This window comes from Bacillus rossius, chromosome 3, assembly GCF_032445375.1.
Source record: "Bacillus rossius redtenbacheri isolate Brsri chromosome 3, Brsri_v3, whole genome shotgun sequence".
Taxonomy (NCBI): Eukaryota; Metazoa; Arthropoda; class Insecta; order Phasmatodea; family Bacillidae; genus Bacillus; species Bacillus rossius.
In genome coordinates, this window is record NC_086332.1 from 49,093,725 (window position 1) to 49,159,851 (window position 66,127).

At 40.4% G+C, this 66,127-nt stretch overlaps 2 protein-coding genes across 3 annotated transcripts; one reads left to right on the forward strand and one right to left on the reverse strand.

The window, feature by feature from the left end:
• Nucleotides 1-23,997: 23,997 nt before the first annotated feature.
• LOC134530649 (mediator of RNA polymerase II transcription subunit 6) lies at nucleotides 23,998-42,338 on the reverse strand. The gene is made up of 6 exons (XM_063365680.1): nucleotides 42,108-42,338; nucleotides 39,761-39,815; nucleotides 38,676-38,835; nucleotides 38,140-38,314; nucleotides 37,419-37,665; nucleotides 23,998-25,602 (listed from the first exon to the last, which is right to left on the reverse strand). Exons 2-6 carry the CDS (start codon nucleotides 39,789-39,791, stop codon nucleotides 25,499-25,501), a joined length of 717 nt encoding a protein of 238 aa, XP_063221750.1. The 5' UTR covers nucleotides 39,792-39,815; nucleotides 42,108-42,338; the 3' UTR covers nucleotides 23,998-25,498.
• Nucleotides 42,339-42,635: 297 nt separating this feature from the next.
• Nucleotides 42,636-55,086, forward strand: LOC134530650 (zinc finger CCHC-type and RNA-binding motif-containing protein 1-like). Of its 2 annotated transcripts, none has more exons than XM_063365681.1 (6): nucleotides 42,636-42,909; nucleotides 43,645-43,771; nucleotides 44,438-44,549; nucleotides 49,314-49,538; nucleotides 50,701-50,817; nucleotides 54,263-55,086. In XM_063365681.1, exons 1-6 carry the CDS (start codon nucleotides 42,879-42,881, stop codon nucleotides 54,386-54,388), a joined length of 738 nt encoding a protein of 245 aa, XP_063221751.1. In that variant the 5' UTR covers nucleotides 42,636-42,878; the 3' UTR covers nucleotides 54,389-55,086. The 2 variants fall into 2 exon arrangements, with proteins under 2 accessions (XP_063221751.1, XP_063221752.1); XM_063365682.1 differs by having other exon boundaries at nucleotides 42,656-43,020.
• The last annotated feature ends 11,041 nt before the right edge of the window (nucleotides 55,087-66,127 follow it).

Here is a 66,127-nt window from a genome sequence, read left to right on the forward strand (position 1 = left end):
TCGACGCCCACGGCTGCGAGAGTGGGAGTGCCCAGTAGGGCCAGAGGGGAGGGGGCATGTCAGAGGCCTCATGCCCAGGACTTTTTGCAGGGCCTGGAAGGGACCCTGGACTACCTGGAGACGGGATGGTGAGGAGGGGCCACCAGCGACGGGGGGCGGTGGGAGTATAGGGAGCCATCAGTGGCGTAGCCCAGGGACAGTGAGTGTGAGGGGCTGGTAGCTGAGGTGCCTCTTCGCCTTTAGAGCCCCTGGACTGGAACGACTGAGTCCTGGGTGACTGTCATGGAGCCGGACTCGGAGGACGAAGAGGGGATTCCGAGAAAGGTCAGGGCCTCTCACATCCAATCTCTGAGAATGGCGTCGACATCTCCAAGTACCACCTGTTGGATGGCGAGACGAATCTAAAGGACAAGGAGGGGTACTACCCGAAGCCAGAGAGGCAGCAGGCCGTAAGCGAGTGCATCGCTGACGACCCGATCCCCACACTGTTTGACTTGTATCCACAGGCGATGCCCACCCCTAGGGCGCAGCCACCGTCTATGGTCCTCAACCCAAAGGTAGCACCCACAAGGTCAGAGGGGAGCGAACCCGACCTTTAGGACATCCCTTAAGGTCACGTAGGATCCCCTACTACCTGAGCGATTATGTGTGTCCCACCCTAACCATGTCAGTATGCCACGAGAAGCTGAGACACAGGTGCAGTGTTATGAACTTGCTACCCTCCTGGGAGCAGTGTGAAGTAGGCCCCCCAGATCCGACTCCCGCAGTGTTCGACGAGTACCCACATTCGGCGTGTTGTGCCTAACTGTGAGACATTGGTGCGCATAGCGGCCTCGCGGGAGGGGGGGGCATTTGACGTCTACCCAAGTGCCACCCTGGCTTCCTACAAGCTGTTATGACACGCCGATGCCCCTCCTGCCAGTTACGCGTGTGCGTGGTAGTGTAGTCATTGGTGGAGGGTAAGGGGTAAGGAGCAGGTTCGCGGCGCAGCAGTCGGCCGCGAGTGAGCGGAGCTAGTGGTTGTGCGAGTGTGCGAGGTGGAGTTGGGAGGACAGTGCTACATGGCTCGAACCCCTCTACCCCAGAGCAGCCGGAGCACCTAGTATGCCACAGGGGCTCAGCCTGAATGACAACAATGGGTAGAAGGTGGACCTACGGGGTGCAGATTTAATAGAACTATAAATGGTTGGTTTGATATGGGTACATTTGAAGATTGGTTTATCTCAACCTTTCTTCCTCATTTTAAAAAGCTCCTCGGAGACAAGGTAGTGATGGGAGATAATTTAACCTCCCATATCAATGTATAAGTGTTATAAGTGTGCGAGGAAAATAATATAAAGTTTGTGTGCCTACCCCATCCATTGGATGTTACCTACTATGGTCCTATGAAGAGAGAGAGTGGCGTAAGATTTTTACTCTGTAAAAAGAAAAAAAAATCAATGACAAACTTGCACAAGGATCAATTTCCTAAACTCTTAAAAAAGCTAGTTGATTATTTGTATGCAGAGAAGAAAAACATAATCTCTGGGTTCAAAAAACAATCAAACTGCAAATTGTATCCTGCATGTCTGTGCCCAGGGTTTTTATTGAGTTTATGCGGGTTTTACCTGGACCCTACTTAGTTTTAATCTAAATTTAAGATAGCAGAGTTAGGCATGGTATCAATTGCTGCCATGGCTGGCCAATCCCTGAACAAAGCTCACAATTCTCTGCCCGACTAGTCCCAGCATGACTAGGTGAATAGGCTTCTTAACAGAACTAAGGTTCTGGAGCACTTGCCTCGAAAGGGCATAAGCAGCCCTGTAAAATACTGATAAGAGAGACTTTCTTACAAAACTTTGCAGAAAGAAGGCAGTTGTTAACCAAAAAAATCCTAGTATGAAAAAAAAAAACTGGATGTGCCAGCTGGCAAAATTGTTTGATGATTCGAGTGCAGATGAAATGGACTTGGAAGTAGTACCAACATCTACTCCTAAGCCAAAAAGAGAGCGTCCACCTAGAAATCAAAAACCAGGAACTGAATCTGAACACTCCAGTTCTTAGTGTCTCCATGATGATAGTCGTTCTGATGATGGGTCCAACTTTTATGAAAGTGAATCTGAAAATTTCGGAGATGTTGGTACCAGTGGGCCTAGCAAAGAACATATACCGGAAACAGAATCTCTATAAGGTAATTTAAAAGATCACTTTGTCACAGTCAAATATGCAGGAAAACACTATTCTGGTTTGATAACAAAACTGCTAACTGGAGCAGAGTCAGGTCCTACAATAGACTGCATGAGCAAGACCACAAAGTCATGGATATGGCACAATAAAAAGGATTTTCTTGTTTACGAATAGACTGACATGAAAAAAAAATCCTCCCAAATTAATGAAACAAGGATACTTCAATGTTACTGTGACATCGTACCGACCGAAGGCCATTAGCCCGGCCTCAGCCCGCAGTACTGGCTCCTGCTGGCGGAACGCACCCCTCGCCAAGTCTTCACCCAAATGAGACGAGCGGCGTAACCTTGGTGCATGGAGGGAGTGTCCCCCCCCTCCGCACGCCAACCCCTGAAGCAGTTCTGATCAGCTCGCGGCTCAGAGCGGACGTGCGCGTACCGTGGGGAGCCTTCAATTTTTGTCTCTGATTCCTCACGACTGGTAACTATAGTCATCACCGAATACCTTTTTCAACGCAACTCCCCACGCGACTCCGGGTCGGTTTTTTTTCTACGGTGCAGGGATTAACCCGGCCGTCGCTACTTTCCAAGTCAAGCCACCGAGTCTAGGGGACACGCTGGGGCCGATCGACCCACTCACGGTTAGACGACAGAGCTAGCATGGCGCCATCCCGGACAACACCCCAATTTTCACGTACAGCTCCTTAGAATCGCCGCGGGAATCGCACCCAAAACCCCGGCTGATGGCAAATGGCGCCCCTGCGTGTGGCAAATAGTGCAAAATAAATTAGCAAGAGAAACACCCGTCAAGCAAAACCGGACAGAAAACAGTCTAGGAGAAATTTAAAAACAGAATTCTTCAAGCCATTCCCAACTCAGACGACAAAGCGGGCACGAAACGGCCATTTTGCGGGCGAGAACGTATCAAGTTCAGACAGACGGCGCGTCGAGGCGAGAGGACATAGGAGCTTCTCCCCACCCACCCGCATCATCAAGCTTCGCGTCCTTCACGACGCGGGAGCGCGACGCCACAGCCCGACATCCCCTCCCCTCTACGAACGTTTTTCACCTACGCTTTTTGCGGCTGTCCGGGCGCTCTCGGCCGTCGCTTCGCACGCCCATCCGCATCCCCTCCTCCGCCGCGACCATTCTTGACCTCCGCTTTGTGCGGCTGTCCGGGCACTCTCGGCCGCCGCTGCGCATTGCTATCCGCACTCCCCCTCCTCCACCCCGCCTGTTCGGTCCTCTGCTTTGTGCGGCAGTCCGGGCCCTCTCGGCCCCTACCTTCACACGGGTGTCCGCACCACCCTCTTATCCCGGCCACTGGAGCGGCGTAAACAACAAACCCGCCCTCCCAATCACGATCTCTGCTTTGTGCGGCTGTCCGGGCACCTAGCCCGCGGACCCGCTAAGGCGCGCGCGGCACGTCAACGATAACAGCTGTCCAAAGCACCAAGAGTCGCAACACAACTATGTTTCACCAAACATCCAACGGGACATGCACACACTGCAAGCAACCGAGAACCGCCGACTTGCGAACAGGCTCACTGCCTTGGCAAAGCACGTGCCAATGCACAGCGCAAACCACCAATACCATGTCCCCAATCTAACCAAGCGAACCACGAACAGTGGAACATAGACTTGAAGAAGATTTGGAAGGAAAAATTAGAGATAGGGTATACAATACCACCACAACCCACACTGACAGTGCCAGTCACCGGGAACAAGCCAAACACATGTTACGGCATGCCCCCACACCAAACCACAGCACAACCGATTAGGCACGACATAGCAACGCGACCCACCAACACGCGCATGGAGTCGGTGCGAACCGCCCCATACTCATCGAGGTTACCCGAATTCAGTGGTGCGCCTCACGAGGACCCTCGCGCTTACCTCCACCAGTGCGAAATCCGACTCACGCGAAGCGGAACCCCAATCGACGAGTGGCCCGAGTGTACCAGCGAACAGCTGCGGGGAAGCGCCCTGACATGGTGGCGCCTATGGGGCCGCTTCGATATGGAGTGGCAGGAGTTCACGGAGGCCTTCAGCCAACGGTTCGATGCAGGCGCGACGATGGTGCAATGCACCGCACAATTCTACGGGAACACACAGCGAGACGGTGAACCCGTTGAGAACTTCGTGGCACACAAGCTACAGCTCTTCAAACGCATAGCACCACTCGCAAAGCCCACCAGAGCACTCCCCACCATCACCCTACTGTTGAGGGACGAGCTCCAGCCGTTCATGCGCGTCACCCACGTAAACACCGCCATGGAATACGTGCAACTCGGGGTGGCGACGGAGCAAAATGTTCAGAGGATGTGGGGAAGGAGCGCACGTGGCCCCGAGCGAGAACGGAGCAGCCCACCCAACCGCCGACACCTGCTAGCAATCCAGGCACCACCACCCCAACCACAACAGAGGGGCCCCAACCTCAGGGAGCCAAGAACGCTACGCACCGACGACCTGACGCGGCCAGAAGCCAACGCGAGTTATCAACCGCCGCAGTGCAGGTTAGGATGCTCCCAGGGCACGTACCACTGGCACAGCGACTGTCCTAGGGGGGCAAACACCCTGCGCACGACACAACCTGCCTACCCGCCACCCACCACCTCGCACGACCAAGAGCCGATGGAAAACGAGTAAGGGGGGGACACAGATGGAGCCCCCCACCCGCAATACCGACACGCGAACCAGGTGATGCCACGACCACTGCAAACCTACCCGCGACAAGGGCAGCACAACGTGAACCACCCACCACGACACTCACGATAGGACGCGATGACCCCAGCGCCGCACCATGCTCAACCGCCGAGTGCATCCACCGTGCCGACATACGCCACATGAGCACCGGTGACAACCACGACGAGCCACGACAAGTGCCGCCCACCACAACACCTCTCTACTGAAGACCACCAGGTATACCAACCATGTCAGAACCCATCACGACACTCATGACAGGACCCGGCGACTACAGAACCACACCACACTCAACCGCCGAGCGCACTCACCGCGCCGACATACACCACGCCCAAAAGCCCGGCCACAGCGGACCAATCCAGTTACAACCACCAAGGATGGGTCAACTCGCACAGCCCAGCGACCACCTGCTCCATGTGCCCGTCGAGGTGAATGGGCGCCAGACCCTCGCCCTCATCGACACGGGGGCGAACCAGGTGTTCATCCACCCCTCGCTGGTACCTCCCGGCACCTTCCGCCCACACCAGGGCGAGCTCCGGCTGGCAACCACCACCCACACTGGCCAGATGATGAGACATGCGGATGTGAAGGTAAGCCTTCGGGAGCTAACTACACCAGTGACCGCTGTTGTTGTGGGCGACTCGGGGAAAGAGCTTGTGTTAGGGCAACCCTGGCTGGCAGAACACGATGCCGTGTTGGAGATGGGGCCAGCTAAATTCAATGTGGGGCGAACTGAGAGATTCGTTGTGTATGCGGTGGGTCGAACACCTAGTCCATCAGGCCCAACCATAACCCTAGACGACCTCCACCACGATGTAATACCGGAGTTCCGTAGCACCATCAACAAAGTCCTGGGGCCCTATTCTTGACGCTGCTGGAAGAATTCCACTAGCGGAATTACTTGATTCCACCAGAAATTTGCTAAACCCTATTCTTGAACACTCGCTAGCGGAATTTTGTAGCGGAATTACGTCACAAACTACCGGATATATTCCGCCACCTCGTGAGCTGGCGGAATCACAATTACGGTAGAGATTTGAGCGTTTTTTGTTCTTTGAAACCATGATTTGTCCAAAATGGAGTCTCTGTTATGGTTCTGAAAAATATTTAAATCGTTTGTATGTTTGGTTAGTTTAGATTAGCTACATATCTCGTTTAATAATGCGTGTGTTTATATACCTATATTAGATTACTTCATTTAAAACCAGAAATAACTTATTCGCCTCATTATGTTATGTGATTATTCAGATAAAAATACGCCATGTGATGCGTTCAACCTTCAAAATTCGTGTGTGCGTGGCGAGAAAACTTTTGTAACAATTTAACTAATATTTAATGTTTTAAGTATTATTACATTTGTTTGTGTGATTTGCAATTGCAATGGCAGGTATTTAAATATTACGTTACGAAAGTTATATTTACCATCTTCCATTAAGTACTTAATATGGTACCTACTTAGTATTAAAAACATTGAAATTTTTGCTGTGTATAAATTTGTGGCTTATTTGACGTATATTGTGATAAATACAATACCGGTAAAATAGTTTTCATATTACGTAATTCGTTTTTGACACCATATATTGCAATCGTGTGTCATGTTTTGATAGAACAAAACTATAGTGGTAGTTAGATTATGCACATGTATTCGTTAAAAGTACATCCATCCCGGAATTGAAAAGTACTCGAAATGAGTCCATTTATATATGAATTTCCCACAATGATAAGTGATTGTGAAAATAAAGGTTATTCTATTTACCCTTCCCTATATTGCAAACAGAGCCAACATTCCTACCCCGCAAATAACATGATTGAAAACAACACACACCGATGAAAACCCACACAAGTATTATTAAATAAATGATGAAAGAAGATATAGTTGAAAGATTTTGTTGATAAATTCATAAGATTGTTTTCAAGAAGCCCCTACACCAAAAAATAACAAACTTTGGTAAAAGTTCTGTATTGCTTATCCAGGTGTATCCAGATATACCTTTGATTCTAATGGCATAATCCTGTACACCTGATCCTGTGTTATATGATGCTTATCTTTTTTATCAGTGGGAAGGCGTGTAGCCCCTTTCCCCCCCCCCCCCCCCCCCCCCCCGACTTGTTTCGCGCGACAGCGCCAAACCTGATGTAAAAAATAAATTACATATATGATAAATAACTTCACATTTTGCGCTGTCGCGCGAAATGAGTCGGCGCTACGCGCCTGCCCACTGCTAAAAAAATAAGCATCATGTACCACAGGATCAGGTGAACAGGATCATGCCAACGGAATCACAGGTTAACTTGGATACGCAATACGGAACTTTTACTCATTTCCCCCCGCACCATGAGATAATTGCCAGATGATGTTCATAAAATTTTATAATTTTGTATTGACTTGCAGTTATAAAAATCTTAATGTGCACATTCACAATTGTTTGCTGAATCAAGAAACACCGCATAAAATTTATTTTCACATCAAATTTTACACTAACATAAAAAGTTGCGGCGAAGTAAGCAGACACAAAAAAAAGATTACTTTTAAGTGATAAGAATTTTAAATTCTATCAAGTAAGCAGAAACAATAAACTAAAAAAGAGTACTGTTAAGGTATAAGAATTGTAAATTTTAATAAAAAAACCACATGAATTTGTAAATAATTTCGCAAATATTTGTATGTTTGTAGTACTTTTTCCAACATTAAATAAAGTTGTTCATTTCATAACACAATATATTTCCCCGATTTTTTTTTCATATAAGCCATACCATTCATTTTTAATTATTAGTTTTGTATTTATTATACATATTACATAACCTCCACGTCCATCAACTAGAGAAAAGATACGAGTATAATGAAAACATTTAACTTTTAATAATAAATGGTCCTTCCCTCGTGATTGGCCTTCTACCAGTGACGTCAACACAATATTGAACGTTGCCACACTTCCATAAAGACATTTCATAAACCCGACAATGTTGATTCCGGTAGCAGCAGTAGCAGTTTCAAGAATAGACATTTAGCTGTCTAGCGGGTTGAAACTTGCGGATCATTCCGCTACCGGAATTATTCCGGCAGCGTCAAGAATAGGGCCCCTGCAAGAACGACGAGGCATGTTCGCGACCGCCGAGCCCCTACGGCGCACCACTGTAGCTGAGCACTCCATCCTGACCACCACCGACCAACCCATCTATGAATCACCTTAAGGTTATGGGTACAAGGAGCAGAGTATCATACGGGAGCAGGTCACTGAAATGCTGCACAGTGGGGTGATCGAACCCTCCAACAGCCCCTACAATGCGTGTATCGTTCTGGCCACCAAAAGGGACGGTACCCTGTGTTTTTGTACTGATTTTCGCCCCCTCAACGCTGTAACCATCAGCGCACCACTCCCGCAGATCAGCGTCGAGACGGCGGTATCCGGCCTCGGGAGGGCCCGCGTGTTCAGAACGCTAGATCTGAAGTCAGGGTACTGGCAAGTACCAATCAAACACCAAGACCGGGAGAAAACCCCCTTCACCGTCCCTGATGGCAGGCGATTCCAGTACAGGGCCATGCCTTTCGGGCTCAAGTGTGCACCAGCGACATTCCAAGGAATGATGACGCGGGTGCTAGAAGGGTACCTAGGCCATTTCGCCGTCGCGTATCTAGACGATGTTATCGTCTTCTCGGAGACATGGGAGGACCACTGCCGCCACCTAACACTCGAGCTCGAGAGACTCGCTACCCACCACCTGACCGCGAACCCCGCTAAATGCCACCTGGGAACCGAGGAGGTGGAATTCCTGGGGCACCGCGTCAACGCGAAGGGGAGCCAGCCTCAGACTGGCCATCTCCAGAAGATCGCGACCGCGGAGGCTCCACGTACGAGGAAGCAGCTCCAAAGGTTTATCGGTCTGATCAATATTATCTGAGGGTATACATACCTGATTTCTCCCGCATAATCGCACCCCTTACCGACCTGCTGTCACCGCAAAGGCGCTACCGCTGGGGCAGCGATGCGCAACACGCATTCGAGGAGGTGAAGAGCGCGTTCACTCGCTGCCACACCCTTGCGCGTATTGACCCAGAACGCCCACTCATCCTGCAGACAGATGCCAGCGCCTTAGGGGTAGACGCTGTCCTGTTTCAAGTTGACCACCTAGGAAACAAGCACGTAGTGGAGTACGCCAGCGCGAAGTTTGGGCCTGCTGAGCGTAGATACCACAGCAATGAGCAGGAGAGTTTGGCGGTGATCTGGGCAGTTAAAAAGTACCGGCCGCACCTCGAGGCCCGGACCTTTACTCGCCGGACCGACAACCGCTGCCTCACCTGGCTCCAGACAATGCAGGGCAGAAAAGGGAAACTCATACGGTGTGCATTACTCCCCCAGTCCTTCGACTTCGTGGTGGAGCACATGCCAGGGCGAGAAAACCAGCTTCCAGACGCCCTGTCGCGGCAACCGAGCGACCAATACAAGGTCATCGACATGGAGGAGTGGAAGGACATGCTGCCGCCCAGTCCCAACACCGAACACCTCTCGCCACTAAACACCTGTTTACGGATCACGACCGATGCCAACCAAACCGACCCACCACCTGAAACCGCAACTGACGTCGACCAACGGTTCATGACCGCTCAATGTCAATCAACTGAAATGACCCGACGACGACAACAAGCCGGAGACGAACTACACCCGACGTGGAGAGACCAGGACGGCCGGATCATGCACCGAGCGCTTGGAGTAGCTGGGTCGTGGAAGACCTACGTGCCTCCCGAGGCGCGCGAGGCCGTCTTGAGGTTCTACCATGACCACGACCTGGCAGGACACCCCGGTACGGACCAGACACGACACGCGGTCTCCCAACACTCCCATTGGCCTGGCGTGGCGCGGGATGTGAGGGAGTACGTCCGGGAGTGCGAGGTCTGCCAGGTCCGCAATGCGCGCCGACGCGACGGGGAGCAGCAACAGCACCCACGACAACCGACCCATGCCTTCCAGACCATCGCACGCGACCTGATGGAGCCCTACCCCAAGTCGCCCAGAGGGAAGAGGTTCATACTCGTCGTGACAGATATGTTCACAAGATGGACAGAGGCATATCCGTGCAGCAATGCCAGGGCGTCCACCATCATCCACCTCATGATGGAGGAATTCCTTCCTCGGTGGGGCTACCCACAGTCGGCCTTGACCGATAATGGCAGCCAGTTCATCGGCAAGCAATGGCAGGACTGGTGCGCGCGGGTGCATATCCAGCACCACATAACCCCAGCTTACCATCCCAGAGCCAACCCCACCGAGCGCAGGAACCAGGACTTGAAGATCCAACTCCGACTGACTGACGACCACTCGAAGTGGGACCAACACCTCGCCGACGCCCTGTTCTGCATCCGCCGTCGTGTGAACGCAGCCACAGGCCACACGCCCGCCGAGATGGTTCAAGGGAGTAACCTGCACCTCCCAGGCAAATGGGCCGCCCACGGGACGCTGCACGATGGAGAAGGGACGGAGGAACGTTACCAGCGCAGGACAGACATGTATGAAGACGCACGGCGACGACAAACGACCTACTCGGAGAATATCACCCCCAAGACCACGCGGGAGCCACCCCTAGTCCGAGCGGGAGACCAAATTTACGCCCGGGTCCACCCGCTGTCTGCAGCCCCCTGCAACTACTGCGCCAGAATGGCACCGCGCTGGAGCGGGCCTTACAAAATCCAGAGACGCGTGGGCAGGACCGCATATCTGGTCAGACTCGGGGGGCAGCGCATCCGGAAGATCCACCGCGACGATCTACGACTTGCCACGACACCGGGTGAGCTGATGCTGGAAGTACCCGACCACGACGAGACACACAACGACATGCACGACGATGAACAACCGGTAGCAGAGGAGCCCGAACCGGCTACCGGAGAGCATGACCACGACATCGGAACCAGGACACCAGAAGAGGCCCTCGATGACCTGGAAACACCAAGTGATGCACAAGATCTCACGCACGAGATGACAACGTCACGCCAACCAGGACAGATGACCCGCCACGGACAGGTGACTATCACCGACGTCTCACTGAGCGATCCGGAGGGCCTATTGGGAGACACCACCACCGTCATCAACGAGCCCGACGACATGGTACTCGGCGCCACCAGACAACAACTACAACTCTGTGCGGCTGGGCCAGTGATCGCCCACGCATCAGAGGAGGAGGCGGCAACCCTACCTGAGGGCACTACACCCGTCGTGGAGGAACCCGACGACGAGACACGAGAAACCCCGGGTATACCCGAACAAAGGAGGCAACCTTACTCTAGCGGGCCATCCAACAACCACGACGCGAGCAACCACCGTACAACACAGACGGAAGACCACAACACCACCACAACCACCACTCGGACGCCTCACGACCCACCAGAAGCGCCCGACGAACCGCCCACACGTCAAGTGATGAGACCCGCCAGGGACAGGCGGCCCCCGGGGTACCTGGTCGAGTACGATCTCGGGAGGGCCGAGAGAGGCCACCGCGGCCCCCGCAATCTTGAGGGCACAACGGAGAAAACTCGACCACCGGTGGACACGCACTACTACCTGCGACCGCCCAGAGCCCCAACTGCCTGGACATGCTGTGAAAACTAGGCCACCACACCACACCACCACACGACCACAACATTGCACACCACCACCTACCTTATCACGCCTCCACGTGGCCCCACCAGCCACAGCCACCCCAGGCGCCAGGATGGGGAGTCAACGACATGTTAGGGGTGGAAACCGCCGCAGAGCCGGATCGCGTGCAAGGCCAGGCTTCTTCAGTGGGGGGCGTTTGACGTCGTACCGACCGAAGGCCATTAGCCCGGCCTCAGCCCGCAGTACTGGCTCCTGCTGGCAGAACACACCCCTCGCCAAGTCTTCATCCAAATGAGACGAGCGGCGTAACCTTGGTGCATGGAGGAAGTGTCCCCCCCCCCTACGCACGCTAACCCCTGAGGCAGTTCTGATCAGCTCGCGGCCCGGAGCGGACGTGCGTGTACCGTGGGGAGCCTTCAAGTTTTGTCTCTGATTCCTCACGACTGGTAACTATAGTCATCACCGAATACCTTTTTCAACGCAACTCCCCACGCGACTCCGGGTCGGTTTTTTTTTCTACGGTGCAGGGATTAATCCGGCCGTCGCTACTTTCCAAGTCAAGCCACCGAGTCTAGGGGACACGCTGGGGCCGATCGACCCACTCACGGTTAGACGACAGAGCTAGCCTGGCGCCCTCCCGGAAAACACCCCAATTTTCACGTACAGCTCCTTTAACTCGCCGCGGGAATCGCACCCGAAACCCCGGCTGATGGCAACTGAGATGGCTGATTATTACTTGGAATGAAAAGTTTAGTATTTGACGTCGTACCGCCTGTGACAGTGAAGTCCGGTCTCCACCCCGCCAGTACCTTACCCCGCTGTGATACCGCACCCCTAGCCTGGCCTATGCAGGCTGACGCTGCCGCCCCCCCTCCTAGGCCGGCCGCGGTCAACGGCAGTCGACAACGGGTCATCAACTAGGACGGATGTGCCGTTCCCCGCGTTTCCCATCCGTTCAAAAACGTGCGTGTGTTCATTGTGTTCAGCCACCATATAGCCTAGGAGCTTAGTAGTGCACGCTGGGGCCGACGATCCACCACAACAACGGCTAGATGCTTAAGACTAGCCTGGCGCCCTCCCGGAGAACTAACACCTCAACAGAAACACCAGCAACTACTAGGCTCACCCCGGGTATCGAGTTCAAGACCCCGGGTGATGGCATATTGAATAAAGTCATAAGAATAAAGTACATGCATTGAGAATTTTTTTTGTGTGTTTTTCATAACTACATTTGTTTTATTGTGTATCTATATGATAATAAAAATTTTATTTGTTAATATGCAGTGTCAGTTCATTAGCAGATCTTTAACCTAGGGGTTACAATTGTCAAATACATATATGAAAGCTATTCAATTTGTATGAAATCAATTGAATGAACAACAGAAACCCTAAATAGTGGCTACTTTGGTCCAAAACTTTAAAATTAGTCAAAAAAATGAAACATTAGTTTTTTTTATAGCCGGTTAATTGGGTAAAAGATAATTTGGAAGTTAAAAATCCATATCTTATATTTTTTAATAACAAAAATGTTTGTGAAAACATTGTGGTACAAAGTAGCCCCGGTTAACAGTATATTAAAGATCATAAAGTGTATTCTAGACTATTTTACGTATCCCAATGATTTTTTTGGCACTCCAATATGCTTGATATGTCCCTTGATGTTCATGTAAGCGAATATGATACGTTAATGCTGCCACACGCAGACAACTTTGGCATCAAAGCGCGTAAAGAAGTTTAATTTCAAAAACATCTTCTAGCAGTTAGCAACATCGTATTTATTGGAGCCAAACATTGCACATACATTTTCAGTCATAATAAATAACCATAACTGCAGAAAAACTTGGAAAAAATGTACATTCTAAATAGTCAAAATACCCATATCACAAATCCGCTAACAGGGTAGGATCATACACTGCAGCAAGAATGTGCTACATAACATCTCTCCTGTTGTTTTCTTTATGACTTTCCTATATTGTCCTACTGCATTATTTTGTTATGTTTTAATACCGACCCTTTCAAAACATTAAGGCTATTGAGATTTTAAGGAATGGACTGGGTTATCGCTTTGTATCACTTTATTCGTTCAGTAATCAACATTTCGTCACCTTACGCCATTGATAGTTATTCTACCAGTGAGGAAGAAAGAAACGAAAAGGAAAAAACAAAATAACAAAACAATTGCATAGTGAATAGTGTTGCCACAGGGCATAACATAAGGGTCAAACAATCGATATATAATAATGGTAATAATAAAATAGAGTGCAAGAGTTCAATGTCTCAATACTCTCCCTCATTGAAGAGTGCACTTTAGTCGTCATCACTTTAGTCCAATTCCATCCATGTGGTTTGATAGCTTCGGTCTGTGAAGTGGTTTTGTTAACATGTCCGCTAATTGGTTGTCCGTTGATATAGGTTGAATGTCAATGAGTCCTTCCTGTACGACTTCTCTGACGAAAAAGTGCCGGATCCGTATGTGTTTTGTTCGTCGGTGCATTTCCGGGTTCTTGGCTAGTTTGATAGCGGATTCATTATCGACGTAGAGGCTCGGAGTCTCACGAAGGCTGCCGAGCTCTGTTAGAAGTCCTCTCAGCCAGACCAATTCCCTTGCGGCCTCACTGGCGGCCACGAGCTCTGCCTCAGTAGTGGATATTGCAACGCTGGTCTGTCTCTGACTGCACCATGAAATTGCTCCTCCAGCATACTTGGATATTATCCCTGATGTGGACCGTCCGGTGCTGGGGTCTCCACCAAGATCCGCATCACTGTAGCATTCGAGGAAACTTGGGTCCTTTCCTGATTGGTATACGATTCCAAGTTCCTCAGTTCCTTTCAGGTATCGGAATATTCTTTTGACACGAACTATGTCTTCAGCAGTTGGTTTTTCCAGTGCACGCGAGGCAACGCCTACAGCGAACGCGATGTCCGGTCTTGTTGCTACCATTAAGTACATCAGTGCGCCTACCGCTTGACGATATGGGTAGTTTTCGATTTTTCTCCCTGATTCAGAATTCCCTTGTGGATTACTTACAATGGGTGTCGACACGCTCCTACAGTTTTCCATGCAGAATCTCTTCAAAATCTTCCTAGTGTAGTTCCTTTGGTCTACTTTGATTGTACCATCGTCTTGATGGGTTACTTCCAGTCCGAGGAAGTAGGACAGCTTCTTATGGCTGACTTTGAACTCAGATTTCAGCGCTTCCAAAAAATTGTCCAACTCCCTTTTGCTGGTTGATGCAATTAGCCCATCGTCAACGTACAGTGCTAGGATGAGTTGATCTTAACCTATTTTTCTTGTAAATAGACAGGGGTCAGCGCTACAAGTAGTGAAATCTAGGGTTTTCAGAAAATCAACGAATCTCTTGTGCCAACATCGTGCTGCTTGTTTCAGTCCGTACAAGCTCTTTTTGAGTCTGCAGACTTGATTTGTGCCGTCATTGTATCCTTCGGGTTGCTGTATGTAAATTTCTTCGCTATCATAGAGCTCACCATAGAGAAAGGCAGTGGACACATCAAATTGTGCGAGTGACATCTTCTTGCTTGCTGCGATGCTTAGGATGGTTCTTATAGTACTCATCTTCGCAACAGGACTAAATGTTTCATTGTAATCTACCCCTTTCTCTTGTGAGAACCCTTTGACGACTAATCTGGCCTTGTATCTTTCAATGTTTCCATCTGGGTTTTCCTTGATCTTGTATGTCCACTTGCAAGCCAGTGCCTTCTTGTCTTTGGGTAAGCTCTGAAGCGTCCACGTTTCGTTTTCTGTCAATGCCTTCATTTCTGTGTTCATAGCTTGTCGCCAGCTCTCGGAGTTTTTCGAATTTATTGCTTCCTGGTAAGTATCTGGGGTGTCGGGATTTTCTGTCTTAATGAGTGAAACGTATTCTTCGTATCGCTGGGGGGGTCTTATTTTGTCCCTGTCTCTCAGTGCCATTTTCTGGTTTTTGACATTCTCTGGGTCGCTGAATTCTAGGAAATCTTCCAGATCACTTGATTCTTCTTGACATTTTTCGGGAGTATTTTGGCTATTGAACTGTTTTTCGTCCTCTGATTCGATTTCCTTTTCTTGACCCTCTTGTGACTGAGATTCCTCACACTTTTTGGGAAGGGAAATTGCCATTTTCGTTGTCAATGGTTTTTCGTTGAAGACTACGTCTCTGGATCTTATAATCCGTCTTCCGTTGTTCCATATTCTGTATCCGCAGAAGTCGTATCCAACTAGGAAACCTTTGATGGCTTTTTTGTCCAGTTTACCCCTTCTTTGCTTTGGTATGTGAGCATAGCATTCGCTTCCTATTATCTTAAGGTGCTTGAGGCTTTCTTTCTTCCCAAACCAAAGTTCAAATGGAGTCTTGTCTTCTATTGTGGTTGGACCAGTTCTATTTAGAATGTAGACAGCTGTATTGGTCAATTCAGCCCACAATGCTTGAGGTTGGTTGTCATGAGCGTGTAACATAGCTCGAGCAGCTTCCACGACCACTCGGTTGTCTCTTTCTATGTATCCGTTCATTTCGCTGCAGTAGGGCATCGTGAGAATCTGTTGGATACCTTGGTCATCTAATAATCTCTTCATTTTGGAGTTGTCAAATTCTCCGCCGTTATCATTCAGAAATGACTGTGCCTTGTGACCAGCACGTTCACATTCTTTCAGCACTAGGAGGAATTTTTCATAGACCTCAGATTTTTCCTTTATGAAATATATGAATCGAAATCTCGTGAAATCGTCTTTGAATAATACATAATAACGGGAACCTGAACATGATGGTTCGAATGGGCCGCATACATCGGCGTGGATGATTTCACCGGGTGCTGTGGCTCTTTTCCTTCTGCCAAACTTGAGTCTGTGTGCTTTGCCATAAACACAGCCTTCGTAAACTTCAGAATCTATCTTGACAGTTATGCCTAGTTCTCGTTCGATGAATGCCTTTACATGCTTCTTATTTTGATGTGCTAAGCGTTCATGATAGAGCTGCAGAAGATCTTCGTCGCTGGATACAGAGTTTACATGATTAGCACTGGATAGATGCAGTTGATACAGTCCACCATTCCGCATTCGGGAGCCGGTCAAGATGTTCTTGTTATTGACTTGGAAACAGCATTTCTCGGCTGTAGAAACGAACTTGCTGCCAGGGTTTTTGTCCTGAGCAGACAAGACAGAAAATAGGTTTTTGCTCATTTCTGGCACGTACCAAACATTAGAAAATGTTAATTCTCTCTGTGTACCGTCAATGTAGGTGTGCACAACAATATCGCCTGTACCGATGGCTGGCACACTAATGCCATTTGCTGTTGTCACCTTATGTGGAGAACTGAATTCTTTAACAGACATAAAAAGAGACTTGTTGTTGCAAACATGGTTTGTGGCACCATTATCTACAAACCAATTTTCATTATCACAGTTGGCGGAAAATACATCATTGTTGGTAGCATATAACACCATGTTGCTGTCAGAAAGGTCTTGAGATTTATTTTTAGGTGGCCTACCATCCCTTTTCCATTTTATGCAATTCTTAATAACGTGACCTTCTTTATGGCAGTAGTAACATGTTACTTTGGACTTGAAATTATGTTTGAATGCAACAAGTGCCTCTTGTGAGTCTAAACATTTGGCCTGAGAGCCTTTGATTGCTAATTCTCTTTCGTGGGTACAGAGCTGACTGGTTAAATTCTCAACCGTCCTTTCACTTTTAGGCATTAGAAGCCAGCTGGATTTGAAAGAGAAATACTCAGGGGGCAGAGTCTCCAGAACCTTACAAACGAGTAACATATCTGGCAGAGTTTTAATTTCCATGCTTTCAGACAACTGTATGTTGAGGTTATTCCAAATATTTTTAATCTTTGACAGGTGACTAGCCATGTCGTCATTGGAATCTGACTTGTACGTGAAAAATTGCATACATAGACAGAAAGCTTTATCTTCAGTGACACATTCATATAATCTATTGACGCCGACCGCCAATGCTCCTCTGTCGCATAGACCGCTATGCCTCATCAACGTCTCGCAAAAGCGTGTGCACCGAACGCGCCCGTGCGCGCAGCAAAGTGCAGTTCGTGCGACGAGGCGAACGCCATACAACGAGTGCTACACCGGCGCAAGGATCCGGCCGGGTGTGGCATATCCTTCCGCCGCACTACAACAAATTGTTATAATTATGTTTTTCCACAGGATTTTATTAAACATTATTTTTTATTAATTAATAATTAAGTCTTTGCAAAATCATGTTTCAATGTGCGATTTGTCCCGAACCTGGCCGGTTCAGTTTCCCGCGAAATTCACATGTTTCCGCGGGAGGGCTGGCGGGCGAGGGGGGTCGTGCGCGGCGACACCTGCAGTGTCCTTCGAGAGCTCAACCAGGCCGGCAGCCTGCGCGCAACGCGGAACCTTCAACCTTTGCATTCACCGACATGTAGTTTTCCATAGTGTAATTTCTTTTCAACCTTTTGTATAGTTCCGCGGTCGGCCTAAATTTACCATGAGGTACTTAACTTAATTCAATCAGTGCTCCGAGATGAGTGTTTTACGTCATACGTAAGTACTGTGGGGAGAGTATGTGTTTGTACGTCGGCGCTTCACGCCCAACCTAGCCTACAGGCTACTTAGTTTTGGCCCGCACGGGGCAGCCAGCAGGCAACACGTGCCATCCAACTTAATAACGATTCAGTCCCTGGGACACACCTAGTCACCACGTAGAGTCGCCGGAGACACGGGCCTACGTGTTGCTAGCCCAGTTTATCAAGTGTAATGTGTTAGTGGAATAGTTGTTCGCCTAAGTGTAATTCGTCATGTCAGGGCTTATGTATCACCGTCGTACGGCAGTGCGCCACCAAACTTAATAACGATTCAGTCCCTGGGACACACCTAGTCACCACGTAGAGTCGCCGGAGACACGGGCCTACGTGTTGCTAGCCCAGTTTATCCAGAGCTAGGTATTAGTGTAGTGTATTGTGCTTCAAAATATCGTGTGCCATGTCAGTGTCTTTTGTAACTTTCGCGTCACGTATACGAGTCTGCCCCTCACGCGCATAAGAATCGTGAGCCGCCACTGAGGAAGTGAGCTGCGCGTGTGACTAGTCGCGTCGGGCAAACCGTTACGGCCAGAACGGGCAGCACCATGTATTGGGCTGTGCTGTATTAAATTCACCAACTATCTGAAGAGGTTTTGTGTTATTATTCAGGCGTCCCGAGTGGCCTCAACAGCTCGGGGGGCCCTACTGCGTTGACCCCTACCTCTAGCCACAAGGCCGAACCTTCCCTGAGAACACGAACCTAACAAAAACACGTCTATATAATCGGAGGTAGCGGGGACGGCGTCACTATGTAACTCTTGCCAGACTTCTTTTGAAGTTTTGTACCTCATTACTTGTGTTAAAGTTTCTTCTGTCATGTTACTTGTCAGAATCAATAAAGCTTTCGTGTCCGCATTTTGGTAGAAGTCTAATTTGGTATCATGAGCTAGAGGTGGGTCGAAAAGTATTAACCTGATACTTTGTCACTGATACGCGCCTGTATCAGGAACGGCAAACGAGTACACTTGAAAAGTATCAGAGACTTTAGTATCAGTTCAGAATTCACCTGGAACAACACCACGGCCAATGAGTGCAGTACCCGATCGCAGATGATGGTCACTTGGGCGGAGCTTGTGAAAGGGGAGGAAGCAGGAACGACGAATAAGGGATAAAGAAGGGAAAGAATGTAGGGGAGGAAGCGCAGGGGAAGGCGTTGAAGCCTTGAAGGAGAGGCGCAAAGCGATATTGTTACTAGCAGGGCTGCCACTCATGGGTTTTTCCACCCAGATCTGGGTTTTTCCAATGGTGTTTGGGTTTCTGGGTTTTTAAATAATGAATTCCAACAATTCTAGGTTTTTTATAATTTTAATTATTTTTATACCTAAAACAATAATAAAGGTAGTAGCTACTGTATCTGTTGCAATATCTGTTTGATAAATGCAAACAAGTCTGTGTTTCACACACAAAAATACATATAAACACTAGTTTTCAAGAAGCTAAGTCGAATATTAAATTAGACACATTCTTCAAAGAGGCTTGCAGAACACAAAACCAATGCAACAATTAACCTTCAAACCAATCTTGTAGAATCAGACTCTGAATAAAGACTAACGTACATGATGCAGTTTTATAAAAACAATTACCGGTTTAAAGAATGCAGTGATGGTGTTTGTTTTGTCATGTATATATTTGTAGGTTTGTTTATGATATGTGCTGGTCCAAGAATTACTTATACAGCCATTTTGCTGCAGTGTAATTTTCTTGTATTGGTTGTATTTAACCGTTTTCAGTCTTGTAAGGTAATTAATTGTTTTATATTAAAACCAGTTATGTTTATATTTTTGAATTAGTACGCAAACATTTTCAACGATAGCATTTTAGACGCATCTGGGTTTTTTTACCCATGTGTCTGGGTTTTTTTGTAGTTTATCTAGGTTTTTCATGAATATCAGAGTGGCAGCCCTGGTTACAAGTCGTTTTGTTTATTTTCCTACTTCAAAGTACGCTCAGTGTGCGCAGTGCGTGCACCGTCTCGTTCAATAATAAAACTAATGAAATTTTAATATTAAAAAGTACATTAATACAAGATATAATATTTATATTTGTGCACCTAACAGCTATGAAAATGCAAATAAATTCTCAGTTGACACTAATAACAGATGTAATCAACATATCGACTTTCTTTTTTCGAAAACAATTAGTAACTAGTGTTTTTATACATTAAAAATTCACGATTTTATCAAAAATAAAAAATAAAAAAACAGATAGGTACATTAGTGAGCATACTATATCAATGTTTTTTCAAATGTTTCTTCAGATTAGTCGATGATTTATAACTCAGTTTTTGTTTACACAAATTACAATTAGCAAACTCATTATTTTCCGTGAAAAAATTCCACACAAATGAAGTCTTTTTTGTGCACTTATCCATTCCTTATTTCACTATAAAGATACTAACTATAAAGCATGACAGCCCGCAACATGGTGATACACGGCCAGGACGAACTGCAGTGAATGTTGAACTGATTGATACTGGTTGTATCAGGCGGGCATGAGAGTATCAGAGGTAGAGAATTACTAGGCGTGATAAATAATGTATCAGATTCTCCTTCCGGTCGCACGGTCTGCGTACGCGGAGTTTTGTTGCCTCCTGGGACCGTCTGATACAGAAGTATCAGAGACTTGTCCCATGGTACAATGCTGTATCAGTATCAAGTTGGAACAGATACCGAAAATTGCTGTAACAACCCACCTCTATCATGAGCTGTTACCTGTTGAGCAGAAGCCGTTGGATCGGGTGGGACAGGCTTGGTCAACTTGCCGATGACAACGTCCTCACCCCCGGGAATACTTCTGAGTAGGATAAGTACCTTGTACTTCCATGTAGCCCAGTTGTTCTTTCCTTCGAGATTGCCAATGTTTACCTTCAGATCCATTTCGAAAAACTTTGACCGACTAATGGATCAAGAACTTGAAACGGGTTAACACACGCGCAACGAAAAGATAAAGTCGATAAAAACAGTCCTGCGATCCTGGGCCCATAACCTATTGAGATTTTAAGGAATGGACTGGGTTATCGCTTTGTATCACTTTATTCGTTCAGTAATCAACATTTCGTCACCTTACGCCATTGATAGTTATTCTACCAGTGAGGAAGAAAGAAACGAAAACGAAAAAACAAAATAACAAAACAATTGCATAGTGAATAGTGTTGCCACAGGGCATAACATAAGGGTCAAACAATCGATATATAATAATGGTAATAATAATATAGAGTGCAAGAGTTCAATGTCTCAATAAAGGCAGACCTCGCATCCAAGTACCCCAACTCCAGCATGGTAGATCTTATCAACTCTATCCAACTCTTCATCCAGACCATTCTCTGTTTCCTGTATTCTCCTACGATGATAACGCATGGAAATTACATCCCGCATGTCTGTGCCCAGGGTTTTTCCTGAGTCTATGCAAGTTTTACCAGGGCCCATCTTAGTTTTAATCTAAATTTAAAATAGAGAAGTTAGTAATGTCATCAATCGCTGCCATAGTTGGCCAATCCCCGAACAAAGCTCACAATGCATGCGACCTTTCCCTGCCCGGCTAGTCCCAACATGACTAGGCGTATAGGCTTCAGCCTGAGATGTACCTAGGTCCTTCCCGAAAGCTGGGTTCACAATTAAAAAACATAAGTGAGTGCATGGCAGGCCATGCACAGACTGTGCATAAGACCTGTTTAAAATTGAAATCCTAATGTTAATTTCCGCCAATGAAATTTCCTAATGTATCCTACATCGGTTTGTAGGTAGTGTTAGTAAATATATACTATATAAAAACTACCAAATGATTATCCTGTGACAGGTGACCAGCAATTTGTGAACAGTTTTTCAACATATCAATTAATTTGGGTTATGTAAAAATTTTAGTACATCATTCTACCTACAAAACATTATTTTTTATTTAAATTAGTTTCTAATGACTTTTTATTTTAGCAATAAATTTTAAAGCAGAAATTACATTCACTTGAGAATTGGAATATTTCAACAATTTCTTACCACAATACTACTAATAATTATAAACAGTTCTCTAGTCCCGCCAAAACTGCGTCCTACTCTACTCTCACTGGCTGTTGAGCTATGCGTCTATAACAATGAAAATCTATATTTATTTTCCTCCTATGCACACAACCATCCTATGCACTATTATTAATCAGAAGGTTCGTAAACATGGCGGACATATCTTGTGTATAACCTGCTGTTACTGTTATTTTTACAATATGCACCTAGTCCAACATGGACCCTACAACAAAATACAGTTTGTTTTAGTTAGGTTAAGAAATAAAAACTGGTGTGTCTTGTACACAAGTAAAATGGAAGATGTATTTTTTAGTATGTAATTGAGATTTAAAACCATTCATTGAAATATACATATAAAAAAATTATTTTATAAATAAAATAAATACTCATGACAAATTAATAAGTTTTAACATGGAAACATGTTTTATATTTTCCTACAACCCATGATTGCTTAGGTTAAAAATGCACATGATAATGAGATGCTATTAAGTGGGAGGAAATTAATTGTTGCTATCTTTCCTGTTTATTTTTTAACACATCTAAGACTGAAGAAGGTTTGCAAGTTAAAAACAGACTCCCAAAATAACTGTACCAGTGATTCCAACACAATGATGTTGAGGGCGTACCGGTGTTAAGGTTTGAATACTGGTGGAAAATAATTGGCGCCACCACGAGAGTGGGCACGTGGACCCGGCTTGAAACTCTAACTCAGGGCGTTACGTGGCCCGTGTGCGGCGAGATATTAGCCCTCCTGATTTTTAATGCACACCTGTTCCTAACCAAGCCTGCTCTCAGCGTCGGGCATGCTTCTAATTAACCGCAGTGGGCTCTCAGGGCGTCCCACACGCCGCTGACTGGGTTAAGGACCCACGTGCCCCCCCCCCCCCCCCCCCCCCCGAACACAAAGACATGTGACTCACTTATGTCGTTTGAGATAGGACTAACTGCTTACGTCTGGCATGCCTCACGACGGTCCTACTGATAACGGACACTTACAAAATCACCTCCCGCCGCTCACAATACATGGCTTGTTGTTTGATGCATGCCAAGCTGCCCTGCCCTCAGATAAACCCAGAAAAACACGTTTTTAAATTTTTCTCAAAAATGTTTACAAAACAAGGAGGGGGGGCTTATACGCGGGCGGGGCCTTTGACCGTGCTTTGTTCAGTTCAACGAATTTCCCCACCCTTTCAGAACAGGAGAGAAAGGACAGCTCAAGGTCACAGCTTTGTTTACAGAGCCGTCAACTTTCCATTCGTACTGCGTCCTTTAGGGGTGGCCAAAGTTGTGTTGCCTGCTGTAGACGACTGGTGCGGACATTATGCGAATTTTTAATTTTTTCTTTTAAGGATATATAAATAAAGGGTGCGGACGTTATGCGAGGGCGGACATTACGCGAGTGAATACGGTATACATAGTTCATTTGCGGGGAATGATGTTGACAGTATCTCATAGGGGTTTAAGAAAGGAGGGAATGTTGGAGTGTTAAGGAGACAAGGAGGTTTGTGTCTGGGAGAGATGAGTTTGAAGAATGTTAACCAGGAGGAGGAGTAAGCGAGACTTCATGTGCCGTCGCTCTGACCCCATGCTAGCCGGCACGCGCCCACTTACGTCGAAGAAGCTACCAGTGCCGTATCTTTAAATTAATGTCAAATTTTCTTTTGTTCACTTTCTTACAAGAATATAATTGAGAGTATAAAAAATTAAACAAAATATATGCTGTGTATTAAAAAATAACATATTTTTATAAGCTTTCACTGTGATTTTTTCAAAATTTACCTGATTATTTTTAGACAGTTCCTGAGAAATTATTTATAAAATCGCTTTGTTAAATCAGGGGTTTGTAAAATTGGGGTTCTAGTATACATGGGAAATCAAACACATGTTGCCAAATTAAAAAAGCAAAACAAAAATGTCACCTGTCATAAGTAGGATATGCTGTAAGAGAAATTAAAAACAACCAACTTAATGAAAAAATCAAATTTATTTAATAAAATTCTAAATTTAATCAGTTTATTTACATTTATAACAAATAAAAAAAATTATACATAACTATCAGTTTCATTTTAAGGTAAAAATAGAGAAAAATTATGACAGAGTAAGATGCATTTATGTTCACACACACATGTACTAAAATGCATGAACATTAGACCTGTGCGAATACAAGTTTTTATTTTAGTTTGAAGCGCATACAAATACCAAATTATTCACGAATATGAATATCAAATTTAATAGTAAGAATGAGAATCAAAATCCCACTAAAAAATTTATTCACATTGTGTAACAACTTCTGGAAAATTAGAATAACAACACTAATATGAAAGGTAGGTTAGGATAAATCAGCTACAAAAATTACATGGAAATTGTTTATATAATTAAATTATAAAATAAATAATTGTTAATTATACAGCTAACCTAACTCAAACAAACCAACCAACCTTTCATTTGGTTCCAATTTTACTTATTTTCCACAACCTGCTACTCTACATGTTGATCCAGAAATTTTTTGCGAAACACAAAATACCATGAAATCCATTGTATTCTACCTATTTCGCAAAAAATGTAAATATTTTTTTTCTAAAACAATTTATTCTCAAATTAGTGATTAAAAGAGATCATTATAATATTATATATTTAAGCATTAGTTATTTATGAGTTTTCGTTGTTAAAGGCAGCCAGGTAAATGTATTTTTGTTCAACAATATTATAAACAATTTCTGCTAATTTATTCTGAAATCTTCAATATTAATGTTTTTTAAATATATTTTTTAGTCGCAAAGTCTATTTCATCATCGATATACAGCAAGTAAGCTGCTACTGTGTCACATGGTGTTAAATTGATTGTGACTATAGATTTATACAGTTGAATCTATGTTTACGTCTTAGAATGCCCATCTCAATGGAGTGTCTGTGTTTTGTGGTATTGTAGTCCAGGTTGTTAACGTTTATTTTTTCTCCCACTTCTGGTGCAGGTCACAAAAAGAATACAAATAATAGATTATTTTCAAGGTTGAAATGACAATAATGCAGTGTTTTGAAATGTTCACGCAAGTTTTATGTACGCACGCGTGCATGTGCGTGTGTGTGAGTGAGTGAGAGAGAGAGAGAGAGATAGAAAAAAAAAACTTTTAGAGTACTTGTTGCATGTTTAAAACATCGCTTATTGTTTATGATTTTGATTATAAAGTCCAATTAACACATCAAAAAACTGTATTTAAACTGTATTTAAATCACACAAATGACCTAACTTCAGCAGAGAATGTTGGTATACGACAAACTCATGAGGGTGTGCCTCAATATTCGTAAGAAAACATATTTGTTATTTCAAGGTTGAATCGAACACAAAAAATTATTATTCGTATTTGATGATTTGAATATTTGCACAGGCCTAATGAGCATATAAGCACAAAGATACGCAAAGTACAAATAACCATGGTTTAGCTACAAAATACAGATATCTCTTCGGTTAGCTGAGCCTAGGTTTCTTTTCAGGGGGAGGTTTCATGTTACGAGGTGTATCCGGTTTCTCAGTCTTGATTTCCGCACGGGGCTCTGTTTTTACCTCCACTTCTGAAAACAAAATTTTGAAAACAATTGCACTGAAAGAATATGCTCTAGTAGGGATCATGCACTTTAAAATCAGTAATGCAAAGTTGTTAAGAATGAATTATGCTATTCTTGCACACTAATTGCCTAATTGGTAGTTTGTTAGAGTGCTGACAGATGAGCTAGGGAGCTAGTATGTTGCATTAAGTTTCATGTAGTATAATTTTGTTAGCTGAACTCTTGCTCAGCAGTTGTTTAGGAGAGATTTCAACAAATGTGACACAATATTTATGTAAAAATATTTCAAGGTAAAAATTAAAAGTGCACGAGTAGCATATTTCGGTAGCATGATTATTAAAGAAACCATCACAGAAGAAACAACAGAATTCCTAGCTTAAGCAGAACTGTAGTACGAAGAATTTCTGCTAAATATTATTCTGGATGATCGTAATCTTCTGTTGCTGTAGGCCTTTCGACCTACGCGCAGACCACAGAATGCATGCAGTGATCTGGCCACATCACGAGCTTACACAAGAATCCTCTATCCTTCCTTCCTAATGCTAATCTAACGAATAAACACCACATCATCTACGTGTACAACAAACCCAAAATATTTTATAATGATGGAAACTAGGACACAATCTTAATATCCCAAACTGCAGTAAAATGGTGGTAGGGATTACAACTCAAACACACTTTAAGATTTTAATGAAAAACTGTCGCTAAAAATACTAGTAAAGTAAACACATTATCTTTCGCAAATTATCCATTAGTAAAATAATTACTGTCCGATATCTTAAGACATTTAATAATACTCTGAAAGCTGAAAAAAATTGCTGTCAAATGTCAATACTAGTAAAAAAAATTATATTTGTTTTAAAGGAAAACTAAAACAATCTTCTATATTTATACCCCGAATTTTTTTTTAACAGAAACTGATCTTCAAATTCAGTTTTGAAAAGTTAGTGCAAGGTTTATTCTAAATAACAAAATTTTTGGCTATACAGTTGTAAACTTACAAGCCCCCAGTCCACCCCATACTTTGCAGAGTTTTTTTAAGCCATGATATTCTTCAAGTAATAAGTATATCAGCTGAATACATGGTTCAAGGTCATAAGTGACCTAGTTTTTCATACTTGTATTTTATAATTTTTAATATTCTCGCAACTAATTTTTATTTTTTATCGTTTTATTTAGAAAACCTTTTACCTATATTTTTTACAGGTTTTCATTTTATTTGCTAGGTTATTAGGTGTGTAAATGCATTTTTAAAGTAGTTTATTTATTTTAAATATTGTTTTAATGCCTATATGATATGATTGGTGTTATTTAGAAGCTTTCATGATGATTCTAGAACATTTAATTTTGTTTGAGTGAAAGAAAGAAGATCCAGTTGTGCAACTCGGGAGCACCAAGTTTTTCAGATTTATTTCAAAACAATGACTTTCTGGTGCATTCTATATGTACTTCTTATTCTGGGAAAATTGGCAGATGTTCTCTCTCACACGAGACTGTAATTTTAAGATATTTTTGCCCAGCAAATCAGAATGGAACTTTGAAATTGTGCATTATTTTTTTACAGAAACATCTAGATGTAAGTAGAATGTATTTTTGGTGTTGCTGTGTCCTTGTACAAGGAAGCTAAGTTATATACGGAACCCAATTCATTTGTGTCACTATGGAAGCTCTGTGAACGGTTTGTGAACATTGTGTAATGGCAGACTTTTGTTTCTGCAATACAACAACAAAAAAACCTCAAAGTTCTACCCAATTGTTTTCTTCAGTAGAGACTGCTAATATTTTCAGAATTTTGTTTTAAGTGTTTTTAAGAACTTTGCAACCTAGGTCGTCTTTTAGTCTGCAGCAGTTGCCGCCTCCCGGGCTAGCAGAGCGCTCCCTTACCCTCCATCCTTTCCCCCTCTCCACCTTACCCCAGCCTTCCCCTCCGCACTTCCCCTCCTTTCCCGAGGCTTCCCGTCTTCCCTTCTCCTCGTTTCTCGAACCCTCCCCTCCGCCGCTTTTCTCTATTGTTCTCGAAAGACAGTTCGCCTGTATATAAGGCCGCGAGTTTGCTTAGGCCGGCACTGTCTTCAGTCACTCTCGCTCGTAGGCAGTCCGCTGGGAGGAGGCCGCGCTACTTATGCTCATGGTTGATTAGTTATGTTAGAAGCTTCGCTCTAAATCCACTATGGATCTCTGCCTTGTAATTTCCGCGGGCATTAATGGTCTGTTTGCTCAAGTTTAACTTCTTTCTTACGAGCCTTCTGCTCTTGATAGAGTGGTCTAGATGGGTCTTGTACCTAATTTTGTTGGATGCTCCATTTACCACCGACCTTAATTTACATGAGTGTTTGCTTGATTATTTGTTTTGCGCATTGGGCTTCCTCCCTGTCGTAATATTTTTGTCTTTTAGCTGGGGTTCACGATTCCCATTTAAATTTGCCATGAAAACTTATGTTGCGTGTAAACGTAATGCATAATTTAAAGCCTTAATATTTATACTTAATTGTTTGATAACGAATTTGCTCTGCGTGAGACTTTTATATGATTTTTGTCTGCCTGCTAAGGTCTTTTAAATGTACATTAATTAAGAGAATTTTCCTTATGCGCAGTACTTAAATACGTGTTACGTCAGGCGCATATTTCATTGCGCAAATTGTTCATGATGCTCTCTTTTCAAGCATCTGTTTTATACTCATGTTTGTAAAAACCACAACGATTAATGGGTGTTGCCTGCACATTTGTTATATCTATTTGTACCTTATCATTTTTGTTTAATGAATAAAATATATTTTTTTTCTACTTTCATGTTTTTTCTAATATAACAACATTTTTACAACTGCTGTTGTATCATACTGGAATGGTACACCATTGGTTCCCACTTAACCTGTTGAAGTTACATCGATCTCCCACTTACACCTAGCTTCAACGTCTGCGCAACTCTGCTTCGGCAGTTGTTACTTTTTTGTTTGTTCTCTGTTACCATGAGCCGCCCTGGAGTCACATGGATCTATCAGCTGCACCGGGATGAACTTGTCCGGTACTGTGAAGAAAATCAACTGCCTGCCGAGTCGGGCGACACTGTCACGACCTTGCGTGCCCGACTCGTTCGGTTTATGCGTGACAGCAGTGACGTCACACCTGTAAGGGGCGAGGTGGAAGCCTCACTGGAAGTAAGTCCTGCTCCCACTCATTCCTTTTCTCAAAAGTTGTTCTTTTCCTCTTTGAAGTGTATGCCCGCTCTTGACAGCAGTGAGCCTAAGCGTGTTCTTGAATTTTTTCATGAGGCTGAGCGCCTCATTAAGCTGAACCTGGTTCCTTCTGAGGCGTTTATGAAGGCGCTCTTAACTAAGTGTTCTGGTATATTTGTGAATAGGCTAACTGAGGCTATTGTGCAAAAGTCGGATTTTCACACATTTAAGTTATCTGTGCTGAGGGGAGTTTGCCCCCCCCCCGGGTGTTGGACGCCTGCAAGAGAGACTTAGTCTTTCGCTTTCAGCGCCCCGATGAGTCGGTGACTCAGTACATTGATTCGGTACTTCGTACGCGGATGTGTTGGAACTTGATACCCCCGAGGCGGAATTAGTTCAGCTTGTCTTAGGTAACTTTGCCCCTCGTGTTCTCAGTCTTGCTAGCATGTTAACTCCTCCTTCCACCCTTGATTCTTTACGAGCCTGGGGTAGTGAAATAGAGGCTCGTTTGTTAGCCGTCTCTAAATACGAGACGGAATTTCCATCACGTCGTGACACTGATAGTAAGTGGCAACCTCGCGACTGTAAGTGCGAGGTTCGCTCGTTACCCACATTTCGCTCAGAGGCAAATGATAAGGCATGTCATTCTTATCGCCCCTCAAATCCTAGTCGGGGTGCATTCCGGCAACACACTCAGTCACACAACACTGAACGCATTAGCGCGCCGGCAGCGGGCGCATTCTCTTCGCCTCGTGTAAGTGCTCCCGCCCACCTTGCTGCCGCCTCCGCTCTTAAAGCCACAGGTCATGTACAGTGCGATCAAAGAAATGTACGCACTCGCTGTGCAAACTGTTGCATATTTGGACATATTTCTAAAGACTGCGGTCAGCCATTCATACCGCACAATGGCCGGAAATGTTTTTCCTGTAAGGGAACAGGGCATTACCGGGCTAAGTGTCCGGGAAACTCCGTCTGACGGGACGTAAGAGAGGTCGTTTCTGTCGGTTTGTTAAAAAATCCTCTGTGCCAGTCTATTTGCATTTTCTTCCAATTCATATTCAGGAGCATTCTTTTCCGGCTCTAGTTGACACTGGCGCCACCCATTCGGTTATTAGCGAAGGTGTTTTGCAGAATTTAATAAAAATGTTTCCTAGTATTGCTTCACATGTGTATTGCAATGATCCAGTTAATATTTGTGTTGCAAATGGTGAATGCATTCGATCTAACAAGTCAGTCACTTTACATTTAAAGATTAAACATTTTTCCTGGAACTGGAAATTCGCTGTCATTTCTGATTTACACCCTGAATTTATTTTGGGTTTAGATTTTTTGGGCAAGACTAAAGCAGTTTTAAATTTTGGTCTTCATGAGCTTTCTTTTGGATTCGCACCTACTGTCAAAATCCCTTTAGCTTTCGACTCTTCTAAGCCTGTCATTTTTGAATGTCGTGATAGTAACGACTCTCTACAGAAGCAAGCCGTTGCCAACCTTGTGCATAGATTTTCCAATGTCATTTCTCCTAAAATCGGACGCTGCGACATCTTGCCCTACAAGTTTTACTTGAAGGATGAAACTCCGGTTCGCAGTAAATATCACAAGGTTTCCCCTCCTAAACTTCAGGCCATGCATGATATCGTAGATAAGCTCTTGTCTGCTGGCGTTATTTCTCCTTCCACTTCTGATTTTAGCACTCCCACCTTCCTAGTGCGTAAGAAGGATGGGGTTAATTGGCGAATGGTTCACAACTACATTCCCTTGAATCGTAAAATAGCCATGGAGGATGTTTATCCCCTCCCTACTGTAGAAAGTGCCTTGCAGCACTTAGGCAAGGCCAAGCTGTTTTCAATTATTGATTTAAATCAAAGCTTCCATCAATGCCTCCTGGATCCTTCTTGTCGCAAATATACCGCCTTTTCCACCCCGTTTGGCCATTTTGAATTTAATCGCATACTCATGGGGGTTAATTTTGGCAGTCAGGCCATGAGTCGTGTTTTGGACCATGTACTAAAGGACCTTAAGTATAAATTTGTGTTTAATTATGTCGATGATATTATTGTGTATAGCGATACTCTTGACGATCACATTGCCCACTTAACAGAAGTTCTTACTCGTTTACGAGCTGCTCATCTGACTGTTAACCCTAATAAGGTCATTTTGGCAAAGACGTCAGTAAAATTCCTTGGCTATGTCATTTCTCAGGGAACCCTCCTCATGGATCCAGATAAAATTGCACCCATTGTACAGTTTCCTAAGCCTATCAACATTAAGGGAGTTCAGTGTTTTTTAGGCATGCTGGGTTACTTTTCCAGATTTATTCATAATTTTGCTTCTCTAAGTGCTCCTTTAAATCACCTTCGAAAAAAGAATGTAGCTTTTGAGTGGGGTCCTGAACAAGAAAAATCTTTCCAGGCCTTGAAGACTTGTATGGCTTCTCCTCCAGTTCTTATTTTACCCAATTTCAGTAGACGCTTCGCAGTTCAGGTTGACGCCTCTTCTATCGCCCTTGGAGCAGTTTTAGGTCATTTGGAAGAGGGTAAGATCAGACCCATCGCCTTTGCAAGCCGTTCTCTTTCGGAATCTGAGCAGCGCCTGGGTGTGTACGAGAAGGAGGCCCTTGGGTGCCTCTTTGATCTTGAAAAATTCGAAAATTATTTGGATGCTAACGAGTTTGACCTATTTACCGACAACCAAGCCCTTAGTTGGCTATTTAACCATCCACACCAGCTGGGTAAGTTGGGTCGCTGGATCCTTCGGTTGTCGCGGTTCCGATTTTCCATTCATCACATAACAGGTAGAGAAAACATTATTGCTGATTCTCTTTCCCGTATGTTTTGTACTGATGAGTTTGAGCCTGTTGATGAGGACTATTCTGAGAGAACTGAATTCCTCTCTGTTTGTAAAATTTTTCCAGAGTCATACTTAAATATTAGAGAATGTCAGAGCAATGACCCTTTTTGCCAGGAGATTCGTAGAGATCTTCATCACAAAAGGCCTGTGCCTTATATTGAAGAACAGGGTTTACTTTACTTTACTGGAACTTCAGGTAGAGCTCGCAAGGCAGTCGTTCCAGCCGCCTTAAGGGCCATGGTATTGGCTTATTTTCATTCTTCACTTCTCGGTGGCCATTTGGGTATTGAGAAAACACAGCGCAGGATTTCCGCGCATTTATTCTGGCCCGAGCTACTGAGCGATGTTCGTAGCTATGTTCGCTCTTGTGTAGACTGTCAAGTATCAAAGCCCCCTCACAACTCCAAGGTAGGGCTCTATGCCGCCGATCCTCCTGTTGCTCCTTGGCACGCTTTACATATCGACATATTTGGGCCTCTTACCCGGTCCAAAAAGGGAAATATCTGTTTACTAGTGGTTCTGGACATTTTTTCGAAATTTGTCATTCTCCTTCCTCTCAAAAACACGAAGGCTGCTACGATCGTTAGAGTTCTTAGAGAACAGGTGTTTAAATTGTTTGGTCCCCCTTGTATCATGGTTTCTGACAATGCTCCTTATTTCAGATCTTCTGTTTACAGTGATTTTCTTTTTGAATGGGCTGTGAAACCTATCTATAGCTCTGCTTACTTTCCTCAGGGTAACATGGTCGAACGAGTAAATAAGGTTTTGAAGAGCATCCTTATATCCTTCTATCGTTCTGACCAAACTCTTTGGGATTCCGATTTGGATTATATTAACGTGGGTTTGAACTCTGCTACTCATTCCTCCTCTGGATTTCCTCCCTCTCTTCCCTTCCTTGGGCGTGAGCTCACTCATCCCTTACTTAACCAGTGGGGCCTTCCCCCTCTCGACTCCGCCCTCGATGCCTCGGGCCTTGACAGTGTGCTCGACTCTGTAGCTTGCAATTTACGTAAAGCCCGTCAGGCTGTCGCTGAATCTTATAACAAATCCAGATCCCCTCATGGTTACAAAGTCGGAGACCTTGTTCTCTGTCGCAGCTTCACCCTCCCTTCTTTGGCCAGTAAATTAAATGTGAAACTCTTGCCTCCCTATGAAGGACCTTATAGTGTGCATAGAATTTTGGCCGCTAATACCTTGTTACTTAAGTCATGTAAGTTTAAACATAAGTTTAAGAAGGCTCATGTGAGTCAAGTCAAGGCCTTTGTGAGTTAAAGTATTTTGCTATTATTACTTGAGAGTGTTTATTAGGCTTGCGTTTAGATAACTGTTTTATTATTAAGTTTTAGTGTTGTTTGTTCGTTGTGTTTGCTGTTGCGGCTCTCCCTTTTTTTTATTCTTCCTTTTTAGTTTGGCGCGCCATCCTCTTCTCCCCTACCCTCGCTCTGCTGGCCCCGCATCTCTACGATCTTCACCAGCCTGCTTCTTCGCCTCGAGGAGAGACGTCTCTTCGGGTCATCGTCGTCATCTTCGCCTCCCCTCGCCGGGACGTGTCCCCCTGAGAGCAATCTTCGCTTCGACTTCTTGCCTGATGGCATGGCTCCTTCGCGGCGCCCGGATGCAGGCCCCCTCTTGAGGTGCCCTGTTGAGCGCCTGCAGTCTCCAGTTTGAACGCCTTCGCGCTCCTGTGAGCGCTCGGATGCTCCAGAGCCCATCAGAGGTGATCCCTCATCTACGATGATTGCCGCTCTGGATTGCCCGCCTCGGCACTTCGGTCTACGGCGAGTTCCGCTGGAGTCCCACCTAGGCCTGGGTGGTTGAGACTCGCGGATTCCCTGCACCAAGCGACACTGATGGCGTCCTCTGCCCCGCTTCTGGACTCGTCAACGTTTCGGCTCGAGCTGCGAGCCGCTAAAGATTTCTTCATGCTGGCGTTCCAGCATCCATGTTTTTGCAGCTTGCGTGGCTTCGCATTGTTCTTCGACTTCGTGATCTTATGCTCTCAGGGTAGGGCCACTTAAGGGGGGGGGGGGGGGGGGGGGTTGCAGCAGTTGCCGCCTCCCGGGCTAGCAGAGCGCTCCCTTCCCCTCCATCCTTTCCCCCTCTCCACCTTACCCCAGCCTTCCCCTCCGCACTTCCCCTCCTTTCCCGAGGCTTCCCGTCTTCCCTTCTCCTCGTTTCTCGAACCCTCCCCTCCGCCGCTTTTCTCTATTGTTCTCGAAAGACAGTTCGCCTGTATATAAGGCCGCGAGTTTGCTTAGGCCGGCACTGTCTTCAGTCACTCTCGCTCGTAGGCAGTCCGCTGGGAGGAGGCCGCGCTACTTATGCTCATGGTTGATTAGTTATGTTAGAAGCTTCGCTCTAAATCCACTATGGATCTCTGCCTTGTAATTTCCGCGGGCATTAATGGTCTGTTTGCTCAAGTTTAACTTCTTTCTTACGAGCCTTCTGCTCTTGATAGAGTGGTCTAGATGGGTCTTGTACCTAATTTTGTTGGATGCTCCATTTACCACCGACCTTAATTTACATGAGTGTTTGCTTGATTATTTGTTTTGCGCATTGGGCTTCCTCCCTGTCGTAATATTTTTGTCTTTTAGCTGGGGTTCGCGATTCCCATTTAAATTTGCCATGAAAACTTATGTTGCGTGTAAACGTAATGCATAATTTAAAGCCTTAATATTTATACTTAATTGTTTGATAACGAATTTGCTCTGCGTGAGACTTTTATATGATTTTTGTCTGCCTGCTAAGGTCTTTTAAATGTACATTAATTAAGAGAATTTTCCTTATGCGCAGTACTTAAATACGTGTTACGTCAGGCGCATATTTCATTGCGCAAATTGTTCATGATGCTCTCTTTTCAAGCATCTGTTTTATACTCATGTTTGTAAAAACCACAACGATTAATGGGTGTTGCCTGCACATTTGTTATATCTATTTGTACCTTATCATTTTTGTTTAATGAATAAAATATATATTTTTTTTCTACTTTCATGTTTTTTCTAATATAACAACATTTTTACAACTGCTGTTGTATCATACTGGAATGGTACACCATTGGTTCCCACTTAACCTGTTGAAGTTACATCGATCTCCCACTTACACCTAGCTTCAAGTCGGGCCAATCCAAGTTGTTATACAGTAAAACCAAATTATAAAGTACCTCACGATAAAGAATTTCTCTTTTTAAAGTAAATATTTTCAGGTCTCAACAAAATGTTTTACATTTAGTAACAGTTCAGTATAAAGTACTTTCATTATTAAGTACCAAAAAGGTGAAATTTTCACTGTAATTCTTATATTGGGGATTCGATTGGATGAATGTGGTAAACTAAAATAAAAGCCTAATACATAACACACATAAATAATTACTCATGATCTGATTATGTAAATAGTAGGGTAATAAAAATAAAACAAATTCTGTAATTAGAGCCACTACTGACAGCAGAAAGTGGTATAAATTATGTATATTTCACATTGGCCCCACCTTTGTACTAGAGTACTACATTTGTGAACACACTTCATTTCATTTTAGTTTGTTGTGAATAGTCCTATCCTTGCATATTTTTTTCTATGCACTATAAATAGGGACCCCAGAAAATGGTAAATAAAACTGGCTCATTTTGGTGTAAAAAAATGCCAAGCGGTGCAAAAAATCAGTGTAAAAATAAGCAAGCGGTGCAAAAAATTGGTGTAAAAATAAGCAATCAGTAGAGACCCCAAAAAATTGTGAAAAAATTATGCCATTGGCGGTGTAAAAAAAACCTCATAGCGGTACATATGAGGAAAGCTGTATTTACGAATATGTTATATTGTACATAAAAATACAATTATAAATAGCTGTTAAATTTTGTATGGGAAAATCTTCTTTACATAAACAGGAAAATTGTAAAAACTTAGTTAAATGATTCATTCGATTAAACAATGTTATACTTTTTAATTACAATACTTCACATATGATACCCAGGTACTACTCATCTCAAGAAAATACTTATTCTCACATGGTACTTTGGTACAGTTTTAAAACCTGTTTTTTAAGTCAGTATTTTTTATACAGTATCAAAGTAATGTCTCATTTTGAAAAAAAAAAAAAAAAAAAAAAATTGTTGTAAACTAAAGAACACGGGCTTTACAAAGACTAAACATGTCTTAACAAAGTAAAAACATTAGAGATATTCCATTAAAAATCCTAAGTAACAATAACAGTATTTCAATATCCAAATTCAATTATAGTCTATCTCACTGTACATACTAGAAATTCTCCTCTGCAGGTAAGTTTGGTTGGTACACAAATGTGTAACACAACAGTTACCATAGTATCTTTCATAGGCACTACAAAGTAACAGACTCTGCCTTACATCGGCCCACTTTGTCTGACGTTTCATCACACAAGAATACAATCTGTTTGTCTTCTACAGCGTGCCTTACTGCTTCCTTATTTGCCTGGCAAATTTTTGGGACATAAGTGAGAGAGAGTTGGCTGATGGCAAATCCCCTGCACCTAAAATGTATACATAACTTACAATATACTTATAAATAGGTAGCATTTATAAGGTTATCGCTGAAAATATTATTGGGATAATTTACTCAAAACAATTCTTAGCCAAACGTAACCTAACCTTTTCAAGATTACTGCTGGATTACAGAGTCAAACCATCAATCAATCAGTCAAAAATATCTTGTGTGCTCACCATTTCACAATGCAATCCATCCTATTTATGTGTTTGTTAATCTGATGTACTTGCATATTTATTTGAAGTAAAGGTAAGTTGGGCCTAAAGGTAAGTTAATCGATAATATTGTAGGCCTACATATGCTTATGAACTTTTATTAGAAGGGGAAAACATTTCTAAATAAATAAGGCTAACCTTCAACATGGGTGTTAAACCATTCCCTCATAGCTGGATGATCAGCTTTTTCCAAAGGAATGTTAACTTACAGCATCATATTAACAAAATCAGAAAACAAATTCTTGTTTTCTGCACTTTCAAGCTTGTTTGCTTTATTCACGCTGTTGCCTATCAAGATTTGTTTAGACACGGTAGAATGCTTGACAAAATAATTGTCTTTTTTGTTTTGTTTTGTGTGTGTCATTTGTCACATGCTTTTTGCACGTGTCTTTGCGTGTCCAATCAACCCGCACGTTGCAGAACTTGCACAACATAATTTTGTCTCGCTGATCAAAAATATAAAATCCATCCGATTTCATCTCTCTTTCGCGATCAAACATTGTCAAAGTATTCGGCATCTTAGCCATAAATTCAATTGTATCACAAAAGTTAAAAAATGTGGACGGTAGTTGTAAACACTCATAGATATGTGCACGCAAAAATGACTGTCATCTTAGCTCCATGCGATTAAATTAGGTTAGAAAAATCGACACCAGTGCGCCTTGCGGCAGAAACACCATTATTCAAAACACGAAAACTGTGGACAGTCAATTTTGTTACGTTGGTAGTGCGCACATATCGATTGTTGACATTTGTTACATTTTGTTTTCATTTGCGACGGCAATATTTACTGCTTGTAAACCTATAAACTAGAGATGCACCAGTAGTTCATTTTGTTGTAGTGTGGAGTGGAGTATAGTAGTATCATTCAAAATATTTTTGAGTAGAGTAATCAGAAATTTTTTTATTTGTATTTGTTTCGTTGTGTGTGTCAGTAGAAGGAAAAAATAAATAAAAATTCTACAGCCATGGACTATAGACATTTTTTTGTATACAAAAGCAGGTGATCGTTTTGTTAAGGAAACCAGGCAAAAGAAACACGGCCTTGGAGAGCCTCTGCGGCAATGGCTCTCACCGCTGCTGGCCTTTGCCTGAGGCACCGTGGGGATGGGGAACTTGCGAGTCAGCTCCGCCAGCAGCATGTCGACGCGGTAGCGCTGGAAAGATGAGCTGGGCTCCTCCCGCTGCTGCTCCTTCTTGGCCACCACCTTCTCCGGCACCTTGCGCTCTTTCAGGTCCCACGAGTACCCCTTGGACGGGTGGTACCTCGAGTACGAGCTGGCCTCATCGAACGCCGACTGCAGGTGGTGCACCGTGGAGATCTGCCACAGCAAACATTGTGCACTCTAAAACTGTCTCTGGAGGCATGCTGTGAGTTGGTGAGTAATTTCCAAACGTGGACATGTGCACATGTTTTTATAACTTTTGAAATGGCAACAGTTCAAAAAACAAATTAATACAAGTAATTTCCAACTTGCATTTGTTGGGTGGCAAACTATTATTCTACTATGAGATTTTATTTTTCTTTATTTTCATCCTATTATTTTATCTTTGTTTATTTTACTTAACTTACACTGCTATCATGCAGGCATTAATCGGAAGCTATAAAGTATCCTTACAAAAACATTGGGCATCCATGCATATAACGTTATAAGTATAACTTCAAATTATTTTCCATGCAGTTTCCATCCTCCATTTGACTGAGTAAGTCATGCCTTTATCAAATAAACCAGTATTTAAGAAGCCAAGGATGCCGGTGAATGGCCTGCTGAACGAGTTGACACACACACACTAACCAGCCGGGAGTTGATAACGGATAGCAAGTCCGGCGCCTGATACACTATCCCAGCGATGATGTAGTAGTCTGCCAGCGGGGTGACCTGGGTGGGGGAGTAGCGGTTCTGCTTGCGTATCACGTACAGGATTGGCTCCTGGACGTGCAGGAGGTCGTACTCTATGCCAGTCATGTTCCTGTAGGCAAGCACATCCTCCTCAACACACATCATGTACAAATCACTCAGCACTTGCACACCTCAAACAAATATCAGTGTTGGATTAGTGCCATGTGAACATTTCCAGGTGCCCAGCATCATGTAATACAAACACTAGTCCACTAACTGAGTCCCGCATATTGTATTAAAATCCAGTCTTTGTTATTTGCAATGCTGTTCTGCCAAGTATTTTTGAGCATAATTGTATTTTGTTTCAATGTGTGGCTGAATTTAGTCTGATGGTGCCTTGGATAGTCTGTTACCGAAGAGAATTATTGCAAAGAGTAGCCTATATAAAAAAAATTATAAAAACAATATGAATTAGTGAATAATTCTCATACTTCAACTGGTCTGGGTTCAGTCGCTGCATCTTCACCACTTCATTGTTACATGTACGGTCAAAGAATGGGTTTGTCCGTTCTGAGAAGTAGTCCAAAATGTTGGATGGGTTCAACATGGGGATCCAAGCACTGTCGTGCCATGACAGGCTCAACGGATTATCTGAAACATACATAAACCAATGAAGTTCACCAAAACTATTTTAAACAAACCAAACACGGAACTATCCGCAAAGTAAACCGAAAAATAATAATTTTGCATACTTAATAAACTAGTGATAACAACAACATGAATAATTAAGTGTAAGTACCCATGTTTATAAAATAAGTACACTGAAAGGTCTTTAACCAGCAAGCTCTGGACTATGGCTACATCTGATTATTGAATGTTCTATCATTATAACAGGAATATCAAAGAAAAATTCACATACAGTACAACAATATTTAAAACTCTTTGTAATAAGCTACTTTATAGATAGAAAAAATACAAATAAGTACTAGGCCTACTGTTAAAAATGTCAGTGACATGTTGCATCCATGATTCAGATCTCTTCTTCAAAATATAATTAAAGAAATGTACCCACTAAATGTGAAATATAGCCCCCTAGAAACACTGTACTCAAATAATTACAGAAATAATAATAAACTCTAAGTGAAGTAAAAAAAAGCAATCAGCGCTATAATGCAACCTGGGGGCTGTGGTCAAAAGTCAGACACATCCGAACAAAATTATAACAGTGATAAAAGCCTTTTAATATTCAACACTTCAAAAGCATTTTGGTGTTGGTAGCTGTTACAGTAACTGGGGTCTCCTACGTGACTTTCTGGGATTTTTTTTTTATTCTCGTGGGGGCTCCATAAAATAAAACTAAATTTTTTTTTCTCTTGTAATAGCTTTATTCACTAATGAGTTACTTAAAACTAACATGATTTGTTCCTAATCACAGCTTAGCTACAATTACCAGACCTGCATGGCTAACAATGAAGATTGTTTTACGTTGTTTGTATTAATAATACATTGAAATAAAAAAAATTAAAGGACAACCTGTTATAAAAATTTTTTTTGATCACTTTTAAAAGTTACTCACCAGGCAAACATGATGTCCGTCCCGGCATCATTACGCGGTTTTTGGAATAAACCAGCTAAAACACACACAAAACTTACGATGACTTTTTAAATTACTATTAAAACAGAATAATTGACTTAAGTAATAAATAAGACGTTGCTAGGACTTAACAACATGACAGATTAAAGTAATTTGAAGTTGGGGTCAGCAAAGCGGTGAACAGCATACAGTTTATAGTAACTTTTCTCAAATTTGACACTAGTTCCCAAAAGTAGTGCCAATTGTCTACAAATACTTATACCATTGTTGTTCAGTTAACATGGGTGTACACACAGGTACAGGTGGAGGTGGAGTTGGAGATGGAGTTGGATCAGTTTCCCCTCCCCCTAAAATTCTAAAAAAATCCATCATTCCCACTAACAAAGGGAAAGAATGGTAATTATCGGACGGCGCAGCTTTTTAGAAGGGAAGGGAAAAGAAATTAGAAAATATGGTTTTCATTCACTACACATGTCCTTAATTTATTCTGAAAGGATGGTTTCTTAATTCCTACTAGTTTGTGAAAAATAAAAGTTTAAAGCTTACATTACAATACTTGTGTTTTCACACTGCCTCTGACAATCATGGTTTACCCGCGATCGTGTATCTCTTTGTTTAGAACAACTGTGGTCAACTATGGAGAGTTAAAAATACGATAATTCTTTTGTTTCAGATATTCCTAGATTTTGAAGGCTTGATCATAATTGCATGATTCTGTTTGCATGATTCTATGGTACATTATGCTTGCTGTTTTAATTCAGTATGTCGAAAGATCTTGATGGCATGATCCTGATGGCTTGATCTTGTGTTACATGATGCGTGCTGTTTTAATTCAGTACGTTGGAAGATCCTGTACACAAAAAAAAAATTGTCATATAATAAATTATGCTCGTAAGTCGAATAAGAAAGGTGTTTTGTTCTACCAACAATCATAATTCTTTCTTATATAACAATTTCTTTCATGTGCAGGATCTTCCGACAAACTGAACTATAACAGCAAGCATCATATACCACAGGATCAAGCCAACAGATTCATGCCATCAGAATCTTTCGACGTACTGAACTAAAACAGCAATCATAATGTACTATACAATCAAGCCAACAGGCTCATGCCAACAAGATTTTTCGACGTACTGAATTAAAACAGCAAGCATCATGCACCACAGGATCATGCCATCAGGATCCAGGGATAAACTTGAATACATGAAACACCAGCCATAACAAACACAGAATATACAACAGCTGTAATCAAAGTAATACCTGGAAAGACTGAAAAATTCAATCTGTCAACTACTTTATTGCACAACATGTATTCCTCACAGAGTATGAACAACGTTAACAATCCAATTCAAATTTTAGGCTCCCATTATATTTGTTCGTTACGTGAGTGAAATTAGTATGTACTTTTAATGCAATGTAATAAAACAAACATTTTGTAATACAATTCATTATTCTAATAAATCAACAAACATGAAATACAAGCATTAAAAATTCCTTCCAACTAAAATACAGTCGTTATTTAAACAAATTTCTTTATAACACCTACATTGACTAAAGTTCTCCAAAAAAAAACTTTTAAAAACCCACAGGGTATAAAGAAGGAATGTTAGTGATTGCGTGAATATATACATATTGTAATTGTTAGTGATTGCGTGAATATATATGTATTGTAATGTAAGTTGCAAACTGTTATTTTTTTACAAACCAATAGGAATTATGAAACCTTCATTTCACAGTTAATTCAGAAATGTCTCTAATATATGGAAAACATATATTGCTATTTTATCCTGGATAAATGAGTGGTGGCGGTAACGTAAAAGCACAGGTATTGTAATGTACTATATACAATTTTAATTTTTTTACAAACTAGTAGGAATTATGAAACCACCCCTTGGGACGTGCTGTGTGTGAAATCCATGTTTTCCGATATTTTTATTGTTCCGTTCTAAAAAGCCATAACGTCCGATAATTATCAAAAGACTTAAATGCCTACAGCAAAGTGGTTATATTCTCCCTCCCCTAAATGAAATTCAGCTTACGCTCTTGTCTGTCAACAATGTTTGTACACATATTTGTGATTGTCAGTATTGCAACAAACACCAGATGTTTCTTTAGAAGTGACATTTGGGAAATGTGTATCTATCACTGGTACTTCTTTTGAGAACCGTACACAAATGTGTTCCTACCACTGGTACTACTTTTGAGAACTGTAGACAAATGTGGTCATGCATGAATTCGGACACAGCCTTAGTTTTCGCTGCCTGAACAGCAGGTTATCATTGGGTATGGTGCACGTTTAAACTGTGCAAGAAAAAACTTTAATACTTGCCTTGTAAAAATGTATTTCGTAATTTCGTTCGAGATCACGTGTCCTAAACCCCCAACTCTCTCTAAAACCTATCAACCCGACGTAATAATCAATACACGTTTTGATAGTGCGCCGCGCAAAAAATGCACCATGACAAAGAATGCACAGTACTTTATTTACTCTCCCTACTCTATAGATTGCACCATTAGTGCATTAGTACACTTCTGTTGCCTTCACGGTTAGAACAATAGTAACGCCCAAAGTTGGTAACGCAACTTTACTGCCAACTTGAGCCAAACTACCAACGACCAAATGCCATTACACTAAGATTTCGTATACCTAATAATCTTTTAGCTTTTTGGCATAATATTTAACACAATTATTAACGAAATATATGTTTAATACGATAGCAGTTTTAAAAAAGACATGCAAATATGTTTTGTTGACAGATAACATGATGTGAAAGTGGGGCGTTAAACGAAGAAGTCCATACCTCTGAGCAATAAAACACGTGCCTCTATCTATGACATGTGCGCTGTGGCTGTCCCGTTACTCTATGGTCCCGTTGCGTTGTCTGCAGTTTGAATTTTGTTTACGTTTTGCTGAGACTGGTGGTTTTTGTTTTCTTTATCGTGTTGCCAAATATTTGGTGATACACCCATTCAAACGGCGAAGTTCTAATTTCACCCGAAGTGACCAACTGTAATTGGAATGATAATTGTCAGCAGCAACTCTAGCTTGTTTATTTTCATTACACATTGGATGAGAGTCTGGCGTGACATTGTAGCGTAGATGATGATATACGAATACCTACACGAAGGAGGTACTCCCCCCTTTGGTTCAACACAAGCATGTCACTAGCTCAGGTGTTGAATACACTGGGCTAGTGAAATTGGCTTAACTCGCTCGCAAACTAAAGTTTTTTTTGTAAAAGGTGTGTTTGTTAATTCTTGAATTATTTTTATCTAAAGTTTAATCAGTACCAATTTTGTTATGTCTTCAACATTGTCCACTAGAACAAAGTGAGAGGCAAGTTATTTAGTCAGTATGATTAAATTGAATTAGTGGATTTTCATTGACCGATTTTGTAGACAAGTAGCTATCGAACTCCTCAATGTTTATGATCCTTAAGCAGGAGCCTAAATAAGGTGCGATCAAAACAGTTTTGAGATTTGGGATATGCAGAGCCATCTAGAAGGGGTGGGGTTAGGGGACAAAATCCCATGGTGAGTATCATGGGGACCTGGTTGAGTTCTGCAATTTGTTATATGCTTTTAGTAGGAAAAAAATTACAATTATAATGCAAATAAATTCATTAGAAACCTTTTTAGTCATGAATTTTTTCCGAATAATGTTTGCAGTTGCAAAATTTACTTTTAATCCATATTTCTTTGTGTGTGGTGTTTTAAAAAGTTGTGTATTGAGTAATAGGGAGAAGGCCCAAGAGATCTACTTGCCCCTTGTCTCTTAGTTTCACTCTACGGCCCCGGGGATATGAATTCGCAGAGTTGAAGGTACATGCTCTTTTTCCAAAAGTATGTAATTGCTTGTCTGTTAGGTAAGAGTTTGGAGATGAGTGGTGGACTGGTGCCTAGCAAGAGTACAGTATACGTGTCCAATCTGCCGTACTCGTTGACCAACAACGACCTGCACAAGATATTCACCAAGTATGGCAAGGTGGTCAAGTGAGTAGAAACTAGGCATATGTGTTATTCTTGTCACTGCCAGATCATTTCTAACCCTCACCTCATGCATGAATGAGTAGATTGGTTTTGTTTATTGCTATCTTACAAAGTTCGATTATATATATAGTTGTTTTGTTAAACACCATAACAGGAGTTTACACAGATATTTATTAATTGAAAAAAAAAAATAATTGGTGTGGGAAAGAACCACTTTGCACCCTGTTTGCTTTCAAGTTTTTTTTCCTTTTACCAATAATAGTTTTTATTGGAATTAATGTAAAAAAATGTTGCCTATCACACTTATATAAACTTGAAAGTATTTAGTCTTATCACCACATATAATGTCTACATTCACTTGCTGCGGTGTGCTCAAATCCATTATAATTCTTGTTAAGACCAATGTTAGTCTACATAAGGTTGTAGACACTGGGAGCATCTAAAAATGTCATCTGAAGTGTTTGCTTGAGGTAAAGAAGCCCCAGCAGTCTACTTTCAAGGGCATCTTTCATTGGAGAGCATGTACCTTAGGTATTGTGCCTGTATTAGTGCTGAAATGGCACCTGAAAGGACTTGGGCATCGACATTTTGTTCCGTTGTAAGTGTTTTGGTGTTCACATTCACAGTGAAATATGTCTGAAATTAAGATGTCATTTCTTTTTTTGGAAGGGTGACGGTTATGAAGGACAAGAAAACTCGAAAGAGCAGAGGGGTGGCTTTTATTCTGTTTCTGACGAGAGAAGATGCTAGGACCTGTGCTGCAGCCATCAATGGCAGAGAGGTGAGACAGCTTTGAGGGACATCTTTTACAATATGTTTACATTGTACGTTTGTGTTCAAACTAAAATGTTATTAAGTGTGATTGAGTTCCTTGGTTCAAGACTAATACAATTTTTTTTAAAAATAAATTGAAAATAAAAGTAAAATAGAGATAATAAATTAAGCAAAATCATTAAATAAGTTATAGTGGCTATAGGGTCACCAATTTGCATTGTTATAAGAAAAATTACTTAAAGTCTGTCATATTTGTGCAATACCGGCTTGAAAACAATAGTTGGTGATAACAATGTTGCCACCTCTAACAAACTTGGCAGTGGATACAATAAAAAAAGAATTCTCAGACTTTTGGTCTCTAGTAAATAGTATTTAGTTTTCTGTGTTTATATATGTGTCTTTACATGTTGTTACAAGTGGTAAAAAGCAGATCCATACAGTTTTCTTTACTACCTAATATATATGTACACTATTCGTTAGGTTATAACAATTTAACTGTCTGATCACAAATTAGTCACTCATTAGTAACATTAAGTCCACATTTTTATCTCCCCACTGGAGCTCGGCTCAACAGTGGTTCTTTCTACTGCTCATCTGTTACCATGCATCTCGGACTCAACACACTGCCTCACATTACTCACTCGTCTACCGCACATACAACACCCGGATGCTTCGGTCCTCAATGAACCAATCTTCGCACACAAAGTTTGTTGCTCACCATCCGCTATCCTCACCAATGGGTCTCTCATCCTCTTCACTTCGCTTCGCTCATATTTCCGCAGATTTGCCGGTTTCATGCTATCGCCGGTGTTGCCATCAACCTCTCACTCACACACTACTTGCAGCAGGCCAATCTCTGTCTTAAACACCTGGAAATGTCTTGTAGCCCCCCGAAGCATCGCTTCATCAAAATCCCTGACTTAACACTCAAAACTCTGTGAACAGTGGCATCCTAGTTACACCACTTCACGCATATGGGGCCCTGGGTACTTGCCAAACACACTAGAGACTGAGAGAGAGGCACAGCTCCTAATGGTATTACTGCAGAGGGACTGGCGCTGCATGTCTCGGAGGTGGGGCCTCCCCTGGATCTCCGCTGCACTGGGCCATCTGACCGTCTTGTTGCTTCAACTGTAGTATTCTCATAACAATATGTTTGTTTATAGTGTTTGACGTCATTATATTATTTACAGAGGCTTAAGGTTAGGGACAAGATTACCTATAGCAGATTTTAAACCACTTTGGTACCAATTTGGTACTCTTGAGTTTTAATTTTTAGTCTTGCCAGGAGATGAAATTGAACCTGAGAACTTTGCCAAATGAGTGTAATGTGTTAGCGAATATTGCCACAGAAGACCTAATCTGTACATATGTGTGAATGTGTATTTATACAGATTCATTTTTATTAAGAACAAAAGTGCCACACAAACAGTGAAAGACTGAAGCTGGCAGACACTGTATATTAGGGACAAACATACTCAAGAATGTCTTAAGACAAGATTTTATTGTTGTACTTATTTTTAGTTAAATTTCATTTTAAAACAGAATATTTTTGTGTTATATGGTTTGAGGTCGACAAGATCTTGAACTCTTTAAAAAATATATACATTTTAAACAACAACATAATATAAAGTAGTAAAAAAATAAAGCTTTTATATTAATGGAGTATAAGTGGTAACAAAACAAACAAGCAAATATAAGGACAAACAACAAAAATTTTAGATTAATCTAATTAGACTTGTAACAAAAAATTATTATTACAGGTAAGTATTAACATTTGTGCAAATAAAAGTTTTAGATTAAGAGAATTTGTTGCTTAAACATAATACACTTTTTGTTGAAAAGGAATACAAGTGGAGTACTTTAATGTTCCAGGGGTTGTCGGGGTAGTTATTATTACCGTTGTCTGTCGACTGCCTAGGGCACCACTATGGACCCAGCGGGGACTCAAGGTAGCAGGGCAGACCTTAGGACCTAACCTGATCTCAGTGTCAGTCACAGTACTTATGGTTTACGAAAATATGTTTAAATTGTGGGCACTTTAGGCACCCCACAAGCCTCTGAGTCATTGAACATGTGGTCGTTCAAAATATACACTGTTTACTGGCAAAATTGTTTTCATTGGTCACAACTTAGTGCATTATAATATAATGTTACACTACCATGGAAAGAAAACTGTTCTAAAAGCACAACGTAGGGGTTCGGGGCACCACAGGGGAAGAACTTTGTTCAACGGTCATCAATTAAGTTCAAAAATCCATAAAGGGAAATGAAAATACTTTAATATGACTGTCTACCACCTGAAGTGGGCTCTGAAGAAAGATGAAAAGGTTTAGAATCATTAAAACATACAACTAATGCTAACAGACTAATATAAGACGAGTTGAAGTCCTCGGGGTGTGACGAGCGTCCTACCTCGGGTGACAATCTCAAGAGACTGGAATGAGTACATCACACAATAGCTATGGAAAAGCATCCGCAGTCAAACTATAAGACAGTTTAGGTCGATTTTAAAACAGTGCCAAGGGCAAAACAAACTAATCCTTTGATAAAATCTCTGTAATTAAACAGGTCGTTTTACAGTAATATTATATAGTTATTTAATTTAAAATTTTGTAAAAAATATATTGGAATAGGATGCATTAGTAAACCTGAGTGCATGGCACATCTTCATCCTTACTGTTCTAATATGAAAAAGAACACATACACATTCAATTATAATTTTAAAAATATGGCACTCTCTTTACTTAATAAATACGCAACTCCTGTACACACACGTTGGTGGGAGATTGAAGTACTGCAGAGTGGGGTAGAAGGGTGACTGTTGGCAAATCACATCGTGCTCGTATTAGGGGAATAGATGTCAACATGATAAATAATTAGTTTGTGAAGTAAGCACTATACTAACCAAATTTTCAGTGTGGGAAAAAAATATATTATATTATACCAAAACTTGTACGTATTAGATTTCTTATATTTTTAAATGAAAAATTATAGTAGCTAGTTGACACATGACAGCAATGATATGGTTTTTTAAGTTGGTTTCAGTCTTGTGTGGCATTTATCATGAAATAGATTGAAAATATTATTTTAGACCTTTTCGAATTTATAAAATTGAGGGTAAGGTTATTTCAAAGTAACTAGTGTAGTTGGTGAACAAGTTAAAAAATAGGGTGTAGATATAATAGGGGAATCTGGGCTAGATGCTTTACCTGTATAGACGAGTTAGCTAGTTAATTAAAGAAAATGCTAAAGATGAATTTTTAGTGTGAACTGATGATGAAATAGAAATTTTGATGTATAATAATAAATTTATATTCTTAAAATAGTTATTCTCATTGCTCCTTGTTGGTATAGTATAGTATAGGGAATATATAGGCTTTTTATTATTTTATTTTATTTTAGATTTGTAACATTCCCACCAACAGTCAGGGACTTTTTCATTGGGCACGACATATACAGACAAAATACAAGGTTATAACTACAACTATATGGATACATACCCCCGTCAGAACCATTAGCAGGCAGGACATCCGTAATCGGCCAACATGCGAGGGCAAGAGTACCACATATCAGCAGTGGTTACAACAAAAATAAACAAATATTAGATCTTTAAATACAAAAAAATACAAAATAACAGTATGTAACTGTAATGTCAATTATCAGAACAGGGTTTTATTTGCAGTTATTGTTTCGATTATCCTTACAGTTGACGGACAGCTTCAATCATAAATTGCAGCCTCTGACACTTGTTAATGAACTTGAATCTTATCAGCAAACAAAGTTTGTTTGGAAAATTTCTCTACATTAGGGATTTCATACATAATGATGCAACGGGAAATACTTAAGAAAAAGTTGGGGTTCTCTAGAAGGAACATTTGTTTTGTTAAGATGAAATATTTTGTGTTACAATGGGAAATATTCAGTTTGCTAAATATTTTGTGTTACTGCGGGAGATATTCAGTTAGCTAACTAGCTTTAAAACCAATTAAGATAGGAAGAGATTGATGGAGGAAAATGGGCACTGTTTACAAGGCCAATGCTTGAAACAGCCCTAGATAATGTTCACCATCCTTGGGTCTGCATGGAAGGTAGCGGCTATAGGCCAGGGTAGAGAGAACAATGCACCATAAGGAATACAAGAAGCTTAATGTAAACTTTACTTTGTACTTAATCAAATACATACTTACCATGAGGATGTGACCATAATGAAAAAAATCTTAGAAAACGGGACCTCATAGCAGCGCACTGCACATATGTGTGTTGCAGCTATAAGTATACACTGCATCTCATAGCCAACCGGTCGTCAGTCAGAGCCCCCTCGTACCCTCTTTTACATGCAGCACACTTTTCCCTCAGCTAAACATGCGCAAGAATACTGCCATGTTTAGTCAGCTGTAAGGCCACAGCATCACACCTCCCTGTGCCTGTCCGTCTGAACACTGGTTTGCTTCTTTGGGTGAACGCAGCATAATTTTTTTAAATTATAATACTTTCAGGGTTTTAACTGCAAAGGATATTGACCATGTCACTCCTGTCATCTTTAGTGACTTATGATGTTTTCTGTTAGTGGTAAAGCAGTCATCGGTAAATGCTATGTAATGGAAGGGCACTGTGGCTTGATTATTTTTATAAATTGTGTTTCCAAACACAATTGCTGTTACTTTTTAGGATCATATTCCGAGCGAAATCATTAGTCCTTACAGTAAACAAAATTTATTATAATTAATTCCTATTAAGTATGTATTAATGATTTAGCCACATGACTCAGATGTTTGGACGAACATTGAAGAGCAACATAGCTGTGGACAATGGCCGCAGTGCGGACTTTATTCGTCGTCGAGACTACCCAGACAAGAGCCAGTGCTACGAGTGTGGCGAGGTGGGCCACCTCAGCTACAAGTGCCCGAAGAATGCCCTTGGTGAGCGGGAACCACCACCCAAGAAGGAGCGAAAGAGGAATAAGAACAAAAACAAGAAAAATGATGCATCTCAGGTATGTCCTTCCCATTTATCATTGCTGGAACATTAATAGAATTGCTAACCAGTTAAAACAAATATGCACTAAAGGTTGTATTAATGCAAATTTGGGTTTAGCTGTTTATTTTCTCGCTTATAGCATCAAACACAATCTTATTTGTGTAGTGCTGAATTAGCAATGCAGTTATTAATTCAGTGTTTCATTAAGGATTTTATAACAGTTCTTGTTTTCAAAAACCAATATTGCTTGCTTTTTTAATGTAGGAAATTGAACTATTGTTTGTATTATTTGGTTCAGGTATTAATTTTTTTTATTTTTGTGAAATATGATGATGAGTCTTTTACCTGTTACTGGGTGTCGTGAGCACAGGCAACTCTATGGTGGTAACAGCCATAAAAGCAGAATGATTCGGTGGTGCTTTACCATTGCCTTCCGCAGGATGAAGGTAAAAGGGACATTACAAACACCCAGTCCTGAACTCAGGAGAAGGTTTGATAAATCCCTTCCACGGCTGGGAATCGAACCCGGGCCCCTTGGTCACCAGCCAGACTAGCTAGACACTAGACCAAGTGGGCGGATATGAATATTTGTTACTTTATTTTATCAAAGTAGTGACATGCTTCTCACTTTAAATATTCTTTAATTTTTTCCTCCATGTGTTTAGAAATTTATGTACATAAATTTGTACCTATTGAAAGCAATTGATGCTCAGATATTGTATATCTGAAAACCTGAGTCCTTGTTACAACTCTAGTTATGATTTATTTTAATTTATATTTTCTATTACAACCAATTTTTTTTTTTCAGGAAGGTAATGAATGCATGTGAACTAAAATCAAAATATAATTTAACCTCAAATTTGTAGGTACAAGACATTACCTATTGTCTTATGATAATGGCTGTTCTTATCCTATGCCCAACAAATAGATGATTTTTTTTTTTTTTTTTTCAAATAACATGTGGCTGACAACAGTCTTTTGTCTCACCTTGATTGAGCCCTATTATGATAGCTGTACCGTTACTAAAACGTTGAAGAGCATGACTGGTATTGAAGGTAGTTGTAAATGAAGCAAATGTAAACAATGTATTACTTATGTTGTAAAGTAAGAAGGAACTGGTACAGGAAGTGGTGTATGGCGAGGGGAAGTACTGCAGCAGGGCTGTGGTGACTGTGCAGCAACAAGACGACTATTACAGCTCGGACGAGCAAGGCTGCAGGAGCCCGAGGTGTGGGTCTGCGGCAGACGAGGTGACGCTGGATGACGAGACCCTCAGCTTTGCCATCAGACTTCAGGTGATAGCAAGCTCTTGCACGTACGGCAGCCCTGTTCTGCCTGCCTTTGTCAGTCTTCTACTTCATGATGGCATTGACACTGCTCTGGGCTAAATGTTAGTGCACCTTTATTTTACATGTCAAAGAAATGTAATGAAACTGAAGGACTGTTCATCAAAGTCACAAAGTGAACAGTAATGATGCTGGAAGTCTCAAAACTTTATAATTTCCAACAGACTTTTACCATCTTACATTTTTTTGATGCCTCTCTTCAGTTAAATATAAATAGTGGGAGACTCCACTTAATTCACGTGGAAAACATCTCTGGAGAGGTTTTAACGTACTAATATTAAAATTTATGCAATCGTGTGAATACTAGATCTTTTGCGGATTATGTTTAAGTTTGCTTATATATAAATAATTGTAAGTAAAAAATATTAGAATATCCTGAAAAGTAGACACACTTTAATATTTTTCTAAGAATGTCTGCATAAGCACAAGTGCAAGTTAAACTGTCACGTTTGGAAAAATAATTACCAATATTCTAAAATCTCATCAAAATAATTATCAACTTAGTAACTCAAACACAAAACAATATTAATCTACATACCATATTTACCCCGTATCGATCACAGATTTTATGCTGATTTTTTGTTTAGTAAAAAGTACTGTTATCAAGATGTGAATTTTACATTTTGGGTAAAAAAAAATTAATATTGTACTTTTGTGGTTGACTATGTGGTTAAATAACTAGCCTGTGTTGGTTTTTAATATATACGTATGTCACTAGTAAATATAAATTGTTTAGTTAGATTAGCTCAGCAGTGCGTGTAAGGCATCATGAACTGTGCCGTTAAGCTACGTCCGCTGCCTGTCGGGCGACTAACCGGCCGGCACCGGCATGTGACGTGGCTGTCTGCCGCCGGGCTGTGGGGCTCTGCAAGAGAGGGAATCTAAATTACACCAGCCAGAAAGAGGGAGCGGGAAGTGCATGTGAACAGGCATTTTACTCAATCATCATGTTTCTGTTTCAACAGGTTTTGTGATGCAACTGTGTCCAAACATTGTTTTGCATGAGATTTCCTACACTTCCTACAGCAACATTTAATTCATGACAAAAATGCTGTAAATATCGTGCTTGTTATTATTGAAGAACGGCAGTCTTTTCTCTCTTGGGGATGGGGACTGGTAAGAAAGATTAGAGCTGGGGGAACACTTTTCCTTTGTATTTTTTGTTAGAGCAAAGATGAGGGGGAGGGGGGAAGGGCCATAAAATATGGAGAGGGGAAGGATGCAGTGTTTCTTACGTGGCAATAAGCTGAGACACAGACGATAAAGACTTCACTTGTATTCTATGGCGCAACTCATATTTGAGGGTGACTCTTACCATGAAAAGTGAAAACGTTAGATTTTTTGCCCAAAATTAAGGGGTGCGATCCATATGAAGGAGCAATTCATCTGCCAGTAAATATGGTACTCTCTTTTCCCCTACTCAAGATTGACGTCGTGGAATGTTGATGCCCCTTGTGGCGAGCTGAATATGATTTCTCATACCGCCTACACCCACCCCCTCCTCTCCTGGCTTCTCTTAGTCATACGTGTGTGACGAGTGGGTTGAATAGTGCACAACCACCCAGAAGAGGTAGGAAACAGCGCAGGAGAATCAGTGCCATGCACACATACATATAACAAACCTGTATTTTACACTTTATTTTATGCCCCAAGCATCTTAACACAATGGAAAGCTGAGCACTCTTGAAGCTGACATATTTTGATTTTTTTTTTTTTTTTTTACATTTTTATTAATATTTCTTGCTGTGTGGAATAATAGTTTATTATGTGTAAGTCATATCAACTACAATTAAAAAAAAAATTACACATTTGTTTTTATTAAGTGTTTATTGATTCATACGTAGATGACCACCTCTGCAGCATTCTTGTAAACATGTATGTATTGTGTGTCACTGTATCAGTTAATATTAGATCGACCAGTTGTTTAGGTCAAATAAACACAACACTACTGAATTTTTCTAACTATTTCACTGTTTGATGTAAAAGGTACTACCACACATTCGAAAAAAAAATCTGTGTAAAATGTTAACTTAAAAAATGTTAATTTATGATGGTAGTGTTATGTTTGTGTATGTGGCTTTTAGATTGTGTTTTTAAGTATAAACACATGGGGAATGGAAATATCTTAATTCATGTTTTTTGTATGGAGTATTTGCCAATTAGAAGTTAATTTGTGAAAATTCTTAAAAGTGAGCCTCGTAAACTGGGTGTACAAGTTGACATGTGGCGTGTATTAGAACCTTACTTTTAGCCTCATGTTCGGTAATCCATTTGGAAGGTAATGGGCATCATTCTGGTGTTGCATGGGTACCACCATATGAGAGAGCAGATGGACCAAATGAAACCTATGGGGTGACAAGACTTTGAACCCCCTAATTGTAGCTCCTTAAACAAGGACCTGGCCTGCTCTTAGTGTCGGACACGCTGCTAGATGTCAAATAAAAAATGCACTTGTGTTCTCCAGATGACTCACATGCAAGTAATTTCTTAAGAATGCCTCCACATGGTCACTCCAGTAAGACAAATGGTTACACACAAAAAATTATTCACGTATGATGATTCTACAGCTTCTCTTCTTTATAAGGAAATTAAGTGGTTAAAAAGCCGTACGGCACGAATCAGTTTAAGGGAAGTTTGATCCACAAACGTGATTGAACAATGCAACGTCCATCGTTGATTTCAAAAGGCTGGCTAGCGGGAGAATAATTAGCTAAGCAGTCTACCACCTAGGTAGGCTCTGAGGATAAGCGAAAGTGTTTAAGAAAGTAGTTGCAGTACCAGAAAAAAAGTCAATCAGTGAGATTACAAAAGATGGTAAACTCTTAAGGCCAGTGATCTAGAGACTAGGGTGGGTGATGTGCCCATTGGCATCAGCTCTATGTTCTCGCACCTTAAAATGATAGGAAATATTTCAATTGTGCCATAGGTGAAAGGAAATAAAGGAAATGATTAGAAAACATTTTTCTTAATTTGAATTATTTTTCCATTTATTCATTTTAAAATTAAATAAGTTCTACTTTAAAACCGTAACTTAGTTCTTAGTAAATTTAAACTCAATTTTTGTCCCAGTTCTTGCTCTTTACTATACATGCACAGCAAAAGAACTGAAATGGCCACAAATTTAAATACTAAGCCTTTAGAGATGTGTTAAAGATTACCCTATCTGTTCTATACTTAACTAGCAGTTCTATCAAAGTATGTGTAATTATGGGCAGGGCTCACCAGTTTTTTGTTAAATTTTTGGCTGTAAGTTGCAATTGTGCTAGGTGCCGCACTTTCAGTGAAATGTTTTCTCATATATGTAGTCCGTACTCTGGCCCCAAACAGCTGACTGATAAGTTGATCATCCTTCATAATGTCATGATACAGATGTGTCTGTTCACTTGTGTTGTAGCAAGAGAAGGTGGAGAGAGAGCGACAAACGACCGAGGAGTGTGTAAGTCCTGGAGATGAAGCATTGGGAAGGAAGCGGATACGACAGAACTCTTACTTCAGTGACGAGGAAGATGTCAGTGACTGAACAGTATCTTCTAAAACACTCACTTTTTGGTCTCCAGTTTATTGCTTCCATTTTTGTGCTACCAGGCAAAGTTTTGGTAGCACATGTGAATATTGACACCAAGATGTTCATCTGTTAATTATTTTCTTAGTTATTATTACCCACACGTTTACAAGAAAAAGTGGATTTTCAAGGCACCACAAAAAAATTTGTTGTGTTCGTTTAAAACAACACAACTTCCAATTTGATTCAGACACATTCTTGTCCACATCAACTCTAAGAAATAACAGGTGATTGGAAAATATTTTCCTCTGTTTATTGGCTTCTGACTGTCGGAAGTCTTGGCTCAAATCGTCCATGACATCTCGCAAAAACTGTGGTCCAATTTTGGGCAGTTTAGCCTGTCGCTAAGTCTACGTGCAGATTGTCCCAGTTTATACTGATTGGCAGTACAAATAATATAAGATAATGAATTATTGCCTGTTATAAAACATTGCTTTGATCGAAGTATTTGCTGAGTCCAGACACTTTTAGCATCACACAAAAGAGTAACGATGAATGTAGACTGCATCCAAAAATTGCACAGATAATATTTATAGCCCAAATTTTGAGTCGCTTAATTGTATATAATTATAATTGTGAAAAGGTGTTACCGTACTGATTCGTGTATGGATAGAGTTATTCACTGTGGGTTGAAAAAATTAAATTTGAACTTTGTACTGTGTGGTTGATATGTGTATAACAAACCTATATTGGGTATAAATAAATTTACATAGTATAAATACTTTGCCCGGCTCGCAGAACGATGTCAGGTTGGTGACAATAGGCTACTATGCTTGCATTCGGCTAGAGTGGGGGGAAATTTATAAAATAACTCTGCCACAAATTGTGTGTGTTGATGTTTCTTTCGCCCTTCCTCAGCATAAAAGTCTGTAAAATGTAACCATAAACATTCTCCACCTGTCTATCTCAACAGGTTTTCATGATGCAACTGTGCCTCAACATTATTGTTTTATCATGAAGTTTCCATGCTTTCAACTACAACATCCCATGACAAACACGGAAGCCATGGTTTTTGTTTTGAAGTGTGATTCATAATATCCTCCATTCCCATGCAAGTTAGTACTGTAACATGCATGCACGTTTTCATACAAGAAACACAAGCAAGAGTAGCTTGCTGCCTCTCCTCTCGTGGGAAGAGGGTAGACAGAAAAATAAAATACAATAGCCTTATCCTTTGTCCTTTTACGAGAAGGCATGAGGGAGTAAGAGTAGGCGAGGGGCGTGGCACAACCCATATTCCAGGGTAACCTTTATGATTAAAAGTTATGTTTTTTTTTTTGCTAAGTATTATAGGTGAGACGTACTGCAGGTAAGTACAATTTATTTCAGATGCAGTTGGCTTATTAGTGAGTTTATAAAATTTTATAATAACTCTGATTGCTTATATGTTATATATTGTGTCAAAAACAATTTCACTTTTAATAACGTTAACGAAACTGTGCGTATTGGAGTACCTACCTTCTGTAAATAAATGCATTTGGCATTCTAACATTAGCAGATGTTTGAAGTTTATCAGCAAAGCTTAAGTCAACAGTGGAATATGTGCAAACAAGAATCAGCAAAATTAATCTACCAGTCTGCCATTATTCAATGGTATTATACTATGATATTGGTAGTTTTTAAATTTTCTTGAAAGGAAGAAAGTCAGAAAAGAACACATCTCATCAAAAGTTGGAAATAAAACCAAATAACATAATATAGCAATAAAAATCAATAGCAATTATTTTATTGTGTCCTACAGACAAATACAATTATTTTCAGGGCATTTATTCCACTTCATATAATTTTACTAGTGAGTGTCTTATGGGAGAGCAATAAAAATTTTCACAAGATTTTCTTTTGTATCCTACAGTTCAAAATAATGATCAGTAAATAGTGATGGGTGATTTTATTATTGATAGGTACTTAAAACAATTCATAAATAATAGATGTAAAATTACCATATAGCTCAAACAGTTCAGTTAAATCAATCATAAACAATATATTTAAAAAAAATCCAGAAGCTGCATACATGCTTCAGCAGTGAGGTTGTACGTGTGAAGACTGCAGTGTGGAGACTGTATAACTTGCTCTCCTTAAGGTCACTTGCCCTCACACCACCACCTTGACACTTACAAATTAACACTTTAAGACTTGTGTTTGTATTGACAATCAGAAGCAGCAGTATGGCAATAATACAAATTATCTGAAATATCAGCTCTGATGATTCAATTTGACAGCTCATGAAACAATATACTTCATTGAAAATATTTACAATTAACAGAAATTTTCCTTACTAACCAAACAAAATTGTTATTACATACTATCTGATAAGATTGGAGGTGGGACTTTTGATACTTTAACACCTGCCAATAGTATGTTGAATAAATAGTATTGACATTTAGTATCAATTTAAAACAACAGATACCTAAGTTCAATTGGAAGAATCAGAACACATTCCTGAGCAGGCATGAGCCTTCCACCAGTAACTGTGGTCTGAAGTGCTGTTCAGTCTGGAGTCTGAAACTGTTGTTTAAATTGTTTCAGTGTTATTTCTAATGTTCACATCTAATTTGAGCAAATGATCTGTAGCTAACTGTATTATCTTGGATAAAGTATTATACTTAAATTTGTTTCAGGAACTTACGGAATCATCAAAATCCACAATTAAAACAATTACTGTAGAACCTCTATTTATTAATCAAACAATACTGATATTAAATTGGGCTAATACCATGATTAATTGTTGAAAATCCTGATTAACTGACATACCCAGTTGATTATAAAATCCAGACAAATAAAAAAATTAGAAAAACCTTGATTTAGTGGGTGAAAATTCTCACTAAAGATATTGATGAATTGTGACTTGGTAGCCTTATTAAAATAATAGAGTGCTAGATATGTTAAAATTTTACTGTGGGGAAGAATCAATAAGCTTCAATTCCAAAATCATTGAATTATGAATTCTTCAATATAAATGGTAAATACTACTATCTTAATCGATTTCACACCAAGTCAAACAGGTTACTTCCTACTCAAAGGATTTTATTTCAGTCACTCCTAAAAATAATGATTTAATTGTAAGCATTTAATGTACATCCAAGTTATTTTTTACATCAGTAACAGCAGTAGTTCTCCTGTCAGTAAATAAAATATTTCAATCATCCCATCAATATTAAAAAATTCACCACATAATGTAAAATTTTCATAATTATTTTAGTACAATAACTGAGATTCAAATATTTTGAACATTAGTTTAACAAGTAGTGGAACACAGTCATAAATATAAAAGAAAAACTTTGATTATATTCACAATGTAACTTTATTTGATAATGACTTAACAAATCAATAAAATCTGTCCATACCTTTCTTAACCAGCCACATACATTGAATGCCTGATAACATGACAATATAATTAATTGATAATACTTTGATGTCTTTCCCTTTTTTATCAATAATTATCTACATTTTAAAATTCAATTTGAGTATGTATCTGGCAACTCCTCTCACTGGACATGCCATCTGGTTCGACAAACTGAACTTGTACTATAAATGGTCAACTGGCAAACAAAAAGATCAGTCTTCAGACAGTGCAACACTGTAGTTTTACCAAAACTGCTGTAACTGAAAGTGAGGGTCGCAGTATAATTGCAAACCTACATCTTTTCTGCTGAGAGAATTTTTTTTAAGCGGCGCGGCGAGACAATTTTGTGAAGGTCACAGCCGGCACCAACAATGCAGCCAAAACGTGAAGTAACAGTGCTACAACAGTCAGTTGATGACCTTGATAGAAGAGTGATCAGAGACACTATCCACGAATTTTATGCATTAAAAATGTGGTTCCCACAACAAGGAAACTACTGCCAGTTTTGATAGAAAAAAATTGATGGAGTTGGGGAAAGACATCACTGCGTAAAATACTAAAAAAAAATGGGTTTTGTGTGGAGAAGAAGCCAAAATAAGCTAATGCTTCTTCTCGAAAGATCTGACGTTGCTTGGCGATTGCGGTACCTGACTCAGATGAAACAGTGCAGGGAGGCTGGGAATAACATATTTTACATGGATGAATCCTGGGTTGACACTAATTTAAGGTGTAATGGCAACAGGAAATGCAGCGCACAGACTAATAGTTGTAAGCATTGGTTCTAGGCAGGGCTTCCTTCCCGGAGCCTCTCTTGTTTTTAAAAGCATACACAACAGGAGACTACCACGGCCAGATGAACTCTGGAAACTTTGAAAAATGGATTACTGAAAAAGTGATTCCAAATTTGCCACCCGGTTCAATCTTGGTAATGGATAATGCTCCATACCATTCCAAGCAGAAAGACAAGCTGCCATCCAAGTACGACAGTAAATGTGCAATGATAGCTTGGTTGCGGAGAAAAGGTATACAATGTGACAATAAAATGTGGAAAACAACACTTTCCGAACTTGTTGAAAAACATTGACCGAGAGAAAAACATTTCAGAGTAGACAGGTTAGCTGAGCTACATGGTCGTCATGTAATTCGTCTGCCTCCCTATAATTGTGAATTAAATGCTATTGAGCTCGCGTGGGCCAAGATCAAGCGTTTAATTCATGAGAACAATACTTCTGGTGGACTTTGGTTGTAAGCGTTGCAGTCGCAAACCACAAGGGCCTTAGATTCCATCACAAGCACCGACTGGGAAGGTAACTGTCAACACGTGGTCAGTAAAGAGGACGAGTACTGGAAAAAGGACTGGGTCATGGAGGATGTTTTGGAAGGGTTTATAATAAATGTGTGTAATGACAGCAATGACAGTGCATCTGAACATAGTGACACAACTACTGACAGTGATAATCTGTTCTTGCTGTACCATGGTGATATTCATATACATGCTGCTATGCAACACTGTTTATTTCAGATTCTCTAAACGGCCAAAATTTATACTTTTATGTTTGAGAGGTTCTATTAATCTAAATACAAATGTTTTAAAACTTATTTGTCAAAGAAGTGTTTTTTTCAGAGTACTTAGACTTTGTTTGCTAGGATATGCTGTAGCTATTATATTATGTTATTATTGTTATAACTGTGTTATTTTTGCTGTTTTAATACTATTGTTGCCTAACATTGTTACTATTATCATGTTTTTAATGTTACATTATTTCACACTGCTGTCATTCATCTTAACTTAAATCTCTACTGGCTACTAAGTGGTGTTGTAATAGCATGTCATTCTTGTTATTTTCTAAGTCAAAGTACTGAAGATTTTTTCAGTAGGATTACAGTCAGTTGGGGTAACATTGGCCCACTTTTTGACATTTATGTATACTCCAGGTAATATATAACAAAATTCTTAGAAAGAATTTGCCCACAATATTTTTTGTTTGTTTTAACTATGAAAAAGTGCATATTTTACATTGATGGTAAATAATTTAATTAAATATTTATAACAACTAGAAATTTTTAAAATGTTGGGCTAATGTCGCTCTCACTTGGGGTAACTTTGGCCCATGGAAATAAATCCATGGTTAACAAGGCACAAAATAGTTTGGGCTGATGTTTGACCAATATATAGTATGGCTCATTTGTAAAAAAAAATTTATATGACATAAAAATACTGGTTTGTCATATTTATGAGCTAATAAAAATACAATGTAAATAAAAAAGTTAAATAAACATAAATTGAATATATTAACTTAAAATTAAGATCATTAAATCACTCATAACCTATTCTACAGTAACATTTCATGTCATTAAACAAAACAGTCAAGTTCAGGGACAGACAATTGGTTTTGTTTTGAAAATTTTTTTAGGTGGCTCGAGCATCGTCAACACATCGTTCCAGTGATACATTTGTGAATATTTTTTCGTAGGCCAACGCCAAAACTTTAGTCCCTTTTCCATACAGTCAACAACTGGCCCTTCTGGTGTAATGCTGGTGATTATTCCTGGGTATTTGTCTCCATTGTATAGTACAGCCACAAAATTGTCCACATCACAGTTCTTTATGTCTAACTTTTCAGTCAAACTACCTGTTGTTATATTTGTTGAAACTTCATTGTCAGAAATATATTCATTCAAGCCATCTGATTACGACTGTACTTCGTCATAACTGCTTTCTTCCAAGGAACTGGAACTTGAATATAAATCCTTCCTTTGCATCTTTCGAGTTGTTTTGGTTTTTGAAGATGGTCCAGGTTCAGCTCGAGCTACTGGTACTGCAAGGTCTTTGACAGAAATGCTCTTACCAGCAGGCACCTCTATGACAGTAGATCTTGGAATTCCATAAAGTGCTGCTGCAACACGAGACATTTGTTTAGAACGAATAGCTTCTAAACATTCTTGTAATTTGTCATCAGTGTAATTTGCATAAGATCTGGTTCCCAGTTTTCTCTCGTAAGTCCTGGGCATTATCCCTCTGAAATACAAAACACATATTTGCATTAGGCCACAGTTCTCGTTTATGTCTGCAATGATAAGTTTTGGTAAATATGTATTGTACGGATTAGCGCCAAAAAAAATCGTACAAATATGAAATAACTTTCATTATATGCTCTTTTACGTCCTCTTTTCAAAACCGCCTGCGGAGATTAAAAATTCCAATTACTTTTGGAGATATCGCCGTTCTTATTTTGCAATACAAGCCCTATGTAATCATTCAACAGACGCCATTTTATATTTTGCTGTGTGTGCGTGAATGCCTAAATAACAGAAATTTTCCATTAGGTAAGGTTAGTTACATGATAAATACTTCAAAATAAACGGAAATTAAAAATAATATCAATTAATTTTACTTGTATAGTTTTAAGTATTTATAATGTAACTGACCTGACCTAACAAAACGGGACAAAGGTAGATTAGGTCAGGTCAGCTACAGTATAAATACTTTGAAACTGAACGGACATTAAAAATAATAAAAATTAATTTTAATGGTTGTTTAGTTTTAAAGTATTTACAATGTAGCTGACCTGACCTAACAAACCGGGAAAAAGGATGAACAGTAGGAACTCACGTAATTTTCTTTTTACGTGATGTAGTCGTTCAAATACGTCGCGGAAAAAAAAAATCATACTTGTAAACAAGCAACAATGGGAACGCGGGAAGCCTACGATTCACTCATCCTTCTGGACATACCCGAATACTCACGTTGGCAAGCCTTCTTTCAACAGACAAGAGGCGAACGCCCGATCGTGCATCTTCGGTTTTTTTTTTTGTTTATTGTAAATAAATATGCAACTCATGTAAACTAATGGTCAATTAGGTTCTGTTAGCTACATTATAAATACTTCAAAACATTGTGGATGGTTGATTTGGTTAGGATAGCTACATTAAAAATACTGTGAAATCATGTAAATGGTTTCCTAGCGCTGGATAGCTACATATTAAAAAGTTATTTGCTAAGCAACCATAAAATGATTTTAACAGTTTTTTTAATGTAGCTATACTTATCTAATATAACCAACCATCCACAGTGTTTTAAAGTATTTTTAATTACTTCTTGCTAATTTTAAGAAAAGAAGGCTTACCAACGTGAGTATTCGGGTATGTCCAGAAGGATGTGTGAATCGTAGGCTTCCCGCTAAACGCTGCATCAGTGCACATCATGAAAATTAAAAAATTCCATATCTCCTAAAGTATTTGGAATTTCTGATCTCCGCCGGGTTTAATGAAAAGAGGAAGTTAAAGAGCACAGAATAAAGGTATTTTCGGATTTTTAAAAAATTTTTTTAAAAAAAATCGCCAAAAAATGAATATTAAAAAATTCGATATCTCCAAAAGTAATTGGAATTTTTTTATCTCCGCAGGCGGTTCTGAAAAGAGGACGTAAGGTAGCATATAATGAAAGTTATTTCATATTTGTACGATTTTTTTTGGCGCTAATCCGTACAATACATATTTACCTAATTTTTCATACTACATTACAAACATAAAACACGGTAAATATTTACTTGGGCGGTATTTCCGAAAAAAAATGTTAATAATACGAAAATACCTTTATTTTATGCTCTTAAACTTCCTCTTTTCATTAAAATCGGCGGAGATTAGAAATGCCAAATACTTTAGGAGATATCGAATTTTTAAATTTCTTCATATGTAGTTGAGCGGTATTTGCGAAAAAAAATGTTAAAAATCCGAAAATACCTTTATTATATGCTCTTCATATTCCTCTTTTCATTAAAAGCGGCGGAGATTAGAAATTCCAAATACTTTAGGAGATATCGAATTTTTAAATTTCAGCACAAAACCAGTGCATTCCTGTGGCGTGCGTGCACCATTGTTTCTTGTTTACGTACGAGTATCTATTTTTTTATTGAATAATGATGTCACGTGATTGTTCGTGATAGGCCAGAATTCAAATGAACTAATACGTGATTATTTAGTTCAATTATTGTTTAAAACGGTGTTTAATTACCGCCTCAACCTTAGGTGAGTTTTTAACGTTTCTAATTTTAAAGTCTTATTTTATTTGTTATTTTGATATTGTTGCGCAAGTAATAAGTAACAAAAAAATTTACGTGAGTTGTTACTGTACATCCTTTGTTACGGGTTTGTTAAGTAAGGTCAGTTACATTATAAATAATTTAAAACTAAAGAATAATTAAAATTAATTCACATTATTTTTAATATCAACTTAGTTTGAAAGTATTTATAATGTAACTGACCTGACCTAATCGACCATTTTAGTTTGCTGTTCACCCTCTGTCCGGGTTTGTTTGGTCAGGTCAGTTACAGTATAAATATTTTAAAACTAAAGAGCCATTAAAATTAATTCACAAAATAATTTTTAATGTCGGCTTAGTTTGAAAGTATTAATAATGTAACTGACCTGACCTAATCAACCATTTTATTAATTACGCATTCACGATTCACGTATTCACGAACACACGGCAAAATAACAAAAATGGCGCCGCTCGAATGGTTCCACAGGTCTTGTATTGCAAAATTAAAAAATTCGATATCTCCTAAAGTATTTGGAATTTCTTATCTCCGCCGCTTTTAATGAAAAGAGGAAGTTGAAGAGCATATGATAAAGGTATTTTCGGATTTTTAACATTTATTTTCGCAAATACCGCTCAACTACATATGATGAAATTTAAAAATTCGATATCTCCTAAAGTATTTGGAATTTCTTACCTCCGCCACTTTTAATGAAAAGAGGAAGTTAAAGAGCATAAAATAAAGGTATTTTCGGATTTTTAACATTTTTTTTTCGGAAATACCGTCCAAGTAAATATTTACCTAAAACACCCAAAACATCCATTAACATAAACACCACTGAAGGTAACCTAAAAACACTTTGGCCAAAGTTACCCCATAACCTATAAGAAAAACACACCCAGATAAATACCAACATATTATAACAAATCAAATAATATATCAAATATGTGTTAATTATTGTGTGTTTCTACTGTAATAAAGGAATAACAGGCAGTACTCACCAAACGTCTGGTTTATTATTCGCACTTTACAGAATATGAAGTTGGAAGACATATTTTCACTAACAGCTGATCATTCAGAGAAACTAGTGCTGCTGCAGTGGCAGAATTATGAACTGCCTAAAAACGTACCAATTATTCGACCTAGTGCTGCTATCTATTTAATAACATATGTATCATCACATCTAATAAAAATATTTGGAAGAGTTGTAACATGGTTTAACATTTTTTTTGTCTTGGGCCAAAGCACGGTCTAAGAAGGGGAGGTCTGGACACTCGCCAGATAAAAGTGACCACTTACTGTCTCCATAGTTCGTTCGACGTCCGCTATTCAACTCTAGCGCTAGGTGTCTTGCGGTGGAAATATATCATTAGACGTTATGATGATTTTGTCAATTCTCGTGAAAAAAAAACAAGAAGTAAATAATATACGATACAACGATAGTTTAAAATCATCGCCGGAGGACGCACAGTAACGTGATAATCGGGCATAGGGCCACATTTCCGCAACCTAATTTGTTAATGTCTATAAAACTTTAAAAAATACACTCGTTTAAAAAGGTAATTTTTATGCAAATTACTGGAAATATCGCAATGCCGTTTTGCAGAATGATCAGGAATCATGTAAGGAAGTAAAATAAGTTTTGTTTTTACTTTTTTTATTTCCATGGTGGCCCTATACTCCATAATTACAAACGTAGAGAGTTACGACAGTATTTGATGCACTGCAATGAATTTTAATATAATTACACTATATTTTAACATTTCAAATTAAAGGCTGAATCAAATTACATAACTTGGCTGATTTACGTATTTGAATAACAATACCAAACCTGCATTTACAATACATTATTTGCTACACAAATAAGTGCCATCGTCAATGTTTCGTGTCTCATGTCAAGTGTTGACGCTTCAGCTTGGGTGCATAGTAGGGACGCATTTTTATAATTTTTTTTATTTACATTGCCTTACAATATCCAAATAAAAAATATATACGTTTTTATAAGTTGTCGAAAACAAACAAGACGCACATACACAGCAAGCAAAAATAATTTTGATAGCCGCATGAATGCACAGGTATTGTAATGTAAATTACAAACTGCTATTACTCCTAAACGAGTTTGAATTCCGTATATGCGCCTTTTAAGATAACAAAGGAAAGTTTAAAGCACTGAATAAAAGTATTTTGGGATTTTTATAATTTTTTTAAGGAAGAGAGCACACTCGTTTTGCAAATTTTGTATTTTAATAAAAAATGGTGTATTGTCAAACTACTTACAAACAGGTATTATCAGGGTTGTGCTGGTCATTAATAAAATTCGACATTATACATTCCATTTTTTAAAAAGTTGGGCCTATACAAAAATAAGTAATCTTTAGACTACATTCATACAAATAATAAAAATTAACTTACTATTCCAATGACGTTTCCGAACTGATCTTTGTGTTCCTTTTTTTGTGAGAATGTCGTCTTCCACAAAATGTTTTTCGCATACATAATGGGATCTTTTAAGTACAAACTTGTCTCATGGAATTGCTTTCTGCCACAATTGCCTAACATTGTCATCATTGGGAACTCGGAATATTGCAACTTTCTCGTCCGACTTTGCCTGATAATTTGTTTTGCACCCAGGTGCAACACAAAGGTTAGGCATTTTCACAATTAAAATAATATACGCTTATTCTCTTTACTAAAATCAATGCTCCTTGCTCACAATGAAGTTCCCGCCAATGCCAATGTGGAAACTATACTTCGTAACCTAATTGACCTAATTTATGAAATAATTCCCAAACTTATAAAAAATAAACACATCCAATTTAATACTGTATCGATATCTGGAGATTAATGCATTTTAAACATTTAAATGAAAATTTAAATGATTATTATGTTGAGTTGTTCATAACAACAAAGCTTAAAATACCACCGCAAGACAACCAGCGCTACACGTCAGATGGTGGAGCGGAGCGGAACTACGGAGACATTAGGTGTGCCACTTTTGCATGCTGGCCAGGTTGGGGAGTGTCCAGACCTCCCCTTCTTAGACCGTGGGCCAAAGTTACCCTTAATGTTACCCCAACTGACGGTATACATGAAAAGAATATACATTTATCTATGGGTCAATGATTTGTATAATATCCAAGGATGGTTTGTTAGAAATATAGTTTTCGGCCCCCTCGAAATGACTAATATGGTTATTTCAGAGTGCTGTTATGGAAAAATACCAACCCGAGTGCATAACAGTGGTAAGGTTCTTGACGTGCGTGAAAGTGTCATGTCGATCGTCTTCACGTTTCAGCTAAACCAAATAGAAAAGA

What these genes read in the sequence shown, in the direction of transcription:
- LOC134530649 (XM_063365680.1), bottom strand. Translation starts at nt 39,791, where the DNA reads ATGATGCCGGGACGGACATCATGTTTGCCTG. An exon ending in CTGAACCCAGACCAGTTGAA is followed by an intron (nt 38,315 to 38,675) that starts GTATGAGAATTA and finishes GCTTGCCTACAG; the next exon opens with GAACATGACTGGCATAGAGT. An exon ending in TCAGGCAAAGGCCAGCAGCG is followed by an intron (nt 25,603 to 37,418) that starts GTGAGAGCCATT and finishes TTTTGTTTTCAG; the next exon opens with AAGTGGAGGTAAAAACAGAG.
- LOC134530650 (XM_063365681.1), top strand. Translation starts at nt 42,879, where the DNA reads ATGATGATATACGAATACCTACACGAAGGAG. An exon ending in CGAATACCTACACGAAGGAG is followed by an intron (nt 42,910 to 43,644) that starts GTACTCCCCCCT and finishes CTTGTCTGTTAG; the next exon opens with GTAAGAGTTTGGAGATGAGT. An exon ending in AGAAAAATGATGCATCTCAG is followed by an intron (nt 49,539 to 50,700) that starts GTATGTCCTTCC and finishes GTGACTGTGCAG; the next exon opens with CAACAAGACGACTATTACAG.